Consider the following 72,089-nt stretch of genomic DNA (forward strand, 5'->3'; position numbering starts at 1 on the left):
CTACTCCCTAGATAGTACAGCTGATTGTACAGTTGCAAGTATGGAAATCGTCTTGGCAATCTACAACATGTCGCGTCATGTCCAAACCTACCGCAATTAGCGCATGGCTTTGACCTAGGATCCAAGCATTCAGGTGGGAAGTGATTTCCTCCGCAATGCATGCATTGCACATGAGGTCATGTGGGTCTTCTCATCATCTCTTGCAGCTTAGCCAACTCTAACTACATGTCCGCCACCTCTTGGCTCTAGTTGGCTCTGGTCGATGCCCTTCCCTTGTCTTTTGTGTGTTCTAGCTAGCTCTCTTTGAGGATCTAGTGGTAGTGCCATCTCTCAGGTCATGATCCTAGAGCTTCTCTCCTTGAGCAAGTCATTCACGCGTATGGCTTCTTCAAAGACCCTAGCTAGCACATCCCTTTGCAAGTTCGAATTGCTCACCAAGGCCTTGTAGAGCTCTTCGCTTTAGATTTTCTGTATAAATACAGTGGAGACCGCTCGTTCGTTAGGTCATTCTACCGCTAGGATTCTCTTAAAGAGACTTTGCACGCGTGGGTGACATAGTCTCGGATATCCTCCTTATCCTTCTGGCTGACATTCATCAACCTGACGATGACGTTGTCAGAGTATCTTGCTTCAAAGAATCTCTTGGTAAAGACTCTTGAGGTTATTAAAATCATTATGTTCGGCATTGTCTAGGCTAGTAACCCATGTCTATCCTTTGTCTCCTAGGCTAGTATCATGCTTCAAAGAACCTCTTGGTAAAGACTCTTGAGGTTATTAAAATCATTTTGTGCAGCATTGTCTAGGCTAGTAACCCGCGTCTGTCCTTTGTCTCCTAGGCAAAGTCCGAAAGCTTATGCTCATTAAGCAAGATCTGTGAGGCCGTTTGCCTCGCATACTTGCTTAGACTGCTCCACAAAGCTATACAGGTCATTGTGGGGCTAATCCTTGTCGAGTTGCTTAGCAACCGCAAGTACTTTAGTCTAGCTCTTATAGTTTAGCGTGATTCTTGATCATGCTAGCAACATAGTCGTTAGGGTTGCTCCAATCTGCTCTGCAGTTATATTATCTAAGAGTTGTTTCGTGAGAGAAGCTCACTCAGTGTAAGATTAGCCTCTTAATGCTCTCTCCCTCTAAGTTATTAGCGAGAGCTGAGACGCACTGAACCTCGCGCATTTCTATATCTTGTCTTAGCTTCTAAGCCCGCTGCTCTTGGTTATAAGCAGCTATGCTTTGCAGCGCTTTTCTTGCCAAGCTTCTCTCTTCCTCGAGATTGGCTATGATGTCCTCGGCTGGTCTATCATGATGCACCATTTTAGTTTGCAGGTCGTATTGGTTTACCATTTGTTGAATGTTGATTGGAAATTCTCCCAAGTCAAGCTCGTTATTTTCAGGGTTAGTACTGGTTCCAGACATGTCGATGGTTTCATGAGCAACTAGTGTGTTGATCAGATTATCAAATCAAGCAAAGCTGTGTCACTAATCCTATCGGTTCTATCTTTCTTCTCTGTCACTTGACAATTCGCAATTACTTACTCCAAGTCTTGGTTCTCGAGTCGTATCTAGCTTCTCGGGGTTTGCTCCTATTAGTGGGTTCGTTGCTTACTTTAGACCCCATTAGTGTGTTTCTTATTATACAAATCTGCTTGCAATGTTACACGAACTGGACACACGTGTGGTGGAGTGGACTTGTGCCAAATCAAGCTTTCTCTTTTTCCTTGTGCACTTCAAGTGGTTATGTTATAAAGTGTATGAATTCAATCACAATCAATGTAGATCACACTCCCTTTGATTGATTTCAGCTAATGCTAGCTCTCTCATACAAGTGGTGGCTACTCGCAATGGTCCACTCTAGGTACATGCTGCACAATTAATGTGTGGTATGAAGGGTAGCAAGTTCAAGTTATCCTTTCGGACCTCTATTGGGGTATAGTCAGTGACCACAATCGCTCCTGGATTGTTGGGTCTCAACTCTCGGGTCAATCGGCTCTATTGCCCTATTCACTCACCTAGGGATCTACTGGGGTGTCCTACAGCTAGGGCTAGTTCCTTACAAGGTCTAGGAAGGTTAGAGTTTATCAAAATTTGATGTTCAATTTTCTCATCCAATTTGCAAGTTTTTGTTCCGATTCCCAAAATCGGACATTCAATTCTAGGCTGTCTGATTCTAGACTGTCCAAGTTCGATTTGTCCAAATCGGACAGTAAAGCTATCCGATTTTTGGGTTGTCTGATTCTGGACTGCTATCCATCAAACGATTTGATTGTGTCCAATTATGAAAATCGAACGTCTTTGGGACAATTAGACGATCTGATTCTTGGAATCGGATGGTCTGAACATCGCGGCGAAAATGGATGGGACCTTGACAAAAATCCGGAGCGACACTTGCTATGCTTCCTTCCAACCTCTGGCAATCTCCAAGATCCAAGAATAAGAAGTTAGCAATCAACCCAACTCATCAATAGCTCATGAATGCATCCGATCACACGAATCAAAGCACTCCTTGCCTGACTATTGCCCTGCAACAAACGTGTCCAGCTCTCTCTCTTTCTCAACTCTAAATGCAGAAATGAGCTCCCCTTTGCTCTCTTTTTCCCTTAAACCCCTCGTCATTCAATCTTCCACTCCCCTTCTCTCTCTCTCCTCTCAATGCACTAAAGCTCCTCTTTCTCCCTATTCTTCCCTGTTTACAACTTTAACCCTACTTGCTGCTCTGTTTTTTCTTATTTTTCCTTACCTAAATGCATCCAAACTACAAACAAACACCTAATCTAATCTAAACTAATCACTTAAACCTCAAAAACCAAAGAGATTGAATGTCTTTCGACTTGCTTTCTATCTATCTCAAGCACTGGTTTAGAATAAACCCTACTCCAATGCCCGATTCGGAGTACACAAGCACTCGAAGCTTAAATCCATTTGTCCCAACAAAAACAGAACCAAATGTGAGAGCTTCTCACTCAACCGCTAAGACCCACGGACCGCTTATTGTTTCAAGCGTTTCAAACCAAGTGCAATTGCTACCTCTCACATAGTCGTGTGTACTCTCACACCTACGAGTATAGTAAGCTTACATTCATGCTCGATCGAGTTACCTTCTTTTAGAAGCTCTCGGTAGCTCCACGATTCAAGGTGCAAGCTCAAAGCTCCAAGCTCCATTGCCATGTGCGAGACAAGAGAAGAAAAAGAGAGGAAAAGATGGAGACCTCCACCACGGTCCCTCATCCTCACACACTCACTCCCTCTCTCTCTCAAACACAAGCACAAGCTTTAATCAAACACAAGCACAAGCTTTAACTGCTTTACAAGCTACCATTCTTTTTCTTAAGCATATCTTTGTACATCATGGTTGCCAAACATTATTGTATCCGATCGTGATCCACATTTTTACAATACTTTTTTAATAACTTTATTCTCCAACCTTCGTACTAAAATTGATTTTAGTTCAACCTTCCATCCTGAAACTAATGGCTAAACTGAAGCTACTAATAGCATCATTCTTGACTTAATTCGTGCATATACTATCTCTTCACCCGACACATGGGATCAACATTTGCATCTTTTAAAAAGAGTGATTGTAAAGGGTTTATCTTTGAACAAAGCAAGATTTTTTTTAATATTATAAATACGACATGGAGTAGATATCCACTACATATACAGGAAAACATTACACCCAATAGTATGTTGTTCAAATTTACTTTACTCTTCTTTAAGTCTATTTTGAATTTTATGAGTCATGCTTCCAATTTTTATATTTAAAAAAAAGTAAGGATGAGCTTCTTTGATTTGCTATGTCGAAGTCTTATAAGACACAAAATAACATGTCATTACATGATGCTATTCACAATGCACAATAGATTGAAAATAGTATTTTAAATAAAACTCGATCGGTTTCAAAACCATACACGAGGGAGACCCACGCAATCGACAAGAGAGAGGAAGCTTGCACGGCAAAGAGGAGGACAATGTTCTAGTTCAAGGCCGACAGTAACCATTTAGTGGTGGAAAATCACAGAAGAGTGGGGATGCAATGGAGTTGGATTATGCTAGTGCTCTGTCCAGTGTACCTGATGAATTGGTATCGAGAAGTTGCTGCGGGAAGACCAGAAGAAGTTCAATGACAAAAGGAGAGCTACAATCACGGAGGAGAAGCAGGTCTTGCAAACTCCCATGGCGTTCTCTCTGTCGAAGCTCAAATAGAGATACTTAGAGTTTACCTAAAGTTGCAGGCTCTACATGTTCTTCCTCAGTTGCCTGCTGACTGAAGAAGAGCTCCCCAAATGGTTCTTGAGTACTTATGGAGGTAGGGCTTCACTTTCTCAATACTGTTTCATGGGTAAAGGGTCTTTCTTCGTGGTGGTGGGCTCTCATGTAAAGAGAGAGTGGATTATCAACTCTGCAGTTGGATATAAAGAGACCTGCTGTATTCGATCCCTTGGTCACCTGGATTCTCACCAGATGATGTCCTACAACAGGAATGCCCTGTTTGAGTATCGTTTCCAGGCTTACCGATATGGCTGGATAGTAAGGTCTCTGTGCTCGTGCAAGCCCTGCGTAAAGTGCTATATAATCCAGCAATGGCGAATCAGAATGTTGCTCTTAAGGCTGAAAAGAAAATGTGTATCTTGTGGGATTGAAAAAAAAGGCAACCTGATATATTGGAGGTATCTGATCCGAATGGGATCAAAGTCATCGCTGGTGTCAAGTTTCTGCCTTACCCGATGCCTGTTTTCTCTATAAACAATACAAGCACTACGCCAAAGAATGCCCAAGGAAACTTGCTTAAGGCGACCCTGTTCAAGATACACCGATTGCTCTTAAAACCACTTAGAGGCAAGCAATTGTGGCCACCCTGACACCAGCAATGCAAAAGATTGTGCCTGGTAACATTTTGAAACATGATAAGGGAAAGGAGAAGCTGCATGTTGATGCGAGCAAGGCATAGCCCTTGGAAAAGAAAACCAGTCCATCAAAGAAGCAAGTGGTGCCACTTCATAGGGAAGAGGATAAACAAAATGTTATACCAAAGAAGCCTACAAGGCAACTCGGTTCATCATCTATCTCAATACCTTTGATTCATCTATCTCAATGCCAATCAAAGGTAGGAGGAAGATATCGATTAAGAAAGTGGCAAGAAATCCTTAGGTCAATCGCAATTCTTATGCAGCTTTGGAGGAAGATGATGAAACAGTAGATGGCTTCTATGATGTCTAGGGCCATACTAAAGGTAACAACAGTCTCATGGAATGTGAGGGGCTTGGGGTCTCACAGAAGGAAAAAAGTTTGCTATGCCCTAATAAGGAAGTGAAAACCAGACATCATAGCACTTCAAGTGCCTAAAGTTCAGCACATTCAATTCAGCAGTTATAATGTATTTTGGGACTGTCAAGTCCAAGGCATGAGAGGAGTGATTCTCTTGGTGCATAACAGATTTGAAGCAAAGCAAGTGTGGAACCAAGGGGATGGTAGCTATGTTACAGTGAAACTGGTTACTTCAGGCTTCGGAGTGACTGTGGCTTTCATATATGCCCCCAGTGCGCCAAAGGAGAGAGCTGGTTTGTGGGAGATGCTGTCCACTAAGCTGGATTGCAGTAATGCACTGTTGTTAGGGGATTGGAATATGTTCCTTTCCCCTAATGATAGATCACATGGATTTTGAAATATGCAAGAAGTGGAAATGGATAGGTGGAGGGATCTTGAGAATTCTCATGGCTTGGTTGACTTGTTGGAAATAGCATCTGCAAATGACTCCCCGTACACCTAGCACAACAAACTTGGAGATAATTGGAGAGCTACACGACTAGACAAAGTATATCTTTTAGGAGGAAGTTGGTGAGCATGTCTGGAGTCACGCTACCTCATCCTCACGAATGTGAGCTCCTCAGATCATACTCATGTACTCATCTGTTTGAAATGCCCCCTCATAGGCCAGATTAACAACAGCGCCCCCCCCCCCCCCCCCGCCCCCCCCTTTTTTAATTTAATGTTTCTTTTCTTGATGATCATGTTTTTGTGAAGGATGTTGGCAATGCATGGAGGAATGCTAGTGGCAAGCATGCCAATCCCTTGGACAAATGGTATGCAACTATAGGAGCTATTACAAAAATGGGCAAGTGCAGACATAAGCAACCCGCAAAGCAACAAAGATGGGAGGAGAAGAATGTTGATCGATCCAAAAGAATGGTGTTGAGGCTGCTAAAAGACAATCAACATGATGTGATTCTGTAGAAGTTACTAAAAGATGCTAAAGTTTTTGACCAACAATTAGAATCCAAGAGAGTAGAAGCTGCTAAGGTGCAACTCAAGACTTAATGGCTTCTGTAGGGTGATGCACCAAACAAGTTCTTCCTACATTCCGTAAAAGCCAAGAAAGAGAGAACTAATAACAATGATTCAAGATGAACAAGGAAACATGTTTAAAGAGGATGCAGATATTTTGAAAGCTTTCACAAAACAGATGTCTGCAATCATAGGCAAGCCCCTTGAAAAAGATGCCAAATATGAGAAAAGATTGGGAGCTTTCCCATAGACTGAGCCTAAATTAATAACACGAGCGGAGGCACTTATGTTGGACAGGCCATTCTCATTAAATGAATTGAACTTTGCAGTCAAAAGTATGAAGGTTGGCAAGTCTCCAAGGATCGATGGTATCCCAATTGAAGTGCTACAAGCTATTTGGGAATACTGTGACAAAGACATCACTTCACTACTCAGTTGCATGACAGAAGGTTGATAGGTCAATGGAGACTTATCACAATGCTTAATGTCATATACAAAATCTTAGCTAAATGCATGGCAAATTGCATCAAATTTTTGCTTGGAAAGAGCATACATCCGATGCAACATGGATTTGTCCAAGGAAATAAATTTCATGATGCCATCATGAATTTAATATTCTTAATGGATCATGCCCTATCCTTGGGTGTTGATTATGTTCTTATAAATATGGATTTCAAAAAAGTCTATTACAGGGTAGGCCGGGACTTCATATTAGGTGTTATGAAGGTGATGGGTTTTGGCAATGGCTTTTTGGGCATGACAATCTTTATTCTCCGACACAATTGTGATTTTTGTGAATAGGTGTATCTTTGAGACCTTCAATTTGGCCAAGTCCATCCAATGAGGATGTCCAATAGCACCCTTATTTTTCACCATTGTCACAAATCCACTACTGAGCAATCTAGATAGAAAGCTACAAGAATGAACAATGAAAGGTCTACCCATTGAAAAATACAACTTTTGGCATAGTTTTTGTTGATGACAACTCAAATCTAGTTTCAGCAGATCAAGGGTCTGTAAAGAAGTTGATGGAGACTTATGATATATTATCTAATCTCTCAAGTTCAAAGGTTAGTAAACAAAAGTATGAGCTGGAATGATCATGATCCTTGGCTTTTGGAGATGGGTGTCATTGATCAAACATGGGCAAACATTCATGTATTTGGGGTGCCGAATGGGAATAGGAATCTCTATGAATCAAAAAGCATGAGTGGCTAGTTGGAAAAATCAATGATAAACTTACTAAATGGAAAGCCAAACCAATTTCCTTTGGTGGCAAGATGGTGATCTAACTTCTAGTGGCCTCAATGTTTGTGTTTTTATCCATGATCCTTGGTTTCAGTTCAACCTCATAGAAGAGGATGGACCAACAAATGAGCTCAATACTGTGGAACATGAACAAGGCTAGGTGTTGGAGATCTATCACTTGCTCTCAAATAACAACTCCTAAAACTCAAGGTGGACTAGGTCTTCTTAATCTTAAACTTGGAGCACAATCTCTAATGTTTAAGGTTCCCAAAAGGATGGACTCAAAGCAACTATGGGCCTTCCTAATGAAGGGCTAGCTAGAGAAGGCTAGGTTAAAAGGCAAATCCACATCATAGATTCATTGGCTTGACCCTCTTCTTTCAAGCCTACGAAATAGGATTCTTTAGTGCATGGTAGCTCAAGCATTAGCTAATGCTTGGGCTTTTGTTTTGGCGAAGGCAAAACGGGCTAGAATAAAGGATGAGAGGGGAGACCCCTTCGTTCAATCAATCTTCTTTTGTGTTAAAAGCTTTGGCCCACCTTATATCCCATTGCACGAAAATCTCAAAATGACTCAAAAGCTAATGGATAAAGGAGCCATTAGTGGGATTGATTTGTGGGACAAAGTGGATTTAGCATTTCTCACTATTGACGAATGTCAGAGGAAATTCTTGTTGAATAGACACGAAGCTGCATGGCTTGGCCAAGTATTAGCTAAGAAAAGGGAAGATTGGCCCATTATAGTTATAATGGAGGACTTAGAAGTATTGAAAGTGATGGTATCTTTGGTGAATAAGCCTCCATCAAAATGTGAAATAGACAAGGATCTTGAACCACACAATCCCCGATTTATTCTTAAGCTGGCTAAGGGCTAGATGGATAGATTTCGAAAGACTACAATAAAAACGTGAAAAAAAAGGAACATAAGGGTACAGAAGACGACACCATCAACTAGACAAAATCTTACGTTGTGGATCAAAATGTGAAAAGGACAAGGATCTTGAATCACACAATCCCTAATTTATTCTCAAGCTAGCTATGGACTAGAAGGATAGATTTCTAAAGACTATAATAAAAACATTAAAGAAAAGAAACATAAGGGTATGGAAGGCTACACCATCAACTAGACAAAATCTTATGTTGTGAAAGGTGGTGTTCAATAAGCTTCCTACAAGAAAGAGACTAAGCAAAATGTATGAAGGTTTTACCTATATATGTGCCCTGCAAAAGAGAAGAATCCAACGGTCATTTATTCTAGGATTGCAAACAAACCATATTGATTAGGAATAGAATGAGAAAGTGGGTAAATAGGGTTGGTATTGATGAAAACATTTCCCAAAAAGCGAATCTATTTGGTGATTCAACAAATCTAAATCCAATAAGCTTCCTACAAGAAAGAGACTAAGCAAATGTACAAAGGTTTTACCTATATATGTGCCCTACAAAAGAGAAGAAGATTCCAATGGTCATCTATTCTATGATTGCAAACAAACTATATTGATTATGAATAGAATGAGAAAGTGGGTAAATAGGGTTGATTTGATGAAAACATTTCCCAAAAAGTGATTCTATTTGGTGATTCAACGAATCTAAATCCAAAATCTCTTAAGACATTGGAATGTTCTTCAAGGTGTAGCCATAAACTAAATCTAAAAAGAGAGGAATAAAATGGCGTATGGAAGTAATTAATAGGATGGCCTAGTCCTAGAATTGCTATTTTAAGCACTCTTAGGTCATCAAAGAGAAGAGAACTATTATTTTAAGCACTCTCAAGTCGTTGAAGAGCAAAGAGCACACCATTAAGGGGGCTTATGGATGCTTAAAAAAGGTTATGGAGTAGACATGGTTGTAATAGTTTGTATTTTGGATCTTTTCCAAGGTTCTAAGTTCCCTCTTAAATTGGACAATGCCCTTGCATCTACAAGGCTTGTTTTTTTTTTTTTAATCTTAAAGATAATTCACCCATTATAAAAACAAGAGAACCACTACCAAGAGTATTGATATACAAAATGTACAATCTTCTATGAGATTACCTCTAGATAATTAAGACAAACCAAGACGCTTTATTTGCAATTCATCTAGTCATAATTGAATGCAACAAGCATAGCTAGTAATTTAGATTATATTATGATTCAAACAAAGTCATTGAAAAAACACCTAAATGTGATAAACAAGTAATGGAAATTTCTCATAATTTTAAGCTTACAATATAACTTGAAAAGTGTAAATGGAACCAAATTCAAGTAATTTTTTGGGTCCCATGATGTGTAAAAAATGAGTTCAAATTGACCCAAACAAAATTGCAATAAGAAATGCAATTTCCAAACCTAAAACTTTGGAATAACATTGTCTTCACATGAACTTTTCAATTGATTTTACACTTAAATTAGCAAAAATCGCAATTCATCTTCATAAACTCTTAAACAAAAAGAAAACAATTTGAAATGTCCTGATACATGCCAATAAGCATTTTAAAACCTAAAAGATTTAGCATCTAAGACAATTATTTTAAGCTATCCAAATTTTAAGAGACCACTATACATACAAACACCTCTCATGTAGGAATAGAAATTGTATTATTATGAGAAGATTAAACCTATAAATTAAGATTGCTTTATTTTATTAGCATTACTTTTGTGAAACAAAAAAGTAATTATTCAACATACAAAGCATGATATCCTTGATTAGGAATAATGATTCAAAAACCACTAACTTTTCTTATATTTTAAAAACTGGTGTAACATGAGAATCAAGGAAAATACTTTTTTTAAATTAAAAAAAGCTTGAAATTTGAAAGACGCTTCACCCACTCAAACCACTTGAGGAAAATAACTTAGAATTGTAATACCCACAGCTTTGCATTGCAAACGCAATTTTAATAACTATTTTCATGCCCATCCATTATTTGGACACCCAAGAATGAACCATTGAACTCACGCACCCATAACGCAAGACTTGAACTTACACACCCATGTATTCACCCACTCAAGCCACTTGAGGAATAGATCTTAGAATTACAATACCCAAATCTTTGCATTGCAAATGCAATTTCTTAAATACTTCCATGCCCATCCGATATTTGGACACCCAAGATTATGCAAATGTATAGCAATTTAATCAACCAATTTTGCATCACACAATTACTACTTTAAAAACTATAAAATGTGAAACTTTTCAAGCATTTGGTTAAACTCGTGAGACAATTACAATGAATAAAAGTTTCAAAATCCATTGAATTAGTAGCTTGAGAACTATTAACCTCTTGTAAGAAAGAATTTATGGAAGTAAATACATAGGATCCTTAAAAAATATGTAACCAGTTGGTGTGAAGTTAAGGCCAAATGTAATTGCTAATTGACAATGTAACTAGCAACCATACCTACCTTAAACTATATTATCACTCCGACAGCAAATTTTCAACTAAAACATCATTAAATATGTAAATGTCTTAGGATCTAAGCAACCTTTTTTTCATTGTATCATCCCGATACAGTTGGACTAACAAAATGTCTAAATAAAACACTAAAACAAATGGTTTCAACACACCTATGCCCAGGACAAAATATTACCATATGTCATCCATGCTTATATGTTCAACTCTAGCTCCAACCAAAGTTGTGGCCCATTCAAGGCACATTACATGAAAGAGTTCCAACTTTTCCATCAAAATTACCCTATTGAAACTACCAACTAAATACAAATATGCCATAGATTGTACATAAAATTAGAACAAAAACCATTAATGCGAACAAATTGCAGTATCCTAGCAATAGCCCAAGCAAGGCAAATAAGACTTTATAATGATAACAAGACAAAAAAGAGAGTAAAGTCGAAGAGATCTTAATTTCCTATCCCATAAACGAATGAATAAATAAATGAATCTCTACAACATGAATGGATGAAACCTTCGTTCCTTCTAGCATTCGTTTTTTGCTAATGGTGTGTCTCCATTTTACATCTCACATTCATGTTATAGACAAAAAAAAGAAAGAAAATTATGCAGTAAAAATCAGGAAAGAGCACTCATAATATAATTGCACATGTAACGAGAATAACAGATTATCTTGAAACTAGTCCTGTGCTGTATAAAGAACTTATGAGCAAAGCAAGGCTTCAAGCGAAGAGAAGGAACATGCGCTAGAAGCGGTGTCCAACAATAGCAGCACTTCTCAAGCAAAGGAACAGAACGAATGCTAGAAGGAACGAAGGCTTCATCCATGTCAGATGGAGAGGCAGGGGAGATGTGGGTGGCCACCCATAAAGGATCGCCCACACGCCAAAAAGGAGGCAGCCCATTAGTCCCAAAAGGGAACCTTTCGGCCCCACATAAACCAAGGTGGAGGCAAATGTTGCAACTCCCCCACCCACTCATATACATCAAACCCCTCGGCCCCTGCTGCGATCTGTCTTGTTTATTGACCACGTTTTTACAACATACCAGCTAAGGTCCATCTAGAGAGCTTGATAAACCGAACATGGATAGAAAAAACAGGAAGTATTGGAAAGACCTAGACCGAACGTGAATAGGATTATCGTAAAGGACTCGACAACATTATGCATCCCATCTCGAGGGTATAGAAGAAAGCCAAAGCAAAGTTGCAACTCGGAACAGAGCCTCCTGATGTCTGCCTTTCCGTTGGTCTTCGTATTACAACATGTTAAACCGGTGACACCAACTTGATCTGAATGGGTATATGACTTGCCCATGGCAGGAAATGAAAACCGTCGATTTGATTTGCATACAGTAAACAACCACGTTGCTTCAACCAGCACTCCTAAGACGATTTCCAGTCTATCGTCAATAATCCGAGCCATTCATGCCGTGGAGAAGTAACTCATGTATTTTATGGGCATCTGTGGAATGTGCAAACAGGCATTATGTTTGATTCGATTGCTAATAGCCCGGAAGCAAATTGATCACTACACAAGGCATTGCCCCTTCAAAGACGTGTGTAAATCGCAACAACGAATGGATATTGAGAGCCGAGCGTTCCTGGTTCGTACTATCGAAGGCGAGCAAACGGACGGATTGTGGGAATTACTGATGTATCTTCGTCAAACAATGTTTGGAAACACTAGATTGAAGCGTCTGTCTAATTTTTTGCTCGAAGGGCTAGAATGAGCCCACCCTCCAATACCCACAAGGGGATGCCTCCCCTCCAAAGCATTTGTTCCTATGTATAGATAGGATAACCTGTGAGCCAAACAAACAGAAAGGCTTGTTTCAACTAGGAGACCTCCTTGGCGACCCATGCAAGGAGGACCAGAGAAGGTTTCTAGTGTAGTGGATGGACAAAAGCCTGGACTGGGCTTTCATGAACACCGAATATGAACGCGGATGTCACCCTACGACATTGTTGTCCAACCAAGTGGTGCACTCGGCAAGCCATAAAAACATAGCCTCGCAATTATGAGCATTCGGATAACTCCAGTACAACGTGCGACGATCATTTTCAAGCTACAAATTTAAATAGTACAGTTCTCGCTGTTTACATTATAGAATTGTTCTAACTTATAGCCAACCGCGATATGGAGGTTTCAGTGTATGGTTGCTGCTAAGGTAATTGGAACAGACGGAGAGTTGTAGCTTCAACCGAAAGTGAGCTTGTGCACAAACAGGCTTCCTTTCATTGATGTCGACTTCATTAAAGATTATGAAACCAATGAGTCAGCGTGGAATTTTTGGTTCAACGATTTATGTGTACGCAATGTTGGCACACCAGTTCTCTCTTTTTTTCTTTTGTGGGTGCTGACTTGCAAAGCTTTTGAACTGTTTAGAGCTTTGATCGGTAACTACCCCTCGCCGCAAAGTTCTGTTCAGACATGCTATAGAGCCAGCTACTGACGAGCTGTATAAGGATGCAAAGAAAACAACTCCGTATATGTTACTAGGCATGAGTAGTATCTTCAGAGAGAATTCTTCAACCCCAACAACAATCAAATGCTGTAGAGGATGCAAAGAAGAAAACAACTCCCGTATATGTTACTAGGCATGAGAGCAGTATCTTGAGAGAGAATTCTTCAACCCCAACAACAATTAAATGCTGTAGCTTCCCTCCGGAGGAGGCCAGTAGAAAAGGACAAAACAGTTGTCACAAAGGCCAAATTTGGAGTAGCAAATTAAAGAAAGCTTCTCTCCCGAATACAAGAATCAATCCAATGAATTAGTTAGTCGTGGATTTGATTTGCGCAAAACCTTCAGAAATGCTGAGGCAGCAAGGAAAATGCAAAAAGAATGGAACCAAAACTTCCTGCAGCCAAGAGCATTTACCCAAAAACCCCAAAAAGAAAAAAAAGAAAAAAAGAAAAAAAGGTAAAGGGCAAAAGGGCAATGGAATGTACAGGTGGGTTACTCGAAATCGTCGCTGTCGACGGAGGCCGCTTGAAGAGGGCTAGAAGGAGAGACAGAGGAGGAAGAACGGTTGCTGCTTCGACACAAGCGCTTGTTGGACTTGGCCTGCTTCCCGTCTTCCTGTTCCTGCGGCTTCCTCTTCTTGGTCGCCCTCGGCTTCTTCTCTTCCTTCTTGGGTGCCTGTGCCTCCTCTCCCTCCTCTCTGTCCTCCTCCGTGCCATTCTCTTTTGCTGCTTCCCCCTGTTCGTCGTCTTCCTCTTTGTCGACCTTTTGCTGAGCCTTCGACCCGCCACCTTTCCTCCCGCCCCCTTTGGCACGCTTTTGCTGCTTCTGCAGGGTCCTCAGTAACGCCTCCAGCTCCCCTACGTCCCCCTCCTGGTCCACCTGTTAAACACGCCAAATTTTTATCAACCCATTGTCACAAATCAGTGCTAGAATTTGAAGGGTAAACTAAATTTCTAATTTCAAGGGCTTCATTAAAAGCTCAACTTCGTTTTAGAGTTTGAAAGGTAACCCAAATTCCTAATTTGAAGGGCTCTACTAAAACCGCGATTTCTTTTTGAAGAGATTGGAATAAACCCAAGTGTGCTGCTGTGTAGTCCGCTTTTATCATCATCATCAAGTTGAAAACCCAATTTTTCTACTAACAGGCAGGGCGAAATATTATCCACCAGTCATTTCAAATTCTTTCTTTTACAAATCGCATACCAGCATGCTCCGCAGCAGCTCTTCCGAATAGTCAGTAAACCTTTCGCAGAGCTCCTTGAATTCCCTCTCTCTCATTGTGTCTTCCAAGGACTCTTCCTTCGTTCCCCTTGCGCTTTCTCCTGGTTTCCCACTGGCCGCTTCCTCAGGAGGCGTCACACCATCCTCAACCTTGCTCTGTTCCTCGCCCTCTGATTTGCCCGAAACACCTGCCTTCTCCCCGTTTTCATCCTCGCCTCCGCTTTGTGCCTCCACATCCGAATCATCTTGAGCACTCTGCTTGAGCGATTGGATCACATCTTCCATTTGCCGATTAACCTGATCAAATGTGAATGATCACGCAGGAGAGAAGGAAATCTATTTCAGAAAGCTTTTGATTATATTCTCTAAGCATGTTCTAGTTCTACAGAATGTTAAGACAATTATACCTGCGGATTAATCAAGAAGTCGCTTATATCTCCTTGACAAGTGGGACAACGTTTGACAACCTTCTGAGTCCGCAAGGAGCGTCCACCAACACCAGTGCGCTCTCGAACATCTTTCTGCCCCGCAAATGAAGATACAAGGCATGTTTTGCAGAAATTGTGACCACATGGGGTTGAGAGAGGCATCTTAAGAACCTTCTTGCATAGGCCACATCCGAACTCTGAAATACAAAACACAGCAGTCAAGTCTCCCCCCCGCCTGTAAAGGTTGAATTGAAGACCAGCTGGAAGTACAAGAGGGCTACCTGACCACTAAACAGAGGCCATACGCAGAAATATGAAAACAGGCTAAAAGCCCACCGAGCAACTAGCAAAGAGACAAATAGTCCCAGTGGGTCTACGAATTATCTGACATTTATATGTTCGAGTGTGTGTCTGTGAGAGTGTGCATGTGTGTCTGTCTGTCTGTACAAGATACCTGATGTATCTAAACACAGACATACATACATATACATTAACCCACAATGAATGATACCAACACTTGTACAGCATTAGGGCTTCAGAAAAAAAATACTTGTTTCTAGCTGGTGCAATCCTCTCAGCACACTTGCATGCATGTCATTTAGTTTAAAAGCTCTTTCATCAGCTTTCCTTGAAAAAGTTAAATGTGATGACCAGGTGTATCTGATCACACAACTTTCCTTTTGCAAGAAGGCTTACACTTTCGTGCTTGTAGACACAAATGGTAATGGTTGGCTGCCTGTTATATTTTCACTTGTTCTTAACAGAGATTTTTCTTTCCTAATAACCACAACCTATTGACATGCACTCTATTCACTCACCTTTCAGCAATCTTTGTCCCATCGTTAAAGATTTTCGGGCCGACCCATATCTTCCTCCATTTGCTTCTTCAACTTTCTTGCTGGGAGGTGGGGGAGTCACCCAACCCCAAGCTCCTTCCTCCTGTGTAAAGAAGGGTAACTATGACATTAGCGAACATACATCCAACAAGACCCACAGCAAGTAACAAACTGTCCAAAGACTGGAAACAGGCAGGATTGACACCTTCCAATCCCATGCTGGTTGAGACCTCCTTTCTGTTAGGTCTACAGCACCCTTCAGCTCATCAATTTTTGGCAAGGGTCGAGGTCTATCACCAATTTCGTCACTGAATTCAAGACAAGTTCAACTATTTTGAGTCTCTTTTTTTTGGCAATCTACTCTCTCTCTCTCTCTCTCTCTCTCTCTCTCTCTCTCTGTGTGTAATGGTGTATTGTATAAATTACAACAAATCTACAAGAGTCACATGGCTACTAAGTATCACACTGAATGAAGAGACAGCAGCACACCAAGGAGCCAGATCATCCTTGGTAAGAAGACCCACATACTTGATGATGCTCAACTGCCTCCGAAGGAGACCTCACAAATGAATGATATGGCTATGCACGCTACACCAAAAATGAAAGCATTACAGATGATCGATGCCAACATCCCCAAAAGCATAGAAAGTGGAAAACCGCCAGCACACACAGCTGTGCAGATCCTGTAAATTTGGGGTTCCAAAAACCTATTCTAAGGATGCTTAAAGCTTCTGGCAACTAACACCAAAACTCGAGACAAGAGAGACCATATACACCAAGTGAATGGCAAGCAAGAAATGAGGAGGGGTCTCCTCAACTGAAGTACAAAAAAGCAGGTGCCATTTGAAATGGTGAATATCAAGAGAGCCACAGCAAGCAGGGAGAAGAGACAACCCACCAACATTGTCCAAATGAAGACTTTGCATCTAAAAGGGGTCATGTTGAACCATCCCACAATCACCAAAGATTTCCACCAAGCTCTGCCCTCATTAATCATGCACGATCCTTGGTAAGCAAATGGTATATCTAATTTGCAAATGCTTGCTTTAATATCATATGATTGTTGACAATCTTGTCAGGGGTGTTCCGAGTCCAAAGGAACGTTTGCAAAACAAGCAAAGAATCCAAAATGTTGCAACAGATCATGGTACTCTCTAGGTACATGAAAGTTGGTTCACATGGAACAGAATGACCACAAAGCACTGCTTGAGTGCTCCAACACATCAGCAATAGAGATTAGGGCAATTCTAGCCATCCTGTTCAACTGGGGGTGAACAGCTGGTTTTGCATCCCAAGCCTCTCTCTCTCTCTCTCTCTCTCTCTCTCTCTCTCTCTCTCTCTCTGTGTGCGCGCATGTCCATCTGTGTCTGCACACAAACATTTCCATGTACATATTTACTATGCAACACCTTATTTAGTCATGCATAGTGGACCTAACCGTTATCTATAATCAACGAGTATGGATAAACCCATCAATAACAAAGTTGAAGTTCATTGTAGTCTCACTTCATATAACCACATCCAAAAATCATTAGATTGATTTCCATACAACACCAAAGCTTGTTTGCTTTATTACAGTTTTGTATGGACAATCAATATATCATGCAATGCACCTAGTCTGATTATGTAAAGTGCACCCAAATCATCAAAATCACGATCAAAAACTGTTAGATTCATATCCATGACAACCAAAGTCAGGTTGTCATAACAACTTCATTGTTTTTCTATTATTGAAGGACATACCCCCCTGAACTTTTGTATTTGGGACACTACTTTTGTGTCCCAAAGCATGAAGACCCCTCCAGTTTCCAGACACAACAAAATCAGTCCCCCTCTCATACTCATTCACACACTCCTTTTTTAGGAGTGCTTGTCCCATTCACCACTGTCACACACGAAATAAGGAGCTTAAACTACAATTTTGAGCAGCCTACTTCATTCTTGGTGCACGCACACGCACACCCATGTATGCTCACACTCCTGCACCCATCACATGATGGACATATGTAGAATATAGATGCTACCTTTGTACACCTCCCCGGCCATCCTGTCCCCTTCCCTGCTGTACCATCTTGGACCCTGTCCTACATGCAACTATGCTTCTTGCTCTCTTCAATACAGACCTGGAAACAGAAAACTGCTGTAATGCAGCATAGTGCAGTAAGCAACAAAGCAGTAGACAACTGGTTGACAGCAGGGTAAAGCATAAGGTTGCAGGCAGGATGTGTCTAAAACATCCAACCACAAGCAAGGTAAGGCATATGGCTGCAGCATGTTCCTAAAACATCCAACCAGAAGCAGCATAAAGCAGAAGGCAGGCAGAGGGCCCTCAGCTGGGATCAGTTTCTGAGGCAATCAGCAAGCAGTAAAGTATGCCATCCGGCTTTAGATAATGCTCTACAAAGCATATCATGGAGCCATTGTCTACAACAACCTAGGAAGAATCCGACACATTTCTGCAAATCCTGGCTTATGGCAGACTTCTGTCTAGCAATGTACTCTCTTGTGGTCTGGGGCCTTCCAGTGTGGGTTCAATCGGGTCACGGTGAGGTTTCAGTTCACACCACAGACAGCTTGCATTCATGCCATACAGGTCAGGGGCTGTCCTATTTTCAGCATTTAGGAGATCTTCACTCAGATTGATTGGAGAAAGGAAATCATTTTTTTAACTCACTAGACTTTTGCACCCGATTTCAACACGGTGATAACTAGTCAGCATTATAGTTCAGGCCAAAAGCAGGTTCAATTCTTGGAGGGTTCTATTAATGCCCTGTAATCATCTAGCATTTCATTTCCCCATCCTCAAAAAACTGCCATTTCCATTTTAATCTCACTTCTGTTTCTAGATTTAGTTGTTTTCAACAGAGTGAACAATTAATGTAAACAAAGTTTCAAGCTGTTAAATCTCTCTTACAGGAGCCTTATGTGCACCCCTGTGGAATAACCCAAAAGCACTTTCCAATGCAGACCCAGTTCAACAAGGAGAGAGTAGGGGGATGAATGGTATTTGACACTCTGCAACATAAGTCAGCAATATGAAGCTAGAGCTGTCCATCCAAAACTAATTAATAGTCAACTGCAAAAGGTTCGTGTAAGAAATGGAATGAGCTCTCGAAAAGCTTGAGATAACATGACCAGAAACCAACTCATGTTTTGAAAACCCAATCTCGGATCCAGAATAGTGCACATGCCAAGGTAGACAAGAGGGAGTGCATTTCTCGAGTGTACTTCAGCATGGCCTAAGTCATACGCATGAGTGTTTATAAATCTAGGATTTGAAACTCTTAACAGCTCACACAATGCAGCAGAGTTACATGCTCTGCACACGTGCATGCTTTTCTGCAGATATGCATGTGCATGCATGCACACACATCCACTTTCCTGTGTAAGCACCTGTATATCCTGCAAGGTCAAGTGTGTACCACACCAAAAAGTCTTTCACACGATTGTAAACCAATCGCAACTTACATTATAGAGGAACTAGTTTAGATGCTTGTAATAGCCTTAAAAGATCGACCTAATGCAGTGAAATTCACATTATCCACAAATGCACTTGTTATGCAACATAGCCAAGCACTGGCCTATATTTGGAATCATACATATAATACAAAAACATGGATAAACAGGTATTGATTCCAGATGTATGAAGTAGCCAGAAAAAACTCACTGTCAAGGAAACTTATGCAAAGTTCCAAGATAATCATTCCTTATGGAGACAACTTTGATGAGTTAAAATTGCTTCCCTCAAGACATAAGATAGTCATTTGAGACTCTTAAGATCAAGCTTCACCAAACCAAGCCCTTAACGTCTAAATACTTGCAAGCCAATCCCACTTAGTCTAGGAACTGGCTTACTACCCGAGAAAACTTGGCTTGAGGTAGGAATTATTCTGTACCTTGTCCATGGAGCAGGCTCATTGTCACACCTTACAAACAAGTATCGACAAACTTTAAACCCCTGAAAAAAGCTCCTTGTTAGCAAGAATAATCAAGAATAAGAGGCTCACAGCAAACTTCATGGTCTCAGGCCTGGCTATTCCAACCACATGCAAACCGAATGCGTAATCAGAAAACTCACACTTCATAGCAGAGGTTTTGACAATGCTTACTTGAATTCCTTTCTTCCTCCAACACTTTTCAATTCGATAAATACCATCATAGCGCACCCCACTTTCCGGAGCATAAGATGAGCGCTTCTCTTTGTGAGACCTGATAACATACATCAGTTTTCCAAATTAATGAACCATGAGATCAAGGATAATGGAGACTAAGGTATGCAGTTTCCTTCATGCAAAATTTGAAAACAAAGCTTCAACATAAAATTGTAAAGCAATACAAAAGTTTGTCAAAACTTGCCTGTTAACTATTGGTAACTCAACTGAAAAGTAAACAAAATCTACACTGAAGAGCTTAAAGGGATGGTGTACGAGGCATCCCCAAACCAATAGTCCAGTATCTTAGGGCTAGGACTCATAAAACTCAGGTTTGGGGTTCAAAGCCCCCATAAGGTCAACTGTGTATCCAGCAGTATAAGCCGCAGTGCATGATTCCTGTTGTTGTTGCACTCACTCTGCTTCATGGCCACGTTTCAATTGTTTGAACTCTGTTCTTGACACTGTAGGTCTTCCTCAATTCCTTGCCCAAAGATCAACAGAGCAGTGGGTCTCACACCAATGAAATGGGAAAAAGAACTATACTTATACAAGGCAACATACACTACAAGAACCATACATTCTTACAGCTACATACCAAAGCTTTTGTTTCTAGATCTGCAACTCAAAGACATCCAGCATTATATATGACTCAGAGGAAAATACTCTGTGGATCCAAAGACATCTTGTTATGTAATGCTTCTCATGTTACCAAAGCAACATCCCTTTTAAAGCTGAACTCCAGCATAAAATGGCTTTGGTTTAAGATTTCTTAAGCATGCAAATGCATCGTATTCATGAGCTCTACAGCACATACAGGACAGCTCCCACATGAGGTAACTACATAGAAGTGGGGCTTTGAGTAGGTAATAGCTCTGCTGATGAAACATTGCATGAATCAAGTGCAAAATACATTCGGTTCCATACAGGAAACATATCGGGTCACATCAGACAAACCACATACCGCTAGTTACACTTCATCACTCCGGAATCTTTACTGAACATAAGAACATGCAAAGATGCATCATGCTTTGTAGTCAAACTTATCGAGCAATGCAGATGCAGAGATATCTAAAAGCAACAAGAGGAATCACCTCACTACTCGGACAGGATATCCCCTTTTACAGCTGACTTTCAGTGCAAGATTGCTTTTGTCAAAAGTTTGATCAAAAGACTGCTTGTCATTAGTACGCTTGTTGCCACTCAAATCTCGCCCACCACTGAAAGACCCACAGAAACATAGTCAAGACTCAAGACAGTTAGAATAATGTTTCTTCCAAAAACATTGAGAAATCAGAAGTGTTCGCAAATCGTAACCTTCCAGTATAAAGAAACCATTCACCATGATCTTCATCATCCTCATAACCTCCTGACAATGCAACTGATTGTGCTCCATAATCTGACTGGCCAGCAATTCCAGCAACATGTGGAAGGTGTGCACCCCACTGCCTGCATTCCAACCTGTCTTCCCAAGTTTCCCCAACAAGAACACCTTGCCCTCGGATAGGATCATTCTCAGCAGTTATAGGACCAAAATGATCTGGCGGTACTGTCACAAAAATCTTCCCACTTGAGGCATTGGCCTTCCCTGGCTTTTTGGCTCTTTCAGTAATAAAGCATTTGTCGGGCCTATCTTGATTTTGGATATAGTTGTATGGTTTTGGAGGCCCGTTTGCAGAGGGAGTTGAGGCAGACTTGGCCATACGTATGGCTACTACAAGTGCACTGTTGATACGTGGTTGGCTAGCCATTTTGGCAGGAATAGGAGCACGGCATTTGCCACAAGCTTTCTTACCTTGCGCAATCCAGCGCTGGAAACACTTGAGGCAAAAGTTGTGCCCACAAGGAGTCTGCAAAACAGACAAGGAAAACAAAACAGACCAGCCATATGAAATACTTACAAGTGATGGGAGTACCAATGATACTAAGCAGACATGTAAAAGTATATCATTGCCACCAGCTTAGCGTACAGTCCATGCAAAAAGTTACTAAACATACAGCTCATATCTGTATGTCTTGCCTGTTAAAAGGTTAGGAGGATTACAGTGGCACATTAAGATATGGCAGTATTGCAGGATCACATATTACCGTCACAGGTCGATCTGCAAGCTGCATACAGAAGATGCAGTTGAGGTTTTCATCAAAGATTTCAAGCATCTTGTGCTTCTTCTTTTCTGCAGCTACTTCTGCAGCTCCATTTCCTGCCGCTGAGGTGTTTCTTGATTCACCCATGATGTCCTGGCATTTCCTAGCTTTCTCCTGGTCACTAAGGCTAGAGTCTGCATAGATAGCACGGACGCGACTAACCACGTCATCTGCCACGCCTGCAATGGCAGCTGGAGGGGGCTGAGAAGCCACAGTGGTTGTCGGCTCGCAGTCGGGGCAGAACCAGTCTCCCGAGGGCACGGACTCCATGGGAGGCTTCAGGCAGCTCATATGCCAGGGACTACTGCAGCTATTGCAGAGAACGACGTCGGAATCGGAGGGAGTGACCTTGCAGACCATGCACATGCCGTCAGCGTCACAGGGGAGGTCCGCCATGGCTGGTGAGGGAGGGACAGGTGTGGTGGAAAGGGGGGGGGAGAATCGGGATGCTTCTTGATGGAGAGCAATGCAAGGGGAGGGAGCAATGGCGCGTCGTGAGCAGCGCTAGCGAGGCTGTTACTTGTCAGTTCCCGCGGCCTGTGGTCAAAGGCGGACGGAGAAGAAGAGGGGGAGACAGGCCAGCATACTGTGCGCCATATGCGAGGGTTCCTTCAAACAAATTGAAGTACAATAGAAGAGAAAAAAGAACCCAAAGAAATAACTATTCAAAAATAGGATTAATCCCGTGCCGGCATTTTAGGGATATCTTTAGTCTCGAATTTAAACGGGTTTAGAGCGTTTGCTCGTAATTTAGCGAAATGACGGGAACTGGTTTTAGGCGGGAAACCAACTCCGCTCTCGTCCCCCCCGTTTTTATTTCTTCTCTGCATGAAATGCTGCTAAGTGGACTGCCAATCCTGCTATTACTATCTTTATCACCGCTCTGCCACTAGGGTAAAGGGGCCAATATTGTGATTTGTTACGTGTAAGGTAACATCCTACGTACACGAGGGACGATGGTGAAAACGCATCGAAAATCCCTTGTGGATATTTTACTTTTTCATTAGCATGTTGATGTGTAGAGACAGAAGAAGTTTTCTTCATAGGCTAGTAACCACTATTGGATGAGAAATGTGCTTGGTGAAATTTGATTTTTTCTTCCAAAACGAGACATGATGATGATTGACATGTGCATTCTAAGCCAAAACGGTGATACTTGCTTGTCACGGTCATTTTACCTCGTGTGCAATGAATAATGTGTATTAAAGGAGTGTGTCTCAGATTAGAGTATGAGGTGTACTAACAATAGGTCATCACAACTCTACTTCGAAAGTGAAGGGGCCAATCCTATGATTCGTTACACCTAAGAAGGTTTCACACAGGGCACATGTTTTGTTGATTTGCCTTGAAAGAAACTATGTCTTGCATTTAATAACTGCGTCAAAAGAGGTAATGTTTGAGAATAAGGGTTAGTTTGTTGCACATAGAGAGAGTGTGAGAGTAGAGAGATAGTGGAAAGAGGAGAGAGTACAGAGTAGAGATAAAGTAGAGTAGAGAGAGGAGGGGAAAAGTAGAGTAGGGGGACAAGTAGAGAGAGGAGAAAGAGGAGAGGGGGGAGAGGGAGTAGGGAGTAGGGAGAGGAGAGAGTAGAGAGAAAAGTAGAGTGGACAAAGGAGAGAAAAGATAGAGTGGTTAATTATGAAACCATAGAAAGAGAGCGAGGGAGAGAGAGAAGGAATGGACTTTAGGCCACCTAGACTCATGCTTACCTTAGTTAGGCTCGGTCTACCTACCTAGACTTGCATATATCTAGCCAAGCATTCCAACTTTGGCTTGCTAATTTACTTGAGCAAGCGTTCTACCACCTCACACTTGTCGTAGCAATAATAGAAAGAGAAGAGAGACAATAGAGAGAAAGGAGAGTGGAGAGAGGAGAGGAGAGGAGAGAGAGATAATAAAAAGAGGAGAGAATAGAGGGTAGAGATAAAATAGAGAAGAGAGAGGAGAAAAAGTAGACTAGGGAAACAAGTAGAGAGAGGAGAAAGAGAAGAGAGGGAGAGAGAGAGAGAGAGAGAAAAGTAGAGTTGCGAGAGGAGAGAGAAGATAGAGAGTTGTTAATTATGAAACGATTGAATGAGAGTGAGGGAGAGTGGAAAGAGAGTATAGAGAGAGAGAGAGAGAGAGAGAGAGAGAGAGAGTAGACTTTAGGCTACCTAGACTTATGCTTGCCTTCGTTTGGCTAAATCTATCTACCTAGACTTGCATATATCTAGCCGAGTTGTTCCTTTTCAACATTGATCAAAAGCTTTCCCATGAAGTTTTCAAGGCTTCGTTAGAGCTGGCGGAATGAATTCTCGTTTTGGATGCTTACAAGGACTCCACACGGAAATTTTCGGCTCGAGACACAGGACCGAAGGAGTAGAATTCCACTTTACCTCGCCAGCATATTAGTTCTGAGGGTGTTTCATATGCCAAGTAACCTATTAGTCTTTATTCTCCAAGGATTTATGAGATAGAGTTGTTTTCTTGTACTGACAGAGGCTTCAGAGGCAGTAATCACTTCTCTTTTCATGCATATCCACGATATATAAAGCTCTCTTGTGACCAAACTCGAAAATTCTCTTGTGAATTGATTCATTGAACTTCTTCTATTCTATCCCTTGTGTGTAGCAATCAAGAAATCTATGTATGAGAACATATCGAGAAGATTGAAATCTTTGTATTCCCACTTCTCCTTATCATGCTGACACATGAAATCATTTGAATGAGAATCCTAACCATTCTTTCACTCCATGTATTTATATTGACTTGAGTACTCTTCTTAATATTTTTGCTCCCATCTTGCTAAGCGTCCCTGTGGCAAGTGACTTCCACGAACCCTTGTGCGAACCCCATGCCACATCTGGTGAACCTGACGTGAAAGTGTCACTTGTGATCATCGAGATGGGAGACTCTTCGAATAATCCACCTTCATCATCGACCACTTCTTCCTTTTCGACCGATGAGATGAAGACTTTATTCCAAACTCTAACTTCAACCATTATGATGTAGAATCAGCAGATGCAGTTATCTATGCAGTAGCAGCAACAGTTACATAAGCAACAATTGGATCAACAACAATTGTTGCATCAAGAACAAGAGCATACGAATGGAGCAACTAAGGCGATCGAGGCTATGGTTAGCGAGTGCAAATTATTTGATGGCTAAATTTTTTCAGCCTATCTTAAAGCCATTGAAAGCCAGATGCGCTTCTTCAGAGTTCCTACCAACTAGAGCAACTATTTCCTACGACTTGTCATGCCTGCTTTGCAGGTTAGAGTGATGGATTTATTTGTGCAAGACTCTAATAGGAATGTTTATGTGGTAAAATAGAAATAAATATGTGACTTTTTATAGACTAGGCAATAGGAGTCCTTGCCTAGTAGGAGTTTATGGCCTAGTTGTCTTAGATTGTCCGATAGGCTCTGTCAGACTATGCTTGGCCTATCCCTTACAAACTTCATACTTTGATATAGTTAGGGGTAGGGTGAGAGCTATGTTTATGCTCGGATGTGTATTTTCTTTATAGCAACTTGATGCTCTTCATGGTTTTGTTTGTGCAGTCAGTTCGTGGATTCAACAGGCTGAGTCGCCCTATCCCTTGATTGCCAACAATGAGCACGGATTTTAAAGCTGGGATTCAAGTACAAAAGGATATTGAGACCCATAAAAATATGCATTTTTGGTGCAAAATGAAATGGTTATGGATCAAGGAGCTGGAGTTTTCCTTGCATTTCGATGCCAGGAATCCAACGTAAGTGTATGTTCGTCAATAATTAGAGTTTGTTTGACCTCCCATTTAATGACTACAAGGTTTGGTGTTATGAAGCATCTACTAGATCCAGAAGGTGAAAAGCATGTGACGGAGGCCAGGGTGATAGATTTCAACACAAAAAACCGCTCGTCTAGTGGGATTGTAATTTTGAGGCCGTTTGCCCTCTCAACTACTGAAACCACTTCGGGCAAGTGCAAAATGACAAACTTGAAACTAGTTATTTGAGAGATTAGTGTTAACCTTGATTAAAGCAGGCATAACTCAAAGAAATGAAACTCCATGGGGAGTGAAATTAAAAAAGTAGAACTTGCATGAGATCAACTATAGTACATGTATTTTTGGCCTTCTAGTAGTGAAATAACCCACATGTTTGGTTGGGGCTCTAGCCCTTGGACAAGGTCTCACAAGTTCTAGGAATTGAGTACGTGTCTCATTAGAGTAAACACATGCTTGGCTAATAAGGATAGAGAACTATGAGGTGTCTAAGTGTAAGGTGGGTAGTATGAATAGGGAGGGGGATAGGATGGGTAGGAAAAATTTGTTGAGAGAGACCCATAGGTGCATATGGAGAAGCATGGTGACTATGAGGGTGCTTTTTTTTTAAATGTCTCCTTCTCCCCCTAAAAGAATGATTTTTTCGGGTTGCAATGATCTCTCTCTTGCTCTTGGTTATTGAATGCATCAAATTTTTAATCTTCAATGCTCCAATTCTTGCAAGGAACGATGAAGTATTCAGCAAGACAAAATAATATTTTTCTCTCAAATTTGTTCCTTGTTCATATGGTTGTTTATGAGAGAGAGAGGGAGGGTTGATTTGACGAATTGGTGATGGATGATGGTTTGGAAGCCTAATAGCAAGTAGATCAGGTGATTTGAAAGTGTCAAGGGGATTGGAAAATTGCATTAGCGGCTCCATTTCCTCGAATTACGAGATGGACGTAAGCGAATTTTTGAATAAGTGATCTTTATTTAATTTTTATAATGAATCATCATTGCATATGATGAGAAAATGGTTGCAAATGATTGAAACATGTTTGTGATGTTTACAATGTCAAAAAATCATCAATTTCTCTTTCCTTATATTAAAAACGATAAAACCATAAAGCTCAAATTAGAGAGATTTAAGGAAAATTAGAGGGTTTATTGGGTTTTGTGGATCAAATGATGTTCATATGGCATGAAATTAAATATATTGATGGATCACACTTCACACAAGCCATACAAATTAGAAAACTCTAAAAAATCAATAATTTATATTGAAATAAATGAGAAAACTTATGAAAAATAGTTAAAGGAAGAGAAAAAATAGTTTTTGTGCATAAAAATTATGAAAAATTAGAAGAATATTTATTAATGTATAATGAAGGTGAAGTGTGAGGATTTACCTAAGTTTGCCTTTATTTATGTGTTAAAGTGCATGTTTTAGGGCTCGTTTCTATGAAAAATTATCACGAAATCTCTCTACATTTGCATAACTAATTTAAATGTTAATGCTAGGAGATATGGGCATGAAATGAAAAGATATTTGATTAAGTTACTGGTTTCTTTGCATTCTTAGCATATACAATGCGGTTTATATAAGTTTTAAAGGCTTTTGTAGCATGGGTTAGCTCGATATTATTCCCTAGCAACACAGTATGACATTAGTAGAAAGAAATGATGAAAATATTGTTTATGCACTTTACGTTGGATGGATTTTAGTTAAGTTATTTGATCATGGAGTACTATACACTTTGCATATGCAATTTAAATATGGTATTAGAATATAAATTCTTAGATGCGTTACAATTGTATGTTTAGGTGACGACCAACATTGAGAGTGTAAGATTTTCCTTTGTTATAGATTAGTTTAATATCTTAGGGAAATCAATTAAGTGAGAAGTATATAGTCTCTTGGATCGTTACATTTATATTATGAGAGGACTCTCTTACGTTCATATTCTATATTAAGAAGGTGCATATTGGTGCCAATCCCTAGGGTATAAGAGAGTCATAGGAGCCACGACATTCTACTAGGGGGAGCTCTGTATGTGTATAAATTGAGGTGTTGATCACCTGTATGTTTTGGATACTCCCTCTATGTAGTCGGAAAGGGCAAAACCATTGGATTGCAATTGAAAGAAACACATTATTTATTTAGAGTAGTGTATACCTACTTGATGCTCTTGGTCGCGAGGCCGTGAGAGTGGTTTGGTGAGCTTAGGAGGCCCATCATCTAGAGCCCTAGAGCCAGTGTTAGGCCTATTTTAGGTCCTAACAATCAACCTCTCCATTTGATTAAATACTTAATGGTAGAACAAGAGCAAAGCTTATTCTCACATTGACCTATGATCTCCTTAGAGATATACTAAATAAGATCTTCTTCATCCGTAAGGGATAGCTCATTAACTATTTTCACTTATCATAAAAGGGTTTGAGCTGGGTGACATGAAATACATGATGAATCTTAGTAGGGTAGGTTCTAATTGACTCGAGATCAAGATATCATCAGATCCGTATGTGAGAGGGTGATGAAGTTAAAACAACCTTTAGGCCTGATCATGGGTTATACCATTTTTTGGTGATGCCATTTGGGCTTACTAATGCTCCAGCTACCTTCTACAGTTTGATGAATAAAATTGTATAGTCTTTTCTCCTTCAGTTTATCCTTGGTTTCTTTGATGACATATTGATTTACAACAATATAATACAATATCATTTGTTACATATGAGGAAGGATTTTGATGCATTGAGGCATCACAAACTTTTTCCTAAGGAGAATAAATGTTTTTTAATGAAAATAGAGGTGGAGTAATTAGGGCTATATTATTAGTAAAAAGGAGATAGAAGCTGATCCTAAGAATGTGCAATGTGTGAGAGACTGGCCAACACCTACCACCACTACTTTATGTAGAGGAATTCTTGGTCTATTGTCATTCTATCATAGGTTTATCAAGAATTATGAGGCTATAGTAGCTCCTTTGATTGATAGGTTGAAGAAGAAAGGCTTTTTTTGTAGATTCCATCTTTAACCATTTAAAGAAACTTCTTACTTTTGCTTCTATTTTGGTATGCTCGGATTTCTCTAGAGAGTTTACCATACAATGTAATGCTAATGGCCATGATGTAGGGGCTATATTGCTATAGGAGCATGGAGTCATTGCCTTTGATAGTTGAAAGCTTACAAATAAGGAAATGACTATGAATATCTATGACCAAGAGATACAACTATGAATATCTATGACCAAGAGATACAATGTGATGCTAGTGGACATGGAGTAGGGGCTATATTGCTATAGAAGCATGGAGTCATCACCTTTGATAGTTGAATGCTTACAAATAAGAAAATGACTATGAATATCTATGACCAAGAGATGTTGGCAAATCTTTATGTGATAATGAAGTAGCACCATTATTTGTATGGTAGCTAACTTAGAGTTCAGAGTGGTCATAGGGTCCTAAAGTACTTCCTTCCTTAGTCAAATCTCACTCGTAAGCAACATAGATCAATAACTGGCTTTCAAAATTATGATTTTGACATCACTCATACATGGGTTAAGGATAATGTGGTAGCTAATTCTCTTTCTAGGATGTGGTCATGTAAGGTTTCAGCTATGATTGAGCTACATAGTGATTGGATTGAAGAGTTATAAGAGGCCTACCTTTTGGATGATGAGCTTAGCCATGTATTTCAAAAATTATAGTAAGGTCTTGTGGAGTAAAACTCACATTATTAACTTAAAGATGGCCTAATATAGTTTAATGGAAATATTATTTTTCCCTCTATTTCTTCTTTCAAAATGAAAATTATAGAGGAGTTGCATTCTTTGCCTATAATAGTTGAACATTTTAGAGTGTTTTAAGACCTATGATAAGCTCAGCAAAAGCTTTCACTAGAAAATAGAGATACAAGTTCATGAGCAACTTCTAACAGGTAATATTTAGCTCCATGGGTACTAAGTTGACTCTTTCAATAGCCTATCATCCATAAATTGATAGCCAAATAAAAAGGGTAAATAAATAGTTGGAGACTTGCCTTCACCATTTTTGTTATGATGTGCCACATGCATGGCATTCATGGTTGCATTTGATTGAGTTTGCTTATAATAACTCCACTTATACTAGTGTCGGGACCTCAAATGGACTGACACTGGCTCTAAGGCTCTAGCTAGGCCTCTATACCCAACTAAAACACCCCTTGGTCTTGCGGCTAAGAGTGTCAAGAGATACACTAACCTAACTTTTAAATTAGATATTTGCATTTGTATGGCTTGTAGTCCAACAAATAACCCTTCCCAACATCCTCACATAGGGAGCCCCTACACACATTAGTGTTATACACCACATAAAACATACAGAAGGAGCACTTATTGATTAACTACCACGGCTCACTTTGGCTCTTCTACACCTCGAGGATTGGCCCCGAGATATGTCGTGAACACATATAACATATACGACACATAGGCCTCTCTTATAATCAATCGTTCCAAGAGATAAAAGATAATTCTCACTGAGTAAGTCCCCCAAAGGAAACAAATCACTAAGCCTATAGCTTGGGATACCTCACCCTCAGCGTGGGTCAATGTTTATGAAGACAATTGCCATGCATCTAGGATGATACCATGTGTTGAATGCAATACAATTGTGAATGATTCATAGTCCTCAATCATTTTTATTCATTTAAAACGACATTGTGACAGTATGAAACCATTTCTTTTCATACTTTCATTCTAAGTGTAATTATTGTGTTACATAGGGTCAGCAACACCGAGTATGCTTGTGCTACTAAACCCTTTAATTCTCAAAACACAATGCCTTATATGCAAAATGCATATAAAAAATATCAGATTCAGCAAGTAATCAACACTTATTACCCCCTCCTCTCCCTACCATTTAAGTTGTGCATTCATGGTGGTACGCTTAGAGAGTGTTTTGATGTATTTTTCTTTATAAAGAGTGATAAATACTCACTTTAACATAAACATAGGGCTAAATTGAGGCTAAACCTCATACTTCAGCTCTATCATACATCCACAGATACATATATATATTTTTTATTTTTTAAGTATAGAAAATCTATTTTCTATTTTATATATATATATATATATATATATATATATATATATATATATATAATTTTTTATTTTTCTAAAGTAACTTGATTAGAATTACTGAGAATTATTTTCATCCCATAAGAACACCATTGACACATCAAAACCCCCAAAATCCATGATTTACCCTAAAACCACAATTTTGTGGGTTTTGTATGTTTATGAAAAAATCAATAGACGATTGATTCTTGCTGATTTTCTTACTGTTTCTCATAAAAAAGATAACTAACAATTTTAAAAAATCATTTTCAACCATTTGCAATTAAGATCTATCATAAAACGATGAAATTTTTCACTTACTCATAAAACCATGCTTTATTTCACATGTATCTCGTATTTAGAAGGCCACTGATGCTCATTAATAGCCATTAACGCTCCTCCAAAGATTGATCTATGCTCAATTGTGTCTCAACATCATCTCCTAATCCAAATCTCTTAAATCAGCCCACCCCCTTCTCTCATAGATTGAACCATAGAAGCATGCATTAAGAGGAGAGAGGAGAGAGGAGAGAGAAAGAATGAATTCTGAGATCTCCATCCGGGCAACCATTTTACATACAGAAGCAAGTGATGGAGGGTAAAAAATTTGGGGAATCGATGGAGATGATCAAATTGGGTACTTCTTTTCAGCCTCACTATCCCCCTTCTCCAAATTGACATGATGGGAGAGGCATCATCTCTGCAGCCGTCTCTATTTAAAAAATGCCCCCCTCTAATCAGCAATTTTTTTATTAATCTCTTTTGGCTCCCCCTCCCCCCCCCCAAAAGGCCATGCCCGCTTCATTTTGGCCCAATTTTGATCTTCCCGATGCCCAACTTCAATCTCTTCCATGTCCGGTGACCAATTTGTGATCCAAAAAATTCTACGTGTCTGACTTGAGATCCTGAACTGTCGGGAACTTGTCCTACTCCGATATGGCATACAAAAAATTATAGAAAATTAGCAACCACTTCAAAGGTTGGTATTTTGAAGAAATTTGCATTCTCGTCTTCCACAGCCGCTTAAAATTGTCGGATCCACATCTCCGCTTCCATCGGGCTTCCATTTCCACTTTGAATTTGCATCATTCTACTCTTATCCATCATGTCTTGGACATTTAAATCCTGCTCTCATTGGTGACCATGGGATAGGGTGACTCACCCTGTCGAACCCCATAAATTGATCTACACAAACAACAATCAGAAAAAGCATCAAGGTGCCACAAAACAAAATACACAACAAGGCACAAAGAGAGCTCTCACCCTGCCCCGTGATGACAAGATCAAGGCATGAAACCCATGAGGGATAGGTCCAACATAATCTGATAGAAATCCAAAGCGGGTTGCCAACCAAGTGCTCCAACACCACATACTGGCAAAAAAGAACTATCAAAGAAGTCATCCGAGGTGGTGGCTTGAACTACCTACCCAACTTAGGACAACTAGACCAGGAACTCCTACTAGGCTTGGACTCCTATAGCCTAGTCAACATATATTTTCATTTTATGATATTTTTTCTTCAAGTTTCCATACTTAGGCATGTAAAAAGGGGGGAGCTGAGTGTAGTGACCCAAGGAGAACAGGGTATCAGCCTCAGGTCCTGACTCCGTGCCCAAGAACTTACCAAGCCCTCATGAGAGGTGACACTTAAATTTGTGTTTCTTCCAATCACTTTTATTTTCACTCCAACCTGCCTTAGTATTTTTTCCAGTTGGAGGCCGCCCCCTAAGAAGACAAGGCATCTCTGACTCGTACCCAAGAACCTACCAGGCCTTCACAAGGTGATGATCAACTGCTCTTAAGATTTTTCTTCTTTTCCTTTTCTATTTGAGGGTTAGAACCCCTTTTTACACATCTTTCTATTTTTATATTTCAAGTATATTCAAAATTTTCTCTTCTTTTGATTTTAGCAGGCTTCTCTAAACTGCCTCACTACTAACAAAAGCTCCTAGAAATGGCTGCCTAGCGGTTAGCAAAACAGGGTCACAAGGACTACCTTCTAAAACAATTCTTAGAACATTTGATAATGTCTTGACAGGAGGCAGACAACTGCTCAGACCTCCCTCAGACACACCTAACCTAACCTTGGGACTTCATGCCTTGATTGCTGGTCCCCAACAAAAGAAAAATTCCCCATAAGTACATAAACACATATAACATAGAGAGAAAGTACTCGTAAAAGAAAAAAATATCACATGGACTTGGCCACAAGAAGCTTTTGTGCAACAAGAGGCTACCCCCAGTTCTGCTAAATCTATATAGCATAGCACTAAAACAAAACCATTAATCCCACTCACACTAGACAGACACATGGCTCTCTTGGCCTAATGAAATATAACACTTCACTGCAGAATAATTGATCCCTCTTGGCCTAACGAAATAAATGATATTGTGACAAAAGAAATGGCACTCTTGGCCTAAAAAAGCACATATCATTTTTCTCTAGCCTAATATGGTCTACTTAGCATGTAGATTGCATCTTATTAGACTAGCCAAGCTAAACCAGAGAGACATAAGGTGTGAGGGCTAGCCTCATACCACATATGCATGCCAGCTCACTATAATTCAATCATTGAGTTTTAATCTTGGATTGTTTGTATATCCACAAGTCCAAGCCTTCCCATTGATATAATATCAATATGGGCTATTCCTTTTTGTGTTCTATTAGCTAAATGAATGACCTCCTTGGGCTCATATGTTCCACCACCTTGATTGTCATTCCAACAGATTGATCATCCAACCTTTCTAGAGTTCCCTTCTATAGGGAGAATCATAGATTTATACTCATTGAAACCTTCCCTATTTGGAATTTTGAATGTGTCATTGTTACCACCCAAATTAGGTAGGCCTTCAATCCTAGGCCCATCACATCGATGCATCCTAGAGCGGTGCATATTGTTAGATGTATCATTATGGCCTCTGGTCTCATCCACTTGGGAATTGACATCCACTTGGAATTATTGGCCTCTCATCTAGCACACCAACCACACATTTAGAGATTTTGGGCCTCCAAACCCATCTCCTTTTTATCATTGCATGGCTTGAATGGATGCCGCCACTTCTTCTATTTTTATATTCTTTCATGATGACATATCTATCTTGGCTCGCTTGTTGCCTATCACTTTCTCTAAATTGGATTCTTTTTCTAGATCCAACCCTAAATGGGTCTTTATCATTATAAACCCTAAGCTCCCTATCACCTTAGTTCTCAATAGTTGAGATAGCCTCCACACGGTAACATATATTAGCTATGTTTTGGGGGGTGATCTCATTGACATGATTTTGTTTCAACCTTAGACCATTGAGGGGTTGCTTAACCACTTTTCTTCCCCCATTAGGTCTACATTGATTTCCATCTAGCTCATGGATTTGTAACATAGGATTAGCTGCACTAGGATGCCAAGGTTCTTGGGCCTTAGGATCTTCATAATTAATGCCAAGATTCTTCATAAGTAATTACTTGTAATCTGCACCTCCGGCATGACTAACATTCAACAAATGTTGCCAATCCTTATGAAATTCAAGGGTATGGGGAAAACTCCAATAGCTCTCCCAACACCTTTGAATATATATTTCATAATATTCTACTTGAACCTTTGCCTCCTTCACTGACTTAGGGTTTCTCATCCTAACTTGAAATTGCATATTTATTTCCAAGCCACTGACAAAGAGTTCACCAAGCACATCTTCCGATAATTGACTGAATTTCCTTGGCCAAAGCTTTAGAATGTCATCAAAGGCTTTCTTGTACTCTTTGACGGAGGTATATGACTCTTGTTGAATTTGTATAAGCAGTCCCAAGACTTGAGTCATGGGAAACTTCTTCTCATATTCATCTAAAAATCTATCACATAATTTCTCAAATGATTTGATTGACCCTCTTGGGAGGCTCCAATACCATTTCCTAGCCTCTCCCTTTAGGGTACTCGAGAACACAAGCATCTGATGTAGATCATCAAACCCACTTGCGAGGCAAGTTAGGCCATATTCTTTCAAGTGTAGCATCGGCTTCTCATCCAGCAACCCATAAAACACTGGCAAATCCCTATAAGGGGAAGGGCATTTAGTCCTCTTCTTTGGAATCAACACTGGGTCATCAAAATATTTGTATTCCTCTTGACTTAGTTCTAGGATCTCAAGGCCTATAATCTCTTCCATTTCCACCTTCATCGATGTAAGAATGTTACTTGCTCCATGGACTTCCCTATTTGCCAACTCACTGAGTGGTTCAGGGTGTCCTATAACTTTTAGCATATCATGCATATCATTCTGACTCTTTCTCAGATGATATTCTATCCCTTGACCATCCATAGGTAATTCCCTAATAAATTTAGGTTGGAGCTTTTGCCCCTTACCTAAAATAAATATATTTGTATTATTTAAAACTTGAGGCTCATGCCTCTTGAGCAGTGGTTTTCCCCTAATAATGACTAAGGCTTCCTGTTGAGAAATAGACATATGATGTATGCTGCAGGATGAGGTGTTGTATCCCATAAGCACAGTGAGGAGAGTGGAGAAGTTGGAAAGCTATAAAGACATGTACTTGGTTCACTTTTCAAGAAATGCTATTGTCCTTTCAATCAAGTGTCAGTGTCATTGTCCTACACACAAGAATGTGTTTATGAGTTCAAGTCTCAATCTTGAAACCTAATTCACTTGTGTGACAATTGGTCTTGTCTGTGTCTATGTTCTCACGATTCTTGTCTTCATCTTCCATCCTCCATAGCTCCTGCCATGCTCTAGATCCATGTTTTCTCACATGGTATCAGAGCTTAGCTAAGCATGGCACAGCTCATACAGTATCTCTCTAGTCTCTCTTCACCTCTGGTCACCTCTGTCCAGCTCATAACTCCATTTTCAACTTCATCTTCTTTGTGTCTGCCATAGCCTACAGGACCTACCTGCCTTGGAGCTCCTTGATCTCTCCATACAAGGCATATCTCACTGAGGTGTCTTCAGGGGAGTTGTTCCTTGACTCAGGACGCAGCATTGTGTTACCTCATAGCATAACATTGGGCACTATTCACTCTAGCATTTCAAATTTTCTCCCTCGCTGCCCTGTTGTGACAGTCGTCTGGTCGTACAGAAGAAACAACCTGCACTCATCACGATCTGTCTTGCAATATTAGGGGTTTTAAAGCTTGCCATATGAGCCTCCTTCCCTCTAGAGATCTCGAGAAATAATCGCCTCCAGGAGTTGCTACAAGCAAAAGTTCAATCGCCTATTTGCTAAGCCCTAGTTCCAGCCATAGCCATTGACCTTCAAGGTTATAAAACTTTTCATTTTCTTACTCCTCTCAATCCACTGAAGCCTCTGTCACTCTGGTCTTACTGAGTAGTTAATTTCCAGCGAACCATCACACTAAATCAGCAACAAGCAAGAAGAAGACCAAGCATCAACATCCGACATTGAGCTCCAAGATAGTATCTTTTTGATACTCATGCAGTGTTGTTAAACACTAATCGTCTTGTATCTCTTGACACGTTGAGGTACAACTCTTTTGCTGGCTGACTTGCTGCTGATCAAAAAATGGCAGAGCTCGAACAAATAGCCAAGTTCAACTGTGAGGGCTCTCATGCTTGGAAGGAAAAGACCATGTACCACCTCATGAGAAAGGACCTTTGGGATCTCTTTGAAGATGATGAAGCTGATGCAGACGGCGAGAAAGAATATTCTGAAAGTGGGATCCTTGCAGTAGCTCCACCAAGAATCAGAGAATGGAAGAAGATGAACAACAAAGCTCTAGGCATCATTGCATGGGGACTATCTGATGATGTCCTGCATCATATCTCTGGCATCAGAGATGCTACAAAGGCTTGGGAAGAGCTTGACAAGATCTTTGGTACTCAAGCAAAGAATTCAAAGGTAAAATTGCTCATGCAATTTTATAAACTGGATATAAAGGATAGTGCTTCCATGTCCATACACATTAATAAGTTTAAGAGTTTAAAAACCTAGCTTGCAACTCTTAAAAAGAATATTGATGAAGATGAAGCAATAGCTGTACTGCTTGCAAGTGTAAACACGGATCCATATGAGAACCTTGTGTCCACTCTAAGTAATGTTCCGAGTCTCTCACTCAAAGATATTGAGCACTCACTGTTTGATGAAGAAAGCAAATTTAAAAGCAAAGATGTAAAAGAGACCAGCTTAAGGGAAAACCTCTTATACACTAGAGGAGATACTGGACCCAAAGGAAGAGGTCGAGGATTCAACACCGACAATAGAAGTCGGATGACATGCCATTATTATGGTAAGACTGGCCATGTAGCCAGTGAATGTTTCCACAAGAAAAGAGCCCAACAAGTGCAAAGCAATCATCACCAGAACCAGTTCATGAATGAAGAAAAAGAAGAACAAGATGCTTCCGCTACCATCAACAACTCTGACAGATTGTTTTGAAGAATTTTTATTGTATGTTTTTTCCCATAGTGGATCTTTCTGGATTTGACTTTGTAAAAACCCTACCAAAAATGTACAATTTCAAGCCTTAACTTGACTAGGCTACCATAGAGCTAGTCTCCTGGTCCATCTTTGTATGCAGGGGGGGCAAAAGCCAGCAAGGGTAGAGATTCATCATTTGAGGGGGGGGTGTTGAGAAATAGACAAATGATGTATGCTGCAGTATGAGGTGTTGTATCCCATAAGCACAATGAGGAGAGTGGAGAAGTTGGAAAGCTATAAAGACATATACTTGGTTCACTTTTCAAGAAATGCTATTGTCCTTTCAATCAAGTGTCAGTGTCATTGTCCTACACACAAGAATGTGTTTATGAGTTCAAGTCTCAATCTTGAAACCTAATTCACTTGTGTGACAGTTGGTCTTGTCTATGTCTATGTTCTCATGAGTCTTGTCTTCATCTTCCATCCTCCATAGCTCCTGCCATGCTCTAGATCCATGTTTTCTCACACTTCCAACATCCTTATGAGGCCTAATATTTTAGCATGGTGACCCAACACATGAGACGTTTCAACCACAAGTAGATTCCATTGTGCGTTGGCACTTTTCCATGGCATTACGGCTTTAGCATGATCATTAGTCAATGCCATGACTGCCATGGGTTCCAACATACTTGTTGCATATTCTCTAGATTGATGGATGGTTGTACACAATGTTTCTTGAATAAAGACGGTAGCGAGGTGAACCTTGGCCCATGCCATCATACTAGAGGACGAACTAACCACTAAGTGCTTACTTTCCATGTCACATAGATCATCCCTCGTAGAGGATTCAATCTTCACATAATTGATTAGCTCCATTAGGAAATTCTGTATAGGGCAAGCCAAGTGTTTGAGACCCTAGGCGACCCCATTTTACAAAGACTTTAGTGCACCCCTAATGGACAAGGTTATAAATTTTAAGTCCCTTTTCGGCCAAGGTTCGAAAAATCGCCACTCATTAGCAGCTCTCTTGGCAAATGCACCACCTATCTCGGGACCTGAAACAGGTCCGATACCGACTCTAAGGCTCTAGTCAGGGCCTCTATGCTCAACCAAAACATCCCCTCACTGTCTCATGGCTAGGAGCGTCTAAGTGATACACTAACCTAACTTCTAATTTAGATATTTGTGTTTGTATGGCTCATAGTCCAATGGATAACCCTTCTCCCAACCTCCTCACAGGGAGTCCCTACACATATTGGTGTTATACACAAAGTAAAATAGACACAAGGAACACCCCTCGGCTAGTTGCCATGACTCACTTTTTCTCTCCTACACCTCGAGGATTAGCCCTGAGATGCCTCGTGAACACATAATCATTTCAGGAGATAAAAGATAATCCTCATTGAGTTAGTCTCCTAAAGGAAATGAATCACTAACCCAATAGCTTGGGATACCTCACCCTTAGCATGGGTCAATGTTTATGAAGACAATTGCCATGTATCTAGGATGATGCCATGTGCTGAATGCAATGCAATTGTGAATGATTCATAGTGTTTAATCATTTTTATTCATTTAAAATAACATTGTGACAGTGCAAAGCCACTTCTTTTCATGCTTTCATTCTAATCGTAATTGCTACGTTGCATAGGGTCAACACCGAGCATGCTCGTGCTACTGAACCCTTTAATTCTCAAAACACATGTGTCCTATATGCAACATGCACAAAAAAAAATCAGATTCAATATGTAATCAGCACTTATTACCCCCTCCTCTCCCTACAGTTTAGGGTTGTGAATTCGATGGTAGGTTTAGAGAGCGTTTTATATATTTTTCTTTATAAAGAGCGATAAATACTCACTTTAACATAAAGATAAGGCTAAACTGAGTTTAAACCTCATACTTTAGCTCTACCATATATCCACGGACACATATATATTTTTTTCTATTTTTTAAGTGTAAAAAATCAATTTTCTCTATTTTTTTCTATTTACTTATCAATAAATATTGATATTTTTTTTTGAAGTAACTTGATCAAACTTACTAAGAATTATTTTCATCCCTCATTCATCCCATGAGAACACCATTGACACATCAAAATCCCAAAAATCCATAATTTACCCTAAAACTGCAATTTTGCGGGTTTTGCGTGTTTATGGAAAAATCAATAGACGATTGATTCTTACTAATTTTCTTAATGTTTCTCATAAAACAAATCATTGACAATCAAGAGCAATCATTTGCAATCAAGATCTATCATAAAAAACGATAAAATTTTTCACTTACTCATAAAATCGTGTTTTATCTCACACGTATCTCGTATTTGGAAGGTTGCTGACACTTACTAATAGCCGCTAATGCTCCTTTAAACATCGATCTATACTCCATCATATCTCAGCATCATCTCCCAATCGAAATCTCTCAAATCAGCCCACCCCCTTCTCTCATAAATTGAACCATAGACATGCGTTAAGAGGGGAGAGAGAGAGAGAGAGAGAGAGAGAGAGAGAGAGAGAGAGAGAGAGAGAGAGAGAGAGAGAGAGAGAGAGAGAGAGAGAGAGAGAGAGAGAGAGAGAGAGAGAGAGAGAGAGAGAGAGAGAGAGAGAGAGAGAGAGAGAGAGAGAGAGAGAGAGATTGAATTCTGAGATCTCTATCCGGGCAGCCATTTTATGCGTGGAAGCAAATGACTGAGGACAAAAAAATTAGGGAATCGATGGAGATAATCAAATTGGGCACTTCTTTTTAGCCTCACCACCCCCCTTCTCCAAATCGACCTCTTCCCCCAAATGCCACGCCCACTTCATTTTGGTCCAATTTTGATATTCTCAGTTCCCAGTTTCAATCTCTTCCCTGTCTAGTGATCGATTCACGGTTTGGAAAATTTTGTGCATCTGGCTTGAGGTCCGAACTTGTCCTGCTCCACCCTGGCATACAAAAAATTTATGAAAAATCTGCAACCACTGCAAAGGTCGATCTTTTGAAGAAATTTGAATTCTCGTCTTCCATGGCCACTTAAAATTGTTGGATCTGCGTCTTCCGCTTCCATCAGGCTTCCATTTTCGCTTTGACTTTGCATCATTCTGCTCTTATTCGACATGTCTTGGACATTTAAATCCTGCTCTCAACTAGTACTAGAGTTTTACCCTTTGAGGCTATATATGGTTATAACGTGCACTTACCTATAGTCATTTTTAGTGAGAATATCAACCCTTATGGGAAAGAAGAATTGAAAAGAATGCAATCCCTTCTTTAGTAGTGTAAGATGAATCTTAGAGAGACCTAAGATAAAATGAAGATATATGATGACGAAAAGAGGTGACCCTTAGAGTTCCAAGAGAAGGAGAGTTAGTTTTGTTGAAAATACCCAAGTCTTGTTGTCGCAGCGCGTAGGGTTGAAGGTCACCATAAGGATTTGGCAAGAAAATAATATATGGGGGTTCAAGAGCTTAGACTCTCGAAATGATAGAGATAAGAGAAGGGTTGAATGTAGATTCAGGGAGAGGAGTAGACAGAAGAGAAGCGATTTGAAAAAATTGAAGACGTAGAATAATACTCCCAAAAAGAATTAGAAAATGTAGAAGAATACTAACAGAGATGAAGCCTGTCAGTTTATTCTAGCATTATGAGAAGGTAAAACTCTAATAGACAAAAACATGTATAAAATAATACCTTTCTCTATGCTGCTCAGATTGCCAATCTGATGCTTCCATTGGCTCCAAAAGGGGGGGTATAATACCAGGACACTTGGCCAAAATTACGCCAAATCAGTCATTCTTCATCTCCCACTTTGGAGTGTTGTTCATCGCCTGAAAACAGCGATCGCGCGTTGCACGATTTCGTTAATTTCTCTTTTTACATAAAATCCTCTCAATTTGGCTAAAAGCTACATGCTTTCTTTTACATGTCATCCTAATCTAGAAGTTGTCTATAGTTTAATGGATTTTTACAATATATAATATCTAGAATATCAAAAATTGACTAAAATTTATCCAAAAATATAATATTTTTGAACCATGGACACTAACACTAATGTGTAAAATGGCATTGGCTCTCTAAATCAATAAGAAAGCAACACTCTAGATTTTTTTAACACAGTGTGCCTATAGTGGCACGATATCCACCCCCTCTTGACTTGCACATCCTCTGGCATGTGCCAAAGTCTTACGGATTTGTAGTGTCAAAAGAAGTATCTTCTGCCATGTCAATGTCTTCATCTTCTGCCTCTTCTTCTTCCTCTATGTCTTCATGCTCTTGAATTATTTCCAAGTCTTCTAACTAATATGTTGAACTTTCTCTTTGTTTGAAGAGCTTGATTCTTTTTCCAATGGGTATCTTCATGCTTGTCCCATCCAATTCAGCGAATGAATATATGGCATTGTCATGAAAGACCTTTATCACATACGTGCCAAACCAATGCTTTATCATCTTCCTAGAAGCGCTGTATTGATTGTCTAGGCTGCTATCATAGACAAGTACCCAATAATTTTCTTGAATTGCTCTTGATCGAAGTCATGTCGCTTATCAAATCTTCTTTTGTTCTTTAGTCTTGCTGTCTTTAGCTTCTCAATAGCTGCTTGAACATCTTCAGGCCTTCTTTCTAGCTGCCATATGCGCAAAGTCAGCAACTCTTCTCTACTGATGCCTTCCTTCTAAGGTAGAAGACTCTATGTGAGAATAGATTCTCCAATTGGCATAATTGGTTGTTATCCATGCATAAGTTCAGCTGGCATATAGCCAGTCACTGTACTGTGAGTAGTTCAGTCAACCCATAATGCACAAGGTAGCATTTTAGGCTATTCTTTGATATTTTCTCTACAAGACTTTGCTAGAGCTTTGAGAATAGGCTGGTGCCCTCTCTCACTTTTCCCATTGCCTTCAGGGTTGTAGGTTGATGTTAAAGCCAACTTAATACCCAATTGAGCAAAGAAGTTGCGTGCCTCATCAGCATCCAACTCTCCTCTATCTGTAGTTACTTTACCCACACAGCCATATCTACAAAATACTTCTTCAAACAAAAAACGACAAACAACTTGAGTGGCTTTGGTTGTTAAGGCTTTGCCTTCAACTTGATTGGTTAGATCCTCTCTTGCAAGCACTAAATATCGCATATTTCATATTCCTGTAGGCATAGTTATAAGATCAATAACCCATCTATAATGTATAGACAAAGGATAAGTTGGTTGTAACCCATCTCGATGCTTGACCATAGAATATATTTGGCACACATAATAGGTTTCAACAAAATGTACTATGTCGTTCCGATACATGTTTTGCCACCAATATTTTTCTTTGACTTTACTAAAGGTTCCCCATATGCCTCTATGGCTAGCCCACAAGCTTTCATGAAATTCCTTCATTACTTGTTGTTGCAATCTTTTGTTATCTAAAACTTGGACAGGCACTTATTTCTTCTTCTTGCGTGCTTTCATAGATGCCCTTCTTTAAGAAAAAAAGCCATAAGCTTTCCTCTTCATATGCTTAAACTCTTCATCAATCCAAGACTCTGCCTTCTTCATTGTGCTAAAATATTGGCCAATCTTCAACCAATCTTCTTCATAATCTTCTTCAAGGAAATGAACTAGAACTTGAGTAATGCAATGAGCATACTGGCTTTTAGTTGACCACCCTTTCTCCATTGACAAACTTTTAACCTTTGTTGTGATTTATTGATTTATAGTAGTGCCTTTTCCTGTTCTTGCTGAACTTAATGTTGTATCATTAAAAAGATTAGCTACACTTGCAGTTTTCAACTTTGGTTCTGTATAATCACATCCATAAGCTCTTTCTTGATACTTGCGACTGAGTTGGATAGATAATCCTTTAAATTTTTACCTCCTGGAGTACTTGTAGTAGGGTTTTGGAAAGATTCTATGATTACTGCATACACTAGTTGGGCTGATCCAGGAGGTCCTCTGTTCCAGTTCTGATTTAGAGCTCCTATTGAGACTTGGGGTTGTTGATTCTAGTGGATAGGATTCCAATGTTATTGAGTAGGCATTGGAGAAATTGTTTGAGACCACTGTTGTTGTGGTTGAACCATCATTTGAGGCATCGTCGTTCATGGCCACTGTGGATTAGATGCGTTGTACTACGACACTATTTACATCTGGGGGTAGAGGTAGGGAACTATCCCTGGAACTGCATTTGGTGGGTATACCATTCTTGGCATGGGAGGAGGTAAGACTCCTCTTCCTGAGGTCCAGCTCTTCTTCATTGTCATATCATCGGTTTGAGTAAGGTGCTAGAAAAGGTTCTAAAATCTTCATTTCGATCTTCTCATTTAGAAGTTCCAATAATTTGGGCAAATGCGCTCTTGGAACCGGAATGGGCTTGAGGTTCCAAGGTACATATGGAATCATAAAAATGACCATAGGATCCACAATATTTGGATCCACACAGCTTATTTCACTTGGTTGAAATGCAAAAGCTTTTCCATGTTTCATTAGAATTTGCATAAAAGAGTGTTTTTCAGCCGACAAAAGGAAAGAATTTTCACCTATTTTGAGCTCTTTTATACTTTCAGATGTGAACTTGTGACCAATGTTGGAAGGATCACGAAGACTTGGTTGATTTGCTGCCCTACTAGCCAGCCCTTCACTTTTAGGAGGCAGTGAGACTGCCATAGGCTTGACTTTCTTATCTACTGTCTTGTATTTTGTCTCCACTTGCACTTCAGCCTTGTTGAGTAAACCAATGTCTTCCTACTCAACAAATTCTTGAATTGTTTGATAAAAATCCAATGTACATAATTCTATAGAAAAAAAACCCAAAATATCTTTATTTTTAGCCATCATGTTATAAGTTTTCAGCTCCCTTTTTACATGACATAAATATTTTCTTTCAGCTTTAGCCATGGCTGGAAGAGACTTATAACATCCCATACTATTGGATGTACATACATACAGATTTGCTAGAGACATAGTTTTTATAGTGTTAACCCCAACACGAAGAAAGCAAAAGGAAATAAAAAAGATGCAGGGCAAAGGCGGAAAAAAGGTAGCCCGACTAAAGAAAGAATAGGAGAAAAGGCCAAAAGTGCAAGGGCAACCTTAAAAGTCCAAGGCAAATGCAAAAGGAAAAATGTGCATTTTAAAATAAAAAGGCGCACCCTGAAATCTTGTAAAAGAGCACCGGGCTCTCACCTGTGCAATTTGTAAATGTAGACGGGCGGTGGAAAGGAAGCTAGGAAGATAGAAGGACAATGGGAAAAAGGGCCTAGGCTATGGCCGGCCATGTAAAAAAGGGGAAAAGGGAATGACCACCCAAAAGGGATTTAGGATTTTGTATATAAAGTTGAAAAGTGAATGAGAAGCTCATTCTTGTGTGTGGCCAAAAGTAGCTCTCCTCTTCTTCTTCTTCTTCTTGTTCTTGCTTGCTTGAGCTTGTGCTTGAGAGAGGGAGTGTGAGAGTGTGAGGGAGTGAGTGTGTGAGGGTGAGGGACCGAGGAGGAGAAGCTCTCCATCTTTTCCTCTCTTCTTCTCTTCTCTTCTCTTCTCTTGTCTTGCTCACGGCAATGGAGCTTGGAGTGTGGAGCTTGGGAATGGAGCTTGCTTGAAGCTTACACTTAGATCGTGGAGCTACCGGAGTGCACGAGAGAGGAGGTAACCCAATCGGCATGGAGGTAAGCTCACTACACTCGTAGATATGGATGGCGCGTCGGCTATGTGAGAGGTAGCCATTAGTGCTTGGCTTTGAACGCTTGAACAATAAGCGGTCCGTGGGTCTTGGCGGTTGAGCGAAAGCTCCCACATTTTGGTTCCTTGCCGGGACCAACGGATTCAAGTCTTGAGCGCTTGCGTTCTTCGAATCGAGCATTGGAGTAGGGTTTTTCCCAAACCGGTGCTTGAGGTAGATAGGTAGGAAGCGAGGGAGTTTGAAGAGGTATTCGATCTCCTTAGCAAGTAGGTTTTTGGTTTTTTTGAATTGAAAACGCATCTTGGAGTAGTGTAGGTGATTCCTTTGTGATTTGTATGCATTTAGGATAGGGAAAAACAAAGAAAAAGAAGCAAACAGTAGGGTTTTCTCTTGTTATATGACAGGCTAAAATAGGGAAATAGGGGCACAGATCCTTGGAGTGCCGTTTAATTCGAGCACCATAGTGATTCCAGGCATGTTTGCCATTTCCTTATAGTATTTTGTATCTATTTGGAAGGCGCTGGATGATTCGGTGGAGTAGATGTTGACCTAGAGGCATCGCGCACAACTCGTGGGCCGCCGTCCGCGCCATTGGACCAGGCCGTCCAATTCCCAGAATCGGACCAGTCCAAAATCGGACTGGACTAGTTCAAAATCAGACCAGTCCATAATCGGACCACCTAGAATAGGAGCAGTCCAGAATTAGACCTCCCAGAATCGGATCTCCCAGAATCGGACCTCCCAGAATCGGACCACTCAAAATCGGACAGCTATCAAAATCGGACGTATCGGACCATCATCTCTGATAAGGAGGCTGACGAACTACGCTTAGCCGTGACATTTAATGAAATGCTTTGCCAGCCAAATCTCTTAGAGATAGAGCAACTGAAGCGACAATCAAAGGGTAGAAGCCAATTTTAAAAACGCTGGTCAAATCATGACAGTCTCAGAGGAGCGACTGGCCAAATGGCGGTCCCAAAGAGACCTGACCTATGTGGCACCAACTTCATTTCGAGTTCTAGCTACAGTTCGAGGTATGGACCTAGCTGGAACTAGCCTAAAGAGCCCTTTGATTGATAAAGTTCTCACTGAGGAGGAGCTACATGTTTCTAGTAGACTCGGACAAGGCACCATGCTACTTGATGTTGCCAAATATTTATTATTGCTAAGTAGGCTACCACAAAAGCTAGATATATGTGCCACACTCGAGTACAATCCTGAATTCTACAATTGGTTTTTATCCTCATGGAGTGACATGGTTTCATGAACATATGCATAAATAAACGTGTTTTGTGACTGTGTAAATAATACCAAAAGAAGTAAAGGCCAACACACCCCATGAGCAATGATGACCAAGTGCAGGTGATATGCATCAAGTCAAAACTAAGGGACTCAGGTGGGCGATGTCTTGTTTAGCTGGACATTTTCATTATGGTTGAAGCATGTGACTTGCATGTACTCTCACGCCTTTTCAAGTGAATGTAGAATGACACAGGTCAATGTCTAGAAGCATTTAATATCCAAGTCACCACAAGACCACCAACCCCACAAAGAACTATTATGGAGGAAGTGACAGGAATACCAAGAAACAAAAGCCATGACGGAAACGCCACTGGATGAGAACCCAAGGACACCTCTGCAGAAAGCACATATTGCAATTGAGCATAGCCAAAGCATAATCATCGATTACCTCCTCCTTCTTGGCCAAACTCTATGTTCAAGCAGGAGCCATGCTCTCAACAAGGGCGAACGTCTCTTCATCATCCAGGATTCAATTCGCAAGATGCTCTGCCCTTGTCCATGCACAGCTCACTCCAAGTGCTACCTCAATTGTTCGATGTCTCATATGTGACAAAGAGGTTTGCAAAATCTCAAGTGTATCCCTTCATCTCAACAACAGTTCCTCTAGCATCAAGGATGATGACACAATCATCTCTGTAATATCTATTCTTCATAGCCTTTGGATCCCAACATTTCTCAATCCAAATGAAAGTCCAATAGCCTCAATGTATGGCATTGATTGTATTCATTTTTTTCCAAAAAAAAAAAGGAAAAAAAAAAAAGAGAAGACAACAAAGCACGGAGCAATAAGAAGCACCCACGATCACAGCATCGCACCTAAGGGTCCTTAAGTGAGGTGCGTCCAGTACCGTTGGTCGGCTGGCTCCGTCCCTAATCCCTAGTCCTTTGTACATCCCCCACAATTGTTCAGGGCACATCAAGGGCAGGACATACCTCGGAAGCTCGCCTCGCCTATGGTTAGACCTGTCACCCTGAACCACTTGCACAATTCTTTTGCACTCCATCTCAATGCCATTACAATCAATAGTGGTAAGCAAGGCATGAAAGACAATGGAAAAGTACACCATACTTTTCAAGTACTACAAGTAGCCACTAGCTACCAAAAGCTAAGACATCAAGAAGCTCAATTATGCTACATTGCCTTGACAAGACCATAATGATGTCTCAAGCAATCTTCAAGTGTACTCCCCGTCTTCATCGATAAAATTTTCCATCAACTTAGCCTCTTGCTTCACTAACCCATTGCTATACAAGGAACCAGGCTGACAGTCTTCTAACTAAGTAATACCTAAATATGCACGAGCACTCACATAATATCTGTACTTAAGTATATACACAGTTTGGGTCCTCAAGTGCAGGACAATACTCCAGGCTTGCTTAGAGTTCGACCTGTCTCCCAAACTAATCAAAATATGTCTTGTGCACGATAAGAAGATTAGCACTACTCCTTAGGGAGAGACCACATGAGAGGTTTTCCAATTGCAGGTATTAAAGACTCCAACGAAAGCGCCCTCACCTCTACATCAACAATCAACTCTGAACTCTTGTCCTTTACTTCATCATGCAAGTCCACCATAAAATCATCACGAGCAGAATCCACCATGAGCATCCCAAGAACACCAACACTTGTGCCAGCTATGAGTGACCATTCCCAACAAAGAGTAGCCCTATCGCCACCTACAACAATCATATCACCAACCAATCAGAACAACAAAGTGCCACCAATGACCTTCATCCGCACCAACATCAGAACTCCTCTAAGGCAAGCCACAATAGTCCCTTCCACCCATGTCTTCGGTGCAAGCTCCGCATGCTACCTACGATGGTGAGTGCCATGGGACTGGCACTCATCTAGGAGGAGGGTAATGTTAACCCCAACACAAAGAAAGCAAAAGGAAATAAAAAAGACGCAGGGCAAAGGTGGAAAAAAGGTAGCCTGACCGAAGAAAGAATAGGAGAAAAGGCCAAAAGCGCAAGGGCAACCTTAAAAGTCCAAGGCAAATGCAAAAGGGAAAATGTGCATCTTAAAATAAAAAGGCGCACCCTGAAATCTTGTAAAAGAGCGCCGGGCTCTCACCTGTGCAATTTGTAAATGTAGACGGGCGGTGGAAAGGAAGCTAGGAAGATAGAAGGACAATGGGAAAAAGGGCCTAGGCTATGGCCGGCCATGTAAAAAAGGGAAAAAGGGGATGACCGCCCAAAAGGGATTTAGGGTTTTGTATATAAAGTTGAAAAGTGAATGAGAAGCTCATTCTTGTGTGTGGCCAAAACTAGCTCTCCTCTTCTTCTTCTTCTTCTTCTTCTTGCTTGCTTGAGCTTGTGCTTGAGAGAGGGAGTGTGAGAGTGTGAGGGAGTGAGTGTGTGAGGGTGAGGGACCGGGGAGGAGAAGCTCTCCATCTTCTCCTCTCTTCTTCTCTTCTCTTCTATTCTCTTGTCTTGCTCGCGGCAATGGAGCTTGGAGCATGGAGCTTGGGGATGGAGCTTGCTTGAAGCTTGCACTTGGATCGTGGAGCTACCGGAGTGCGCGAGAGAGGAGATAACCCAATCGGCATGGAGGTAAGCTCACTACACCTGTAGATATGGATGGCACATCGGCTATGTGAGAGGTAGCCATTAGTGCTTGGCTTGGAACGCTTGAACAATAAGCGGTCCGTGGGTCTTGGCGGTTGAGCGAAAGCTCCCACATGTAGCATAAGGAAGTTCAATCTTTTTACATGACTTACTGCCATAGCCTTCTTTTATAACAGTGCAACCCGAAAACGCTTGAAGTCTCGAGCATTAGGAGGCACACGATAATCACACAGTCGATGATGGTTAACACACACAATAAGAAATTGGACAGCTTGTTCATTATCCTCGCTTCAGATTCGAGCATAAGAAGAACCATCATCAAGAGCTTTTGTTTCCAAGTGGGTTTCAGAAATGTAAGGTTGCCCAAGAATGATAGGCTAACTACAAGAGTCTTGAATAAAAAAGTGAAAATTGTCTTTTATGTCTCCAATAGTTACCTGCACATCAGGACATGCAGCATATAACTCTCTAGAAGAGTTGTTTGCAGCTCTCATTTGCCAACCTGGATCAACATCTATGGGCCATCCGCCACTTTCATAGAGACTCCTTGCCATGACGTTTATCTCTGAGCCATGGTTTAAGAGTGCAATACATGGTGTTTCTTTTTCTCCAATTTTGACGATTATCTATGTTGTTGCTCTTGCCCAATGCGTATGGGAGTAGTGACTACTTGGAATGAACCGAGCCTCTTCCTCCTCATGCATGTGCTGTAGATGGCCTTCTTTTTGAGAGGTGGGCTGCCCAACTGGTTTGGACCAGCCGACCATTACATTTTCAACATTTATGCTTTCTTTATCTTCAGCTTCAATTGATGCAATTAATTCTTTAATTTCTTCAAAGATGAATTCCTTATGAAGTGGAGCCCCGAGAGGAACACCAAGGAAAAGGGAATTCTCTTGCAAGAAAATCTATCTTGTAACATCAACAAGCTTGTTTATCATATTTCATATGATCACAATGAAGAAAAAAAACACCAGGCACAACAAATCTTCATGCAGCATCATGTAAATCTCCCACGGTTTTTTTAATAGAATCAACCATATTCTTCAACATCTTCACAAAATCCATCAATAGAACAAAGAAAGAAAAGAAATACACCATCTTGAATGGAAATACATCACATAGTATTCATCTTCAATATCTTCATAGTCTTCTCTCTCAATCTCTCATATACAATCACTCTGTTTGAATAGAATTAGCTATCTCTGACTCTCTCTCTCTCTCTCCATCAATAATACATCATATCCTCACTACAATCTCTCAAAATCACTCTCAATAATCACTCTTAGGTCGTGGATACCCCTCCCAAGAGGTATGTCTGATATGAAGAGTCACCAGAGCCACTACAGTGTCTCTTCACAGCTCACTACTATCACTTCACTCTAGTCTTCACTTGAGTCTTCAACAGCTACTTCTTCCACTTCTTTCAGCTCTTTTGCACTTGTATTCACCTCTTTCCAAGGCTAGAAAACTTTCCCAAAGTCACACATATATTCCACAGAACACTTACAGAAGCATACAGAACAGTCTACAGAACAGTACCAGAACAGCTACAGTACAGAACAGAACAGAGACAGAACAGAAGCAGAAGCTCTACAGAAGACCTACAGAAGGTTACAGAAGGTCATCAAAATCACATAACTCACTCTCAAATCATTCCAAACTCTCACAAACCATTCAATAAACTTTCACAATATCTCATTCTTCATCAATCAATACTCCATCCCTCCTTACAGAAGACAATCAGAACAAAACAGAGCAAAACAGAGCAAAACAGAAGGTATACAGAACCATTCAGAACCTATCAGAACATCACAGAACCATCAACAAACATCATGAACTTCCAAAACACAATCAATATCATCCAAAACACTCTCAATCCACTTCCAAATCAACCAATCATCCCATAAAATCAACCATTTAGCTCTCAAAAACAACAAAAATCAGCCAAAAAACAAGTCATTTCAACACTCAACATATCCCCACACTTAATAAGGAAGCGTCCTCGCGACCCAGGAAAAAGGGAATACAAGTTCAGGGAAAAGCTCAACTTGGATCTTCAATATCTTTTCAAAAAGAATCCATCCACTACGACCCCAACTTATAACCTGTTTCTGATATAAAAATACAAAGAAAGGAAAACTCTTTTAAAATTAACACCTCTTATCAAACTAAAAATCACCACAAATTTGTAAAGGATATAAGAGTTTGCTTCTTCTTCATCAGCATCAGCTTCAACTCTCCAACCACGACCCCATCTCGACAAATCTCCAAAACATAGCTCGTACACAAAATCCAATAGGAAACCACCACGTTCGTTTGACATAAAAGAACTCACAACACAAACACTAATACACAACACAACCATCTGAATGACTTCTTCAAAAAGAGAGTTGTTCATTAAAAGCTTCCACCATACATTGGAAAGGTATCAATGAAGATGATCCCTCTTAAAAGATTGATGTTGTCGGAATCAATCCATAGATAAGGATTCATCTACAAAGTTTTTAGGAGGATTTTGGAAAAATTGGAGACAGCACATCCTTTCCAACAGGACCAAGTATCTGCTAGGTAAACAGAGGGCATGAAAATACAGTATCTCCAACTGCTGGGAATCAATGCTAACATTGACATTCATGCACAACTTTGGAATAGGCTTTGAATCAGTATGAGAGTGCCTATGCATATACGCTAGATACCAAGCAAAGTGAGCAGTTAATCTCACTGAGGGATCTGCAGACTGTGAATATTGTTGGGCAAAATGAACATAGTTTTGATAAGCTTGACTGGAAGCTGTCCATTCCCCTGGAATTACTGGCCAATTAATCTGCGGTCCTGTAAGGCAATCATCCGAACTCCATCCCCTTCTTCTGGAAATCTGAGTATCAAAACTGCCACAGTCACTAACCAACTGAGGTGGTTGAGATATGGAAGTGTTAGGAGAGGGTAATGGAATAAGAGAAAGTGGATGTAGGGAATGATAGGAAAAATCATAAAAGGAAGAAAAGGTTAAAGAAGGAGTGGCAGAAATTTGTAAGGAATCACTAAGGAACGGTGTTAACTGATAAATAGGAAATGTAGAGGGTACATTAATGAGGGGTGAAGGACAGGGTGGAGAAGGGGAAAATACCCTATCCTCAATAAAGGAACAGTAAGTGAAAATGGGAATTTGAGGGAAATTGGAAGGTTGGAAAAGAAGTGGTAAAATTACTGTGGAATTAGTTTGACAAAGGGAAATATATATAGCATAGCGGTGAGCCAATTGTTGGTAATAGAGGAGGGTAGGAACAGAAGGTCCTAAGAGAGATCGTCTATGATAGGCATCAAAGAAGGTAGCATCAAACGGATTATGTTTTGAAAGATAGGTTAAGAGATCCATCCTCAGTTGGTTAGTACTCTGGACAAAGGTAGGAGCTGTGTTTTGTCTTTGATTGAGGACCACCGAATCAATCATGGGATGGCACGAACTATCCTGACAATCAGCTACTTTGGAGGAATTACTTTGAAACATATCAGGTATGCGCAACTCCAAATGATTGACATATAGAACAGCCTGTAAGACCACATCCCCCACATACCATGCCATATCTACCTCATCTAGAATTAACAAATCTCCTCGGAGATACATGTATGACATCAACATGGTGTCTGGCGTGACAGAATCTTCAAAGACCATTCTGACTACCTCTGTCAACAACTCAGCAGACCAAGCCCCACTCCAGCCATCCTCTGGAAAAGGTAAATCCATCGTGGAAAGCTTCATATAGAAGACCAACTTCTGCAAGTGGTAGTGGACAAAGAAAGAATGGTCTGGTAGGACATATTCCTGAAACTGTTCAAAGGTAGACCATAACAAGTCCATTCTGGACTACAATCTTTCCACTTTGTCTTGGAATAGAGGGCACAAAGTAGCCTGTCTCTGTAGGGCAGCCAAATCCTGCTGTGAAAGAGAAGGAATTAATGAAACAGGAGGGCTTGGAGGAACAGAGCGGGACTTTGCAAGCTGATCTTGCAACTGCTGGATTTGGGAGGCTTGGTTGGCCACTGTGTCATTAGCCATCTGTAAAGCTGAAAGCTTGTCATCTAAAAGAACTTGGAATTCTTTCGCTTCGTTGGACATCCTCTCCTTCTCTGCTGAAAGGCTAGTAACCTGTGACTGAGCCTCGAATAACTGGGTCTTTAATGAAGAAATCTCATCGCTTTGAGTGGCCACCAGTTGGGTTTGCTGTTCCATTTGCTTAAATAGATCTGCTAGGGTATCCTTAGCAGAAGCTAACTCAGATGTTGTCTTATGCAACTGGTCTTTGGACTGCATGAGCTCCTCATAGAAAGATGCGTACAGCTGTTGAACACAGGCTGTCACTGACAACTCAATGGAACTTTGAATATCCTTGCAGAGGAAAGGAATGGCATCTCCTGAAACGAGACTGTTCAGGGAGGGAACTGAGATCTCCAAGGATCCTTCTCTATGTGCTCTGAACAGATTATTGCAAGTGAGATACCCAGGGAGTTCACTGCCAGAAGTAGCAGGGATAGGCACTGAGGGAAGTACAGCAGGGGCTTTATCCGCTACCCGCTTCAAGCGTTTGCGCTGTATGACCAGGGGAGGCGGAGAATCATCATCCTCAATGTCAATAGGTGCTGACTCTTCTGAAGGTGGAGGAGGAGGTACTGGATCTGATGGAGGAGGTGGAGGCACAGTCTTCTGTAAACCTGAATAGGTCAAGAAGGCAGACAAATATGATCCATAGGTAACATTGGTAACATTATCCCTCGTGACTTTAACAAAATGTTGATCCATTTTAGTAAGGAGGTAAGTGCTCCAATCAATAGCAACTCCTTTTAGCACCATCCTGGAAGCTGTGAAAAGCTCTTTGGACAAATAATGGGATGGCGTTTTGGCAGGCATGAACCTGTCCTGAAGGAACTGACACATCGTCTTCCATACGGGATCAGTAATCATAGAAAACGAAACTCCTGAAGAGTTTATCACTTTCTTAACATCAAGGACTTCCCTTGTCTGCTTCTGCAACAGCTTGAGAATCTCTTCATTAGAGAAGAGCTGACGAGTGGTCACAAAAGGTTCTCCTTTGAAGGGTAAAGACAGAGCCTTCCCTAAGCCTCGAGACGTCAATGTCATAGACATGCCTTGGACTACTCCTATCTTCTTGCTGTAAGAGGCCAGGAACTCATCACATACGGACGGATCCTCTGGAAGTAATGGAAAAGGAGTGGCCACAAAAGCAGCAAGTCCTGCCTTCGTGAGAGGCTCAAAAGTAAGTAGGGACGAGTAATCCCTACTAACTAATGGGACGTACTGGATAGGGGGAGGAGCATGAGAAGGCGCCATTCAGATGGTTACACACACACCACAAACACAGACAATCAAAGAGAATGCCTGCAAAGCAATAGACAAAAACCAAGGATAAGAGAATTACCAATCAAAACGTGACATGACCTACTAACCCCAGGCAAACCACATCCTAGAAAAAATTTGACATGACCTCGAGACAAATGCGACCGAAAGCTTCATGCGATGCATCAGACAAACACCCTGAACCCCGTATCAGGCAATAGAAGAAAAAAAAAAACTGCATACCGTACCCGTAACCGTAACTAAGACATGAAACCAAAACCATACCATATCCAACACATATCAATACGACATCTATGATAGAACCAAGACTGGACCATGGAAAATAACACTAAGAACTGCATATATCCATCCCACGAAACGGTTCATTGAAAAGGGGATTAAGTGCAGTGAGGGGGGAATTAATTTAATGAAGGGTTGATTTTAATCAATTATTAAAAATGGGTGAATTTTTATTAGGTGATAAACCTTAACAAGAAAACGGCGGTTTCTTATTATAAATTTAATTACCAATTATTAGGTTAAACGGTGCAGTTATTCGATTCCCGGACTTCGATTCTCGACTGGGTCTCTAAATGCAATTCATTGATTATAAATTAAGGTGATGTGGAGCGCTTTTTTGCCAACGCGTGCTCATGTGACGGCTGGTTAATTTTAATTAAAAAATTTACAGTGCATCTGGAGCGCACGTAGCGCGTGTTAAGTGAGCGGCTGGTTGATTTTAATTTAAAAAAATGTGTGTTTAGCGCGAATGCGCGTGGAAACTGTGGGTGAATGAAAGGGTTCATTTTAACAATTAATTTGTGATTAAGGGGAAAAATAAATAAATAAAGCACATAAAATAAATACCTGGAAGGGGTGTGTATGTAATGCAGGAATGCGCACGGAAGAATTCCAGTAAAGGAAAAGCAAAGAACACTGGTGAAACAACAATGACAACACCTTAGTAGATGTGTTAAGTTGGTTTGTGTTGGTTTTTTATTTTTATTTATTTTTTTATTTTTAGTTGTGATTATTTATGGTTAAATAAATGGAGAATGAGCAAGGGAGGTGAGGGGAATTTTTTAGAATTTTTTTAGAAATTTTTAGAATTTTTTACAAATTTTTAAATGAATTTTCTATATTTATTGGCAATTTAGTGGTAAATTTAGGAAATGTGGAATTTTCAGAAATTATAGGGCAGGCAATTTCCAGCAGACAAAGTTCCAAAAATTGACAAAAGGCAAAAGGAATTTTTAGAAATTTTTCTGAAATTTTTTAATGGAAAAATTAATGTAGTGATTAATGAAGTCACCTAAATCACATTAATCACATAAGTCAATTAAACATAAGTCAATTAAGTCAGGTTAGTGGGATAAGTCAGGTTAGTCTACCTAAGTCTAGTCAGGTAAGTCAGTCAGCTAGGTTAGTCAGGGTAGGTTAGTCAACCTAACTAAGGTTAGGTTAGGGTTAGTTTTAACCTAACTAAGGTTAGGTTAGGGTTAGTTTAGTTAATCAAAACTAACTAGAGGTGTGTTAGTTAGCTAAGTAGGAGGTTAGTCCACTAACCTAGGGAGTTAGGTAGGAGGAGGAAGAAGGGGAGGAGGGCGGCGGCCACGGCCGGGGAGCGGCGGCAGCTGTGGCGGACGCGGCGGTGTGGCGACTTCGACGGCGGCTGGCAGAACGACGAGGCGCGGGCGGCGGCGCTGTCCACAGGGAGGAGGCGCGGGCCACAGGGAGGAGGCGAGACTGGCGGGGCGGGGGGAGGAGTAGAAGGCGGCGGGCGGGGGCGAGGAAGGAGGAGGGCGCTGGAGGAGGGCAGTGTGGAGGCGAAGGAGGAGGGAGGAGGAGGCGAACTGGGGGGAGGAGAAGGAGTGGGGGGGTCCCGCTGGAGGAGGTCGTGGAGGGGGGAGTCCCGCTGGCGGGAGGGTGGAGGAGGCTCGCTGGAGGAGGCAAGGAGAAGGAGTGGGTGGAGAGGGAGAAGGAAGGGAGGAGGAGGTCGTGGAGGGGGGAGGAGAAGGAGTGGGGGGGGCGTAGGACGAGGAGGAGAAGGAGTGGGGGGAGGAGGAGAAGGAGGAGAGGGCGCAGGGAGAGGAGGGCGCTGGAGGTGGCGCTGCTGAGAGGGAGGGAGACGGCACTCAGCGAAGGAGGAGGGAGGGGAGGAGCATTCAGAGGAGGGAGCAAAGGAGGCAGTCGGCGGGCGTGGGGTAGGAAGAGAGGGAGGTAGGCGTGTGGAAAGAGAGGGAGGGAGGCGGCACTCAGCGAAGGAGGAGGGAGGGGAGGCGTGTGCCTGCGTAGGAAAGGAAGGAGGAGCGAGGGGAGGGACCGCCTGCAACGAAGAGGACGACCGCGAGGAGGAAGGAAGGGACGTGGAGGAAGACGGCAGGAGAAAGGGAGAGAGGGAGAAAGAGAGAAGAAGAAGACGGTTGGCGGGAGGGGGTGTCCGTTTTTTAAAAAAAAATAAAAATAAAAGGTGGGCGGGCAGGGGGTGGTGGGCAGGGTCAAAAAGGGGGCATATCCCCGGCCCGCGCACGTGCGCGGGGCGGGGTAAAAAAATTTGCCGTGACGGGATTAAAATGGTGCGAGGAAGACGATACGGGGTACGCGGACACGACCGACGCGCATGGAGATTCGTAAAATCGAAAAAAGGCGCGTTCACGCGCAAAACGAGAGCGAGAAAAAAACGTAAAAAGAAAGAAAAATTAATAACTCCCAATCCGGACGTCAAAACGAAATATCGTAAAAACGAAAAGTGGGCAGGACGACAGGGGGGAAACAAGAAAAATATGGGACGAGGGTTCCGGGAGGGATAAAGGGCGGTCACGTGCAAAAACACAAAAAATGAATAAAAAACGCAATTTAAAAATTAATATCGAAAGATCCGTGCATCGGAATGAAGTACAAAAAAAAGGAAAACTGTGCAAAAAGATGTGCCCGACAATCCTATTACGTCAAAACATAATTCCGACGAAGGTAAGACGCGTTCACATGGAAAAAACCCAAAAAATAAACTCGAAAATGGGATCAGAAATTAATATCTGACAAACCGTTCACCGGAATGACGTGCAGTAAGAAGGAAAAATGTCCGCAGAAAGGAGTGGCACAGGGTTATCACGTTAAACCGCAGTTTCGGAGGAAGTAGGAGGGGTTCACATGCAAAAAACTCCAAAAATACTCCCGAAAACGCATTTAAAATTTAATAAGTAAAAATCCGGAAGTCGAAAAAGGGTGGAGAAAAAAGGAAAAAGGTGGGGGAAGGCACAGGGGACACAGTTGTCAAATCAAATTGGAATTCCGATGCAAACAGAGCAGGTTCACATGGAAAGATGTCAAAAATACGCACGAAAAAGTGTTAAAAACCCGGAAAATTAATAACGGACAAACCATGTATCGAAATGATGCAGAATAAAAAGGAAAAATGTTAGGGGAAAAGCGGTTGTCAGGGCTATGACATCAGATCACGATTCCGAAACAAGAAAAGCGCGTTCACATGGAAAACCGGCCAAATTGCATAAAATGATTCAAAAATTAATAACTCAAAAACCGTGCACCGGAACAGGGGTAGGTAAAAAGGAAAAATGATCAGTTCAATGGGGGGAACAGGGCTATAAGGTTGGATTGGGACTTTGGTGAACGTAGGACGCATTCACATGGCAGGACCGCAAAATCAGGAAATGAAGGAAAACTGCAAGGGAACAGCCCCAAGGGTGGGTGGAACATAACTGGGTGGGTGGGAAGGGTCCCCAGGAGGGTAAAAGCAAGGCAAGGCATTCATGCATGAGCAAGATAAGGCATATGCAAAGGATATGCAATGTAGACGCGCAGGGACGCGTCCCCACACTTAAGAGCTTAACGGATAGGGTTAACCGAGCAACAGGGACCTAAGACCACACCACAGACCATCCACTAACTTCCCCACACTTAAAACATGACCATCACTAAGAAACAGAAGTTGTAGGGTTAGAAAAACTTGGCCCGTTTCGTCAAGAATCAAGGTTGAATGTCGACGGCACGTCTAGTGTTGTTGTCGGCGCTGGAGGGACCAAGGCATCTTCTCGGCACACGTCCGTCATGGAAGGGACCACGCGGTAGTACCCAGGGAGGTAGCTGATGGAAGGAATCACAGGAAATTCGTCGATGATGAGGGATACTACACTCAACTCACAGTCACTCAATTGGAATGAAAGAACAGTCACTCGCCCCATGACTAATATCTCTTGAAGAATAAGGATTAAGACCCATATCTCATACCCGGTTGAGGAATCATCAAAGGGGAATTGGTGCAAAAAGAGTATGCCAGGGTGCACGGTTGATGGTGCATTAGTGCGTCCAACCCGTCTGGCATAGGTGCAAGGAGGAATGCAAGGGAGCCTTACAGTGCCGTGTACAGAACAGGGTGACGTGTCTTGTGTTGACAGTAAAGACCCATCCCGTGGGTGCATAGGGAAACGGGAACATACCTGACTCCAAGTGTCGTAACGTCCCTCAATCTCACCTCTCGGTATTTGATTGAAGAAACTCCAGTCACACTCAACCCACCCTCTGTCTCACTCTCTGTTGATAAATACAGGAGGGCAGTCTTTTCCTAAAACCCATTGATGTAATCCTCACGGTCACTTGTGCAAAGGGTGTATGCCTTGTGCGCAGTTGATTGGTGCAACTGTGCATCACGCCCTATGCCGGCATACGGTGCGAGAAGGAAGGCCAGGGAGCCTTATGGTGCAATGCACAAAAACAAATCGTGCTTTGTGCATTGAGAGGCCCATCCCGTGCGTGCAACACTTCATTCACACTTCTCACCTCTCATTCGATTTGAAGGGAAAAGACTGGTCACTCACCCCACCCTCTGTCTCACTCTCTGTTGATAGATACAGAGGGCAACCATACTCACTTCCCCATCCGGTTAAGATGAAAGCTCACATCACTCAAGGGGTTGTCGATGAAGATCGCGTCATCAGTTGTTGAAAAGGCGTACCCAGGGAGGTAGCCATCAAATCGAATGTTGTGTTGGATAGGAACATGTCGTCTGCTAGAGGACAGGTAGTCACTTTGCAAAGAGACCCAGGACACAGCGTACCAAGGGAGGCAGCTTCAGAATTGGATCCTAGGGATATCAATTAATGAATCCACTTTCTGGACTGCTGGGTGTTACCACCTTTTCCACAGCCAGCTTCTCGCCCAAGGGTGTTTACCACCCTTTTCTTGGAACGAGGCCCGCTATGACAGGGAATTGCTTCCTTTTCTCTCATAACAGATTTGTTTATTTGTTTTTTTCTTTTTCTTTTTCTTCTTTGGTTTTTTTTTTCTTTTTCTTATTTTCCCCTATTCCCGAGGGTGTTTCCACCTTTTCTCGAAGAATAGGCCGGCATGACAGGGATCTAAGTCCTTTTCTCCCATGACCGATATGTTTTTTTTTTTCTTTCTTTTTCTTTTTCTTTCTTTCTTTCTTTTCTTTTCTTTTTCTTTTTTTTTCGAATTAAGCAAGAGAATGGTAGAACTACCATTTATCAGAACCCACCTCGCCACTGATGCTGGTGGAAAATAGAGGATAAGAGATCAAGGCTAGAAGGGGGGTTTGAGGGGACAGAGGGTTGCGTCCACTTCATCAGGAGTGATTGAAGAACGACTATCAGAAGTAGCATCATAAGAAGTACAGTGCCGCGCCAACGAGGGAAAGGATCAAGTGTCCGTAATTGTCAAGATCCCCAAGGAGGGAAGTACTTCTTCAGGCGATATCCATTAATCAGAAAGGGATCATCAGAGGCATCAACGGTCTGCACTTGGACAGAACCATTAGGGTTGACTGCAAGTACCTTATAGGGGCCCATCCACCGCTGTTGGAGCTTGCCAGGAAACTTGCCAAATTGTGAATCATAGGCTAGGACCAAATCACCTTCTTTGAACTCCTTGTGCTTGATGAAGCTGTCATGGTAAGCCTTACGTCGAGCTTGCATGGCTTCCATGCACTGTAGAGCCATCCGACGAATTTCGTCCAAACATTCCAAGTGCAGGAGACGGCGTTGCAGTGAATCATCATCCCCCAAACGCTCTTTGATCGCCACTCTCAAAGAGGGTAGTTCCAATTCAACAGGAAAAACTGCTTCTGTACCATACACCAACTGGAAGGGTGTTTGTCCTGTTGCTGCTTTATGAGAGGTTCTGTACGCCCAGAGGGCCTCTGTAAGTCGATCGTCCCAATCACGACGATGTGCGGCAATTGTTCTTGTCAGAATCGAGTAGAGGATGCGATTGGTGACTTCGACTTGGCCGTTGGCTCTGGGGTAATAAGGAGTGGACTTGCGATGGCGGATCTTATACAACTCTGTCAACTCTTCCATGACTTTGTTGAGGAAATGCGTGCCTCTATCACTTACCAGCTTTAAGGGACTGCCAAAACGGGTGATGATATTCTCGTACATGAACAGGGCCACGCTGTTACCATCGTCCCACTTTAGGGCTTTAGCTTCACACCACTTTGTGACATAATCTGTACATACGAGGATGTATCGGTTCTGTTTCCTTCTGGTAGGAGGATCAATTGGACCTACGAAGTCAATGCCCCACTTCTCAAACGGCTTCAACGGAAGGATAGGTTGCAATGGCATGGCACTTGTCTTCGTGGGTTTCCCCATTCTTTGACAAGCATCACATCTTTTACAGTAATCATAGGAATCTTTGTGAATGGTAGGCCACCAATATCCTGCTAGCAGAGCCTTCTTGGCTGTAGCTTCTCCTGCAAAGTGACCTCCACATGGCTCGTCGTGGCAAGCCTTCAAAACAATCCCAATCTCATCCCCGGCAACACATCTTCGGAGCACTTCATCTTTGCCCTTCTTGTACAGTGCACCGCCGAGCAGGGTGTAGGGGGCTGATTCTAGCATGAGCTTCTTCCTTTCCCGACTAGAAATACCAGGAGGGTACTGTTGGGTTGCCAACAGATTGGCAATGTCCGCATACCAGGGAGTGACAGTTTCTACCAAGAATAAGGAAGCATCAGGGAGGTCTGGATCATCTTGCTCCTCGTCTGCAGTTTGTGGGATACGCGACAGATGATCAGCCAGAACATGGGAACGACCGGGCTTAGTAACCACCTCAAAGTCGAACTCCTGGAATAGAAGGAGCCATCTCATCATTCGTCCTTTCACATCTGCTTTGTTCATCAAGAAGGGCAGGGCCTCATGATCCACATAAAATTTAAAGTGGGTGGATAGGAGGTAATGGCAAAACTTCTCCAGGGCAAACACCATTGCCAAGCACTCCAGCTCTGTCACTGTATAGTTTCGTTCCCTATCAGTGACTTTTCGGCTTGCATAATAGATCGGTTGATCCAACTTCGAGGAGCCCTTTTGGCAGAGGACAGCACCTAAGCCTTCAATTGATGCATCAGTGTGTACATGGAACTCTTTCGTCCAATCAGGAGGTTGCAGAATGGGTGCTTCTATCAAACACTGCTTCAGAGTGTGAAAGGCTTTGTCACATTCTTCCGTCCAAGTAAACTCTGCATCTTTCCTCAGGAGCTTGTGCAAGGAAGTTGCCTTTGTCGCAAAATGGGCTATGAACCTTCTGTAGTAACCCACATGGCCTAGGAATCCCCTCAACTGTTTGAGGTTGGTGGGTGCTGTCAGAGCTGCGATCTTTTCGATCTTTGCAGGGTCTGTTGATATCCCTTGTGCAGAGACAATGTGGCCCAACAGGACTCCAGAAGAGACCCCAAAGATGCATTTGTCGGGGTTGAGGGAAATCCCATACTCCCGGCATCGGTCAAAGCATTGTTCCAAATGTCCCCAGTGTTCACTGATCAAACTATAGACACAGAAGTCATCCAAATATACCTCAATGAAGTCATGCAGATGATTTTGAAATGCAGCCATCATGACTCGTTGGAAAGTAGCAGGGGCATTGCAGAGCCCAAATGGCATCACTCGGTAAGCGTAGGTCCCCCATTCTGTGGTGAAGGTCGTTTTGGATTGGTCTTCTTCCGCGATTTGGACTTGGTTGTATCCGCTGAATCCATCCAAAAGAGAATAAAGTTCATGTCCTGCCACTGTGTCCAACAGTTGGTCTGTGAAAGGGATAGGAAAGTGATCCTTCTTTGTCTTGGAATTAAGCTTTCGAAAATCCACACATATTCGCAATTTGCCATTCTTCTTGGGTACAACCACGATGGGTGAAACCCATTCACTATTTGCCACTGGATAGATGAACTCGGCTTCCAGAAGCTTCAGCAGCTCCGCTTTCACCAATGTGGAATAATTCGGGTTCATTCGCCTCTGTCGTTGCCGTACTGGCTTGGCATCAGGCTCCAAGTCAATATGATGTTGACATATTGTGGGATCAATCCCCTTTAGGTCTTTGTAAGACCATGCAAACACGTCCAAATTTTCTTTCAATAAGTTGTACAAGGTTGACAACTCCTCTTCTGGGAGACTGCTACCCACCTTCAAGTGGCGTTCAATGCCTTCTAAATCCACAAAGGTTAACTGCCTTTCACCTTCTACTTCACGGATGAAGGTCCCGCGGACTGCTTCTGGATACAGATCCGACTCCTTCAAGGGAGTGATGTCCTCTTCTGATGTCCCACTAGAACCAACTTCTTCTTTTGGTGGAGACTTAGGTTGCTCATTAAGATGTTGGAATGGGATTAAAGCCGTTCCGGGTTTGGTTTCAAGATTAATTACCTCTTGACTTGAAGACTCCTCTTCTGAAGATGACACATCCAGGAACGTCACATAACAAGGACCCTCTGATGCCTGTTGGGTTGGTGGGACTAGTGTTTGTTGGCACGGTGCATCATCATCATCTTTCTTTGGCAAAAATGGGTTAGGACGGTAGGAGCCACTCTCAAAAGACGGCTTTCTCTTCTTAATCCATTTCTTATAAAGGTTTTGCATATGAGAAGATCCATTTACCAGACCAAATGGTACCATCGCCATTCTGTCCCGTAGCATGAGCTCGTCTGCTTCTGATGCTTCTGGAACTTCTTCCTCAATTGTATCCTCTTCAGGTGGGATAGACCCCTCTGGCTCACTTTCATAATCTTCTTCGTCCATTTCATATCCAACCTCTTCTGTCTCTATCTCTGTCTCTGCGTCTGCTTCTGTCTCTGCTTCTGCTTCTGTCTCTGTAGGAGCTCTGTAACAGAAGAACAGATTCTCTGTTTCCTCTCCTGCCTCTGTCTCTGGTTCTGCTTCTGCTGTGACCATGTAACAGGGAGAGCAGTACATCCATGCTTCTATCTCACTGTCAGAAGTGATTTCCGAAGTCATTTCTGGTTCAAGCAGGAAGTATTCACCCATTGATAATGGCTTTGCATCTTTTGGAAGTCGGCTTACAGTATCCACTGTTAAAGAATGTGCCACTGTTTTCTTGGGAAGGATCTGTTTGACAGCATCTTCGTCTGCTGACGTTCCATCCGCAACCTCATTAGGGGAGTCAGAAGATAATTCCAAGGAGGTGGATCCATGTCCTTTTTGAGAACCATACAGTTTCAGCACCACTTTATTGGGTCCTCTACCCAAGGTCAAAGTTCCTTTGAACCAATCCGTCCTTGCTCGGCCTTCAAAAAGCCATGGTCTGCCTAGTAACAGAGGATAGGATGTACCATAAGAGTTTGGCTTCACCACCAAATAGGTCAGCCAATAATCTTTTCCAGCCACTGTAGTCTTCACATATGGAAGAATGCCCAAAGGCTTGATTCTACTCTGATCCGCCAGTCTGATGAGCCATTGGGTGGGTTGCACACCTTGTAAGCCTAGATCCTTCATTGTCACATCCGTCATAATGTTCACTGATGAGCCTCCATCAATCAGTGCATTTGCAATGAAGCAGCCTTCTATCCATACGCCAGTCTCTGGAGTACCTGGATCTAGGAAAGCGTTAGCCACATCCACTTCTTTTACAGGCTCTGGAGCCTTGTTGGACTTTGTTACTGTTGAGGGAGCAATCCTTAAGCCACGTCTTTTTGTCAGTATACTTTTGAACCTTTTCCGGCAACTGGGAGACAACATCAATAATTGTCGGAATGTGAGGTTTGGTTTAAAGGTATCTAGATCTCTAACCAGATCGTATTCCTTAATAGGATCCACTGGCTTCTCTAATCGGTTAGGGAATGGGGCAACACCCATTTTCATTTTCCCTCTTTCTTCCATCAGAGGAATTACAGGAACTTCTTCTGCCACTTGTGGCACTTCCTCCTCTTCTGTATCCTGGACCTCTGGTCCTGTCTCTGTAACTGTCTCTGTAACTCTCTGTGGCACTGTAGGGCTCTGTACGGCACTGTTAGGCTCTGTTATGTTCTGTTCTTCTGGTGGAAGATTGAACTTCACTGTTCTGGCAGGGGGGTTATTTTCTTTCTGGACAGGTGGTTCCTTCTGCTTTGCACGCGTGATGGCAGCAACTTCCAATTCTACCAAATTGGAGGTAGGCTCTTGGGCCTTGACCGGACTATCAGTAGCACTGTTTTTTACTGGGGCTGGGCTTGGACAGTCTTTTGCAGTGTGGCCTTCTCCTTTGCATCGACTGCATAAGGGCTTGTAATCCACTGACCTTCGAGGATTTGGACAATTTGGTGAGATGTGGCCCTTTTCTCCACATCTGTAACATTCCACTTCTGATCTCTGACCACCGCCAGACTGTCTTCCTCTGTAACTTTGGGAAGGAAATCTTCTGGGTCCGAAATTAGGACCAAACTCTCTAGGCTTGGGTCCAATATCTTGTGTTGTCATTTTGGATTCCAACAAGTTGAATCTTGCGTCTTCTTCCTTCCTTCTCCTATCATGCATCTCCTTCAGAGAGCAAATGTCCTCTGTATGATTCTTCCGCAAACAGTAGGAACAGAAGGCTCCAGGGATGGTTGGTTTTCGTGTACATTCAGTGGCTAAATGGCCTGCTTGATGACACTTACCACACCAAGTGTTTGACCGCATCACATCTCTTCCGGCTCCTGCAACGTTGGATATGCTAGCGGTATTCACTTTTAGCGTCTGTAGTTGTTCTGTAATCACATCCATCAACTCCTTTTTGATGTTTGCAACTGAGTTGGATAAATAATCCTTCAAGCTTTCTCCTCTTGACGTACTGGCAGGAGGGTTTTGAGGAGTCTCTGTAATCACTGCATAAACGGGTTGGGCTGGTATAGAGGGGTCTCTGTTCTGGTTCTGATTCAGTGCTCCTGTTTGAACTGTTGGCTGTTGACTCCAGTTGGTAGGGTTCCACTGTTGCTGCTGATTTGGCATTGAGGGAATTGGTTGGGACCATTGTTGTTGTGGTGGAACCACCATTTGAGGCATGGATTGTGGCCACTGTGGATTTGGTGCACTGTACTGTGATACTGAGGGCATCTGTTGGTAGGGATAGGGAACAATCCCTGGAACTGCATTTGGTGGGTACATCATTCCTGGCATCAGAGGAGGTAGGACTCCTCTTCCTGTATTCATCGCTAATCTAGCTTCCACTTCATCGTACAGTCTTGCACCTTCTGTTGCAGCTTGCAGTGTGGCTGGTCTTTGCAGCTCCACAAACTTACGGACTTCTGGTTGTAATCCTCTGAGAAACACTCCCTTCTGAATGCCATCATCTAGATTATGGTTAGTCCATCTCTTCAGGATGGATTCCATTCTTGAGACATAAGCTTTTACTCTTTCTCCAGAGGACTGACTTAGGTTCATAAATTCCTCTCTCATCCGCTCTTTAAAACCTTCACGCCTGAATTTAGTGAGGAAGGCCAACTTCAGGTCGTCCCATGTGCCAAAAGTTCCTGCTGCTTGTCTCTCATACCACTGAAACGCCGCGCCCTTGAAAGTGGCGGGGAATATTGCTAACCAATGCTCAGGGGTTCTGGCATTGTTAGCCACACATGCTACCATAAACTTTGCTACATGAAGATCGGGGTCTTCATTGTACTCTCCCTTAAAAACTGGCAATGGGACTACATTCGCTGGTCTGTCATCAATATTTCCAGGACGGATCTGGCTTGGAAGTGGACCTCCAGCAGGAGGAGGAAGGGCTTGATGTGCCATTGGGACTTCTGTAAAGAGTTCCGCAAGGGCGTCAAAGGCGGCTTCTGCTGCGAGCTCGTTCTCAGCCTTGATTTTTGCTTTCTCTCTTCTCACGTACCTCTGGACTCGTTCTAACGCTTGCCTTTTTATTGCGTCATTCATCAGGGGGTTGGCTCCACTATGTTGTTAGTGCTCCACAGAGGGTTAACAGAAGGCTTCAGTCTCTGGAGGACTCTCTTGCCAACATTTCTTCTACTTCTTTCTTTTCAACGTCCCTGAATTCGGCTTTCATGCCACTGCACAGAGGAAGGTATTCGGTTCTGAAGGTGTCAAAATGCATACGTCTGAGCATTGTGGTGGTGCCATCATCATAGTAATGCCAACTTCTGATGGTTTCAATAGTGTATGTTGTGAAAAACACTCTGTCTACCAACTTCCAGTGGGTTGCTAATTGAACAAACAGAAGATTATCAGTACACCAAGTATCCCATGTATCTTGCTGTTGAGCGTCCACGAACAAATTCCAACTCTTTTCCTTCTTGTCCCTGTGAACCTCTACAGACCAAGACTCCTGAAGCTTCTTCACAATTTCCCACTTGATGTTGTCTGGAAACTTCTCAATGAATGCCAAATCTTCCATGGATGTTCATTCTCTCTGTTTCTACTCTTCAGTTTGTTCCCAAACAGTTTGCCACCAAGATGCAAGTTTCTGCTACTTCAATAGGAAGAGGAAACTGTCCACCACATAGAGCATGCATCATGATGGTGACGTGTTTCCGCCATTGTGGGATGAACTTCTTGTGGAAAGTGGCTTTGATTATGAGGAATTCCAACTCTTTAGTGGAAGAAGGAATTTTACAAACATCCATTGAATTCTTCTCTTCTTGGCAATGCCATTTCCTTCATTTTCAGCCTCTTTTGGTGCTTGTTGATGGCAAGAATTCCCCGGCTGCGCACCAAAAACATGGAGCCCCGAGAGGAACACCAAGGAAAAGGGAATTCTCTTGCAAGAAAATCTATCTTGTAACATCAACAAGCTTGTTTATCATATTTCATATGATCACAATGAAGAAAAAAAACACCAGGCACAACAAATCTTCATGCAGCATCATGTAAATCTCCCACGGTTTTTTTAATAGAATCAACCATATTCTTCAACATCTTCACAAAATCCATCAATAGAACAAAGAAAGAAAAGAAATACACCATCTTGAATGGAAATACATCACATAGTATTCATCTTCAATATCTTCATAGTCTTCTCTCTCAATCTCTCATATACAATCACTCTGTTTGAATAGAATTAGCTATCTCTGACTCTCTCTCTCTCTCTCCATCAATAATACATCATATCCTCACTACAATCTCTCAAAATCACTCTCAATAATCACTCTTAGGTCGTGGATACCCCTCCCAAGAGGTATGTCTGATATGAAGAGTCACCAGAGCCACTACAGTGTCTCTTCACAGCTCACTACTATCACTTCACTCTAGTCTTCACTTGAGTCTTCAACAGCTACTTCTTCCACTTCTTTCAGCTCTTTTGCACTTGTATTCACCTCTTTCCAAGACTAGAAAACTTTCCCAAAGTCACACATACATTCCACAGAACACTTACAGAAGCATACAGAACAGTCTACAGAACAGTACCAGAACAGCTACAGTACAAAACAGAACAGAGACAGAACAGAAGCAGAAGCTCTACAGAAGACCTACAGAAGGTTACAGAAGGTTATCAAAATCACATAACTCACTCTCAAATCATTCCAAACTCTCACAAACCATTCAATAAACTTTCACAATATCTCATTCTTCATCAATCAATACTCCATCCCTCCTTACAGAAGACAATCAGAACAAAACAGACCAAAACAGAGCAAAACAGAAGGTATACAGAACCATTCAGAACCTATCAGAACATCACAGAACCATCAACAAACATCATGAACTTCCAAAACACAATCAATATCATCCAAAACACTCTCAATCCACTTCCAAATCAACCAATCATCCCATAAAATCAACCATTCAGCTCTCAAAAACAACAAAAATCAGCCAAAAAATAAGTCATTTCAACACTCAACATGAAGTCAGCATCTCTTCATCCTGCACAAAAATTCAAAGAACTTGTAAAAAAGCATGCACTGTTTCTTCAGCTTCATCACCAACATATTGTCTTTTCCTTTTGATTATATTAATAATTACATCATGGAATTCACGTTTAGCAATTCCAAGATTTTCGCCTAAGGTGAATTCAATTTTGCTTCTTAGAATTCGTTCTTCAAGGACTCGTTTGAAATCGGTTGTTGCTGATTCTATGTTAGACTGTAATTTGTAGCATGACTGCTTGCCTTTCTTCTTTCCTTTTGTCTTCTTTGTTTGTGGCGTATCTTCCATCTCTTAATTAGGGGTTATATTTTTAGCAAGCTTTGATTGTTCAGGCGTTCTTCTAGTTACTCGTTTCGGAGGGCCAAAAGAGGAAGGCCCTAGTTTATCTTCTCTTTTCTTCAATCAAGACTTCTTTATGATTGACATAAGCCAAATGTGCAAAGGCAGAAAAAGAATCTACCGGTTTTTTCCAACTAGTTATTCCTTGAATGCACTCATTGGCATTAGCCAAATCTTCTTTGGCTACTTTATCACGTTCCATTTGATCTAGTGCCTGCATCCATACTTTAGATTGCACATTAGCTTTACATGCTTTCAAATTTGATTTAGTTGGTTCAATTTGCAGTTCATAGGTAGCTGCATTAATTGCTGCATAGGCATTCTTTAACAATTCAATCTTCTGACCTTCCATACTTTGTTGGTCTTCAGTATCAAGTTGTCCAAATTTACTTTCAAACTCATGGTATAGAGTTGTTACAGCTAAACCTTTGTTGGGTTTTTCAACCCATTCAGTGAAACTTTTCTTCATCATAAGGCCAGAGTCTTCTAAGAAGAATTCTTCGCGTAGGGATTTTTTGAATGCAACCCAATCCACATCTTGTTGGAAAAGACCATGGATTCTTTCTTGAAGACCATGCTTGGCTAGTCTGGCAAAATAACAGCTCTATGCATGTTGTGGTACACCAAAGAATAGCATTTTCTCAACATACAAATGAATGAAAACAGATACATTTTGACCATTAAATTATTTTAATTCATGCCCAACTTCTTCTAGGGCCTTGATAGCTATGGAATCAATCTTCTCTTCGTCTTGCCTTTGTTGTTGTTGTTGTTGTAACATTTGTATTTGTTGTTGCTAAGTCTGTTGCAGTATGCGCACCAATTGTTGTAGAGTATCTCCTGAAGAATTTCCCATCTTGGAGTTCTCTTACACTAACCTTCACGTCGGGTTCACCAATGTCATAGCGCGTAGGATTGAAGGTCACCACAGGGGTTTGGCAAGAAAACTGGAGCTCCTCTTAATTCAACTCAAAGCATCTATGAATGATCTACAAACATTGCCTCGCCATAGGGGCGCATAATACTTGCATATTTTGACAAGATGTCTTCTATAGAGTAAGAAATGAATGAAAAGAACAATGTTGTAGCTAATTCTCTGAATATGGCTGAAGATATCAATCCCAAATTAGCCCAAATATCTTTCGAAATTCACATTTGATGATAGCATAAACTTTCCCTAACATGATGTTGGTGTGTTTGGTGTCGAGAGTCCACCACGAGGGTAAGAGACAACATTCAGGGAGAGGAGTAGACGGAAGAGAAGGGGTTCGAAGAAATTGAAGACTTAGAAAAATACTCAAAAAAAAAAAAGAAAATGTAGAAGAATACTAATAGAGATGAAGGTTGTTAGTTTCTTGCAGCATTATGAGAAGATATAATTCTAATAGACAAAAACATGTATAAAATAATACCTTCCTCTACACTACTCAGATTGCCAATCTGATGCTTCCATTGGCTCCGAAAGAGGGGTAAAATACAAGGGTACTTGGCCAGAATACTGCCAGATCACTCCTTCATCTCCCACTTTGGAGTGCTGTTCATTGCTTGAAAACAGCGATCGCACGTCGCGCGATTTTGTCAATTTCTATTTTTACATAAAATCCTCTCAAATTGGCTGAAAGCTACGTGCTTTCTTTTAAATGTCATCTTAATCTAGAAATTGTCTATAGTTTTATGGATTTTTACAATAGGTAATATCTAGAATATCAAAAATTGGCTAAAATTTGTCCAAAAATCTAATATTTTTGAACCATGGACACTAACACTAATGTCTCTCTAAATCAATAAGAAAGCCACACTCTAGGTTTTTTTAACACGATGTCCACGTAGCGACATGACATCGTTAATTTACTTTGAAGGATGGATCTAGTAACAAAATTATTCACACATTTAATGGACCTTGCAGGATCCTAAAGCATATTGGACACTTGGTATATAGACTAGAACTACCCTCTTTTACTAATTGTGGGAGCTTTCACTCAACCGCCGAGACCCTTGGACCGCTTATTGTTTCAAGCGTTCCAAGCCGAGTACTAATGGCTACCTCTCACATAGCCGACGCGCCATGCATATCTACGGGTGTAGTGAGCTTACCTCCGCGCCGTTCGAGTTACCTCCTCTCCCGCACACTCCGGTGGCTCCACGATCCAAGTGCAAGCTTCAAGCAAGCTCCATCCTCAAGCTCCATGCTCCAAGCTCCATTGCCGTGAGCAAGAGAAGAGAAGAGAAGAGAAGAGAAGAAGAGAGGAGAAGATGGAGAGCTTCTCCTCCTCGGTCCCTCACCCTCACACACTCACTCCCTCACACTCTCATGCTCCCTCTCTCAAGCACAAGCTCAAGCAAGCAAGAAGAAGAAGAAGAAGAAGAAGAAGAGGAGAGCTACTTTTGGCCACACACAAGAATGAGCTTCTCATTCACTTGTCAACTTTATATACAAAACCCTAAATCCCTTTTGGGCAGTCATCCCCTTTCCCCTTTTTACATGGCCGGCCGTAGCGTCGGCCCTTTTTCCCATTGTCCTTCTATCTTCCTAGCTTCCTTTCCACCGCCCGTCTACATTTACAAATTGCACGGGTGAGAGCCCGGCGCTCCTTGAATTAAACCATGATGCACTTGCGCTCTTTTACAAAAGTTTTGACTTGTGCTTTTCCTTGTGCGCCTTTCTCCCTTATTTAAGACTCTTCTCCTTGTACGTCTTTGTCTTCCGTTTCTCTTTTCCTTGGCCTTTGTCTTTTTCTTTTGCTTTAGCTTTTCCGGATTTTCCACCTTCGTTCGTTTGAGGGTTAACACTAATTTTCATAATGTATTTCATGTTAGCCAACTCAAACCCCTTTATGGTACTCAAGTCAAAATAGTTGATGAGCTGCCTCCTATGGATAAAGAAGATCTTATTCAATACATTGATTATTTGATCAAATGGAGAGGTTTACCACTCGAGGAATCTTCGTGGAGGCCAAATTTTGTATTAGATGAGTTTCCCTACCTACGGAATGCATTAGTGGGGTTGAAGCATAGTTAGTAGTGGAGTGAGTTGTGGTGCAGATAGGGCATAAACAATAGTTTATTTTAGAATAGTTTTTATTATGCCTAATTTTTAGAAATATGCCACCTATATAGGATAAAAAATTACTCTTTAATAACTACATTTTGACATGTGGCACATTTCATTTGATACTTCTATCAAAATTTATGGTAGATTTAGTTCAGGAGGGCCTATTCTTATAACAATCTATCTTATTCATTATAAAGTTTATTTCTTGAAGATTTAAAGGCTCAAATATCTTTTTGAAAACATCCAGATTATGTATATGGTAGAGGCTTTCCTTTATATATTCATTTCAATCAATAAGTCTCAATCTCTTCATTCATTTTCCATCATTTGTATAGTTGAAATCAAAGTATTACTCTGCTTTCTCC

General features: G+C 41.4%; 1 protein-coding gene across 1 annotated transcript; it reads right to left on the reverse strand.

Annotated features, from left to right (window-relative positions):
• Positions 1 to 13,213: 13,213 nt before the first annotated feature.
• Positions 13,214 to 22,793, reverse strand: VIM1 (Zinc finger (C3HC4-type RING finger) family protein). Its single transcript, XM_087676460.1, has 10 exons — positions 22,106 to 22,793; positions 21,335 to 21,867; positions 21,112 to 21,237; positions 19,976 to 20,075; positions 19,763 to 19,824; positions 16,072 to 16,174; positions 15,849 to 15,969; positions 15,010 to 15,227; positions 14,585 to 14,899; positions 13,214 to 14,260 (listed from the first exon to the last, which is right to left on the reverse strand). The coding sequence occupies exons 1-10, from the start codon at positions 22,556 to 22,558 to the stop codon at positions 13,874 to 13,876; spliced, it is 2,418 nt and encodes an 805-aa protein (XP_087532586.1). The 5' UTR covers positions 22,559 to 22,793; the 3' UTR covers positions 13,214 to 13,873.
• Positions 22,794 to 72,089: the final 49,296 nt, after the last annotated feature.

The sequence above is a fragment of the Lygodium microphyllum genome, chromosome 4 (genome assembly GCF_053477565.2).
Source record: "Lygodium microphyllum isolate KBCC chromosome 4, Lygodium_microphyllum_v1.1.10, whole genome shotgun sequence".
Classification (NCBI taxonomy): domain Eukaryota; kingdom Viridiplantae; phylum Streptophyta; class Polypodiopsida; order Schizaeales; family Lygodiaceae; genus Lygodium; species Lygodium microphyllum.

What these genes read in the sequence shown, in the direction of transcription:
- VIM1 (XM_087676460.1), bottom strand. Translation starts at nt 22,558, where the DNA reads ATGGCGGACCTCCCCTGTGACGCTGACGGCATGTGCATGGTCTGCAAG. An exon ending in TTGCAGATCGACCTGTGACG is followed by an intron (nt 21,868 to 22,105) that starts GTAATATGTGAT and finishes TCTGTTTTGCAG; the next exon opens with ACTCCTTGTGGGCACAACTT. An exon ending in TGGTTTCTTTATACTGGAAG is followed by an intron (nt 21,238 to 21,334) that starts GTTACGATTTGC and finishes TGGGTCTTTCAG; the next exon opens with TGGTGGGCGAGATTTGAGTG.